Genomic DNA, 71,889 nt, shown 5'->3' with positions numbered 1-71,889 from the left:
ATAACCAAAAGACAGAAATTACCCAACTGGTCATCAGAGGATGAATGGATACATTGTGGTATGTCCATACAATAGAATATTATTTAGCCAGGAAAAGGAAAGTCAGGAATGCTGATATATGCTATGGTGATGATGAATCCTGAAACATGCCAAATATAAAGAAGTCAGACACAAAAGACCACATATTGTGTGATTCCATTTCTATGAAACATCCAGAATAGGTAAATCCAAGAGAAAAAAGCAGATTGGTACTTGTCAGGGACTTGGGGGAGGAGGGAGTGAAAGTTACTGTTGAATGGATCAGGCATTTTATTTTGCGGTGATAAAAATGTTATGGAGGGACTTCCCTGGTGGTGCAGTGGTTAAGAATCTGCCTGCCAATGCAGGGGTTTGAGCCCTGGTCTGGGAAGATCCCACATGCTGCGGAGAAACTAAACCCGTGTGCCACAACTACTGAGCCTGCGCTCTAGAGCCTGGGAGCCACAGCTACTGGGCCCACGTGCCACAACTACTGAAGCCCGTGTGCCTAGAGCCCGTGCTCCCCAACAAGAGAAGTCACTGCAACGAAGAGTAGCCCCCGCTTGCTGCAACTAGAGAAAGCCCACGTGCAGCAATGAAGACCCAAGGCAGCCAAATTAAAAAGAAAAAAAATTATGGAACTAGATCCATGTGATGGTTGTACAACATTGTGAATATATTATTTTCCACTGAGTTTTTCACTTTAAAATGGTTAATTTTATGTGAATTTCACCTTAGGTTTTTTTTTTTTATAACAAGGTAAGATCATGACTCATGTAAATATAAAATATGCTTATCAAAGATTTTATTCAATGGAATATTACTCAGCCATATAAAGGAACGAAACTGAGTTATCTGTAGTGAGGTGGATGGACCTAGAGACTGTCATACATAGAGACTGTCATACAGAGTGAAGTAAGTCAGAAAGAGAAAAACAAATACCGTGTGCTAATACATATATATGGAATCTTAAAAAAAAAAAAATGGTCAGAAGAACCTAGGGGCAAGACGGGACTAAAGACACAGACCTACTAGAGAATGGACTTGAGGATATGGGGAGGGGGAAGGGTAAGCTGGGACAAAGTGAGAGAGTGGCATGGACATATATACACTACCAAACGTAAAATAGATAGCTAGTGGGAAGCAGTCACATAGCACAGGGAGATCAGCTCGGTGCTTTGTGACCACCTAGAGGGGTGGGATAGGGAGGGTGGGAGGGAGACGCAAGAGGGAGGAGATATGGGGACATATGTATATGTATAACTGATTCACTTTGTTATAAAGCAGAAACTGACACACCATTGTAAAGCAATTATACTCTAATAAAGATGTTTAAAAAAAGATTTTATTCAACTTACAATTAATAAGGGAACCAGTAAGATGTTAAAACCAGTTCAAAGGGATATTTATATAAGAATAAAACTGCTAGATACAAAATTGGTTAATGTCCAACAGGGCCATGCATTGTAATGTTTTGAGGTTTCCTATTTTGCCAGACACTTTGCATCACTAATGGACAGAAATCTGTAAATTAATCTCTGCTCCTACAGAATTTTAAAATAGCCCAAAGTCAAGATCAACACTGCACTGAAAGAAAACCCAGCAATCTCTTCTACCTATTTCCAAGTTTTAAATACTTTTTCTATACTTACAAGTGGTTTAAATGGTACATTTTATGGTATTATATTTTACTATAATAAAAATCAAACGAGAAATAATACATACATACATACTTTTTATTATTTTTAATTTTGTTTTTACATACATACTTTTTCTGATAACATACATATTTGCCTACCAGGAGAGGAAGAGTTGATCATGAGGATGACAGTTAAATTCTCATTAGCGATAAGTAAGTGATCATTCTGGTGTTATACGCCAGAATGCAATGAGTAGATGGTGTATATTTTCCTCTGAAAGATGGATCTGCTCTTTGAGCTGGAAACACTAGGTTTCTGTGTCTACAAGTTCAGAGGTCAGACCTGGCCTGTAGAAAATTCACCAAGGTAATAAATGTGATACAGTGAAGTCTTTCTTGAGAGACAGTTTTTGTACTCTCCCTGGTCAAAGAGACAAGAGTGTCCTTTTCTTATCTTGAACTTCAACAACTTCATTTTGGGCCTGAAGCTTTTTTTTTTTTTTTTTAAATCTTGAATGTTCAACCATTTATATACTTCCCTGGCTTTTGAGATATACCATATTGTTGAAATAAGTTAGCTAAACTCCAATTATTATGGAATGCTTGCTGAGATAGGCAAATTGCTCACTACTTGAAGTCATTCAAAGTAAACTCAGTTGTCAGGTAAAAGTTGGATGGGATACAAGTGCCTATAGAACACTTATGCCTTTGCAAGGAATTTATGCTCCTTCCCATGAGATACCTATCACTCATTTCCTTTCTGGTTTTTCAATTCCCATGCTCTTTGTGAATGTTTATGGCAGCGTTTTATGTTCAGGAAAACATTGGCCGATATTACATTCAAGTGCTCTTTCTGTCAAAGCATTTTCAAACTCTACTGGTCACAGGAGTTACACTACAGCTTGGTAGAGCCGCATTAGATGCTGTGTCTTTTGAGATGGTATCATCATGACGTGTGTATGTTTATGAATTACTGGCTTCTCTAAATGGTAAACTGACTGTCAAAACAGTTTCCTTGGAATCCTGGGGTTTGGATCAAAATCATCCAGTTCTGCTACTCAAAACGAATTAAACTAGGAGAATTGCTGAGAGCTGTTTTCATTTTCTTCTTTTAGATGCATCTGGAAGCACTGAGTCTCAAGGTTGTTTTCAAAATTTATGTCCTATAGATTTTTTTTTTTTTTTTTTTTTGTCCTATAGATTTTTAAAAAATATTTATTTATTTATTTTTGGCTGCATCAGGTCTTAGTTGAGGCATGTGGGATCTTCCGTTGCCGCGCACGGGCTTCTCTCTAGTTGTGGTGTATGGGTTCCAGAGCGCGTGGGCTCTGTAGTTGCAGTGCCCTGGCTTCTCTCTAGTTGTAGCGCAAGGGCTTAGTTGCCCCATGGCATGTGGGATCTTAGTTCCCCCACCAGGTATCGAACCGCGTTTCCTGCATTGGAAGGCAGATTCGTAACCACTGGACTAACAGGGAAGTCCCTGTCCTATAGCTCGTGTACAATATGTTTTGATATATGTATACATTGTGAAATGATGACCGCAATCGAGCTAATTAACACATCCATCACCTCACATAGTTATCTTGTGTGTGTGTGCGTGTGTGTGTGTGTGTATGGTGAGAACATTTAATAACTATTCTCAGGAAATTTCAACTATATAACACATTATTATATATTATTAACTGCAGTCACCATGCTGTACCTTAGCTCCCCAGAACTGATTCATGTTATAACTGAAAATTTGTACCCTTTGACCAACATCTCTCCATTTCCCCCACCCCACTCTCAGTTTTTTTTATTTTTAACAGCTTTATTGACATACAATAAACTTCACTTTTTTTTTTTTGTCCACGCGACATGCGGGATGTTAAGTCCCCGACCAGGGATTGAACCCGTGCCCCCTGCAGTGGAAGCGTGGAGTCTTAACCCCTGGACTGCCAGGGAATTCCTTAAACCTCACATATTTGAAGGGTACATTTCGATCAGGTTTTTTTAAAATTTATTTATTTGGTTGCGTGGGGTCTTAGTTGTGGCAGGCAGGCTCCTTAGTTGTGGCTCGCCAGCTCCTTAGTTGCGGCATGCGAACTCTTAACTGCGGCATGCATGTGGGATCTGGTTCCCGGACCAGGGATTGAACCCGGGCCCCCTGCATTGGGAGCATGGAGTCTTAACCATGCGCCACCAGGGAAGTCCCTTGATCAGTTTTTTTGTTTTGTTTTTTAATAAATTTATTTTTGGCTGTGTTGGGTCTTCATTGCTGCACGTGGGCTTTCTCTAGTTGCGGCAAGCAGGAGCTTTTGTTGTGGTGCGCGGGCTTCTCATTGTGGTGGCTTCTCTTTGCAGAGCATGGGCTCTAGGTGTGCTGGCTTCAGTAGTTGTGGCACGCAGGCTCAGTAGTTGTGGCACAGGGGCTTAGTTGCTCCGTGGCATGTGGGATCTTCCCGGACCAGGGCTCGAACACACGTCCCCTGCATTGGCAGGCAGATTCTTAACCACTGCGCCACCAGGGAAGTCCCCTTGATGAGTTTTTAGATCTGTATTCATCCTGCCAACTCTCACCAATAGCAAATAGTGGACATATGTGTCACCAACCTCCAAAACTTTCCTGCTGTCCCTCTGTAATCCTTTCTTCCTGTCTCCCCCCACTATCCCCCGTCATCATTCTTTTTAATAAGCCGTAGATTTTTATTGTCTTAGATATCATCATTTATTAACCAGTCTCCATTTTGTTTGAATGGTTTTTCTTTTTTTTTTTTAAGAATTTTTTTTGGGAATGCGGACCATTTTTTAAAGTCTTTATTGAATTTGTTACAATATTGCTTCCGTTTTATGTTTTGGTTTTTTGGCCCCAAGGCATGTGGGATCTTAGCTCCCCGACCAGGGATCAAACCCTCATCCTCCGCATTGGAAGGTGAAGTCTTAACCACTGGACCACCAGGGAATTCCCCTAGTTTTTGTTCTTGATTTTTATTTTTTCCCCTTTACAAACACTACTGTTGTAAATATCCTTGAACACATTCTGGATGGGCTGTTGTCTTGAGGCTCTAAGGCCTCACTGACATTTTGCTTCTTATATTCTTTAGGGTCGCAGTTTGGATTAGTATTCAGATGGCCTATCAGATACCACTCATGCACCACTTGAGAATTTCTGGGTTTCATCTGTCACTTTCCAGCCACAAACTCACTGATCATCTCTGTGTAGATGCAAATGATTTCCAGCTGATGTGGCCACACCAGGTCCTGCCCTGGGTCTGCTTCACCACTTCCCTCCTCCTACCCTTAGGCTTCCCTGTTGACACAGCAGGACCTCCAGCTTGACACGCAGGTGAGCCTGTGCTGCCAAAAGGGGGGAAGGTGCTGGTTATGTGACTTCTTGGAGGACAGTCCCCCGGGACTGCGCAGCCAGCCACACTGAGCGGCAGCAGGTTTAATGATGCATCGTCCTCCAGTAGTGCCTCTCTCTCCTTCCTGGCCTCCCTCCCCTGGTACCTCATTCCTGCCCCCCGAAATCACACTCCCTAATACTTTAGTAGCCCATAAGCTTTTGCCTCAGGCTGTGTTTTCTGGGGAATCCAGACTAAGACAGTTGGCATTTTCCACATGATTACACAGAGTTTAAGCCATCTGTAAATCTTCCTAGTGATCGATGTTGTAATCAACGTACGGGCCCTTGAGGACTTGTCTAAAAATACAGGGGATGCTTTACAAGGACTCTGTACTTCTCTGGACTCACTAGCAAATGTTGTTCTCGACAACAGGCAAGCCCTTGACGACCTCCTGGCTGAGCAAGGGGGAGTCTGTGCAGTTATGAATGAAACCTGCTGCATGTATCTCAATAACTCTGGTCAGATTGAGGTCAACATAAGAGAGATATATGAGCAAGCTCAGTGGTAACATAGATATAACGCACAAAGTCCAGATCCAAGCTCCATCTGGAATACGGTCAAACAGAGCCTCCCTAGCTTAACCTGGTTTCCTTCATTTCCTGGCCCACTAACTGCTATCATCCTCCTGTTCATCTTCAGGCCTTGCCTCCTTAACTGCCTTGTCAACTTTGTTAGCAAAGGGCTTGAAGCCAGCAAACTTCAGATGACACAAACACAAGGGTACAAGCAACTGGGACTACAGCCTGGTGACCACCAGACATATTTTAGGCAACACAGGGAACAGTTCTGCTCCTCTAATCCAGGGGAAAACTATGCCCATGTTCAGAAGGAAGCAGCTTCAGAAGGCAGAGCATTGCCCTTCAGCACCCCTCAAGAATGAGGAGCAGTAACAGAAAAGGGGGGATTTTGTTGTCAGAGCTGTGCCAGTTCTTTGCTCAAAACCCACCAACCCCCGCTTGAACAGGAATTAACATGTATCTTTAAGTCACAGGGTCTGGAGACAGAAGAAGGAAGCTATAGGAAGAGATAAACACCAGATAGAACCAGCTGGAACAAAGGTGGCAACGAATCTGACCTCCAACAGACCCTCAGTCTCATTCTGCTGAGTTTACTACATTGGCTACTAGATGACACACCTACTGGTGGCCCTAACTGGAAGATACGGACCAAGAAAGGATAAAAAGGGTGTGGCTCCCCTTTCCAGGGAAGTGCTGCCCCTTCCCTAGACTAATGCATGTGCTCCCCATCATTAGCCTCACTCCTCCTGCCTTTGTCTTTACTCTTTAAAATCAAATCCCTCTCACCACATGGGCAAGATGATCTGTGAACTAAGTTCCCACTTCTCCATTCCTTGGCCACAGAATAAAACTTGGCCTGCATCAATCTGAGCTTCAGTTTCATTTTTTGGCTGCACAAACCCGAACTAGCATCTATTCTATAGCTTCTATTAATTCTTTTAATTCTTGTCCTTATACCAATAACAAGCATTATTGAAAATAACCTCCTAAAAAGAAGACTTTTTTTTTTGCAGTACGCGGGCCTCTCACTGTTGTGGCCTCTCCTGTCGCGGAGCACAGGCTCCGGACGTGCAGGCTTAGCGGCCATGGCTCACGGGCCTAGCCGCTCTGTGGCATGTGTGATCTTCCCGGACCGGGGCACGAACCCGTGTCCCCTGCATCGGCAGGCGGACTCTCAACCACTGCACCACCAAGGAAGCCCAAGAAGATTCTTTGTAGTCTGTTTATTACCCTGGTTTTGTAAATCAGAAAAGGAGAACAACATATCTCCCTAAGACTCAAAGAAGAGGCTCCAGCTCCACCTTCAGCTCCCAAAGTTGAAATTCTACTGAAACTATTCCCTGAACAATTTGCTTATGGGACATTAACACTATCTTTAAGTACTGTGTAAGTGTTAAAAATGACATTATAAAAACAGATATTATACTGTACTTTGTGCATTACATGCCCTTCCACATATATAAGTACAATACCTATGCTTTATCATAATACATGATCATGTAATCATGTATTAATTATCTACCTCATGTGTATAAGCATGTACTTCAGCCTATCGATATTACAGGACACATTAAACAGTTTAATCCATATTAGATTCCAGTCCCTATGGAATATTCACAGGGCTAATTGAAGTGATTGATATAAGACATATGCTTATTTTTTAAATTAAATTAAATTAAATTTTATATATTTATTTTTAAATAAATTTATTTATTTGTTTTTATTTTTGGCTGTGTTGGGTCTTTGTTGCTGTGAGTGGGCTTTCTCTAGTTGCGGCGAGCAGGGGTTACTCTTTGTTGCGGTGAGCAGCCTTCTCATTGCGGTGGCTTCTCTTGTTGTGGAGCACAGGTTCTAGGCGTGTGGGTTTCAGTAGTTGTGGCACGCAGGCTCAGTAGTTGTGGCTCACGGGCTCTAGAGCGCAGGCTCAGTAGTTGTAGCACACGGGCTCAGTTGCTCCACAGCATGTGGGATCTTCCCAGGCCAGGGGTCGAACCCGTATCCCCTGCATTGGCAGGCGGATTCTTAACCACTGTGCCACCAGGGAAGCCCCTATTTTAAAAATTATTATTATTATTTTTTTGCCGCGCTGTGCGGCTTGTGGGATCTTACTTCCCCAACCGCGGCTTGAACCCTGGTCCTCAGCAGTGAAAACGCGGAGTCCTAAGCCCTGGACTGACAGGGAATTCCCAACATATGTCTATTAATTGTACATACCACAATTTGTCCAAACATTTCCAGTCTACATGCTTATCATAACCGATAACCAGAGAGCTTAATCAGAAAACTTTGATAAACCATCAACTCGTCCACAAACGTGCCTCTCCCCTTTTCTGGGCCCAAGAACAATGGGGATTTCTATAAATGAATGATATCTGGCATCTGGTTCTTACTTCTGGGCCATCTCACCTAAAATTGCCCACTCTTTCCCCCTAAATAAGACATCTGGATGGACTATCAGATCAGCTTATGCTCATACATAACTGGTTTCATGCATTTGGTATTTTTTAATTCTGGGGGATGCTGTATGTCAGCTATGGCCATCAGAGGCCTGAACACAAGTCAAGCAACTTGTAGCTGAGCTTAAATTGAATATTATTTACCAACATAATCAACTATAATCTTGGGAACATTCCATTGGACCCCGAGGTCACACCCAGGACGTCCTCACATGCCGCCATCTGACTACTGGACGCCATGGTCACACTCAGAAAGCGCTCACGTCCCTTGTGAGGGTCTGGTCCCTCCATACTGTCTGGCGTGAGAATCTGGGGACCCCCCCCACCAGCTGGGGCAGCGCTGTTCCCACAGCGGGTCTCCTCCAGAGTTGCGGGGGGGCGGGGGGGTTGCTGCCCGCGCTGGGGTTGGGATAGGTCAGCTGCGGGAGGCAGCCCCGCCCACGCCCTCACAGGAGTGGGTGTTTCACATCCAATCACGGCCCAGAGCGTTTGCGGAAGCGCCGGAGGCTCCAGCGGTGAGAGACGGAGCGAGGAGGCAGGAGCTGCTGCTGGACCGCGCTGTGGGTACCGCCTGCACGGCTGAACTGAGTCTCGAGGTGGGGCGGGGGTCGAGGGTGGTCCGCGCTCCCCTCAGGCCTCGGCTCCTCCTTTCCTGGGACGCCGGGGCTGGAGGGGCAGCAGGAGGGGCTGGAGGGCTGGGGCCCGCAGTGGGGAGGCGTCCACTCGCCGGCTTCGTTGTTGCCAGCGCCGGGGTGGCGGGGGAGTCGGGGCTGGGGTGGGGTGGGCAGGTGGGCACCCTGCTGGGTCAGAGCCGCTAAGCCCGCAGGAGCCCCGGGGCTGCGGCTCACTGGGGCTGCGACAAGTCCACCGTCTCCTGTGCCGCCAACCGAGTCGGTAGGTCAGGTCGGGGTCGGGGAAGAACTTCCTGGCTGAGGTCTCCTGCCCTGTCCTTATGCTGCGGGGACAGGGCCATCGGGCAGGTCGGTGTGGGTGAGCATTTGGGGAGCCCGCTGAGCGTTTGGGGAGACTGGCGAGCAGTTGGGGTCCCCGGTGAGCGGTCAGGAGGCCCCGTGAGCATTTGGGGAGCCTAGCAAGCGTTTGAGGAGCCCGCTGAGCATTCGCGGGGAGGCCAGGTGAGGAGGAGGACGGGAACGTCGGGCGGGTTTGCCGGCTGTGTGCACGTCCATGCGTTCCTTCGCCTGAGAACATCCAGGCGGGTCACTGGGGCTGGAACCTTAACTCATCTTGCAGCTGCTGCATTTTGTGAAATCCTCTCCTGGTGCTCATCTGAGTCCCATGTTGACTGAGAAGGCAAAGAATGGAGTGGATGCAGCTGAGGAAGCGCTGGGTGGGGAAGGCGTCAGGGTGCACAGGTGCACCCAGCTTACTCCCAGGGGTACTGGCCCAGGGCTGGAGGTTGAGCTGCAGCTGGGGAGTGGGGATTGCCTGGGCGGTTCTGGGTTTACACTAGTGCTGAGCACACCTGAATCTGTATTTGGAAACCAGAGAGCTGGGGTCTGCAATCAAGGGAGTGGACGGGTGACCCACATCTGTGTACCTGGGAGGTGGTGAGTGCCTGGCAAGTGCAGGACTGGTGTCCCCGGGGATGGGATGATTTTCCTCCCACCATGGATAAACCCATGACCTCAGGAGGGAGCAAATGGGAGGATGAGGGACTTGTTACAAAGTGACCCAGATTCTGATGAAACAGAGGTCTGGGGGATGTGGGACAGGACGGGACAGGAGACTCAGTGGTCAGGTGACCTGAGTTATGGGGAGAGGCCTGGGGACATGGGAACAGGAGTGGACAGGACACGCTTAGTGTCATGTGACTTGTGTTTGGGGAGAGGTCTCCTCTGTGATGGGGATGCAGACACACACCCACAGGTGTCCCCACAATGGTGACAGACACACACACAGGTGCCCCCGCGATGGTGACACAGGCATACCAACAGGTGCCCTACATGATGGGGGACATACATCCACAGGTGCCTGTACACCACTCACGCCTGGACCCTGCAATAAGTGTCTTGCTGTATGTCACCCTTGCAGTCCCTTGAGGCCTATGAAATAAAATCAAATCTGGGTTAGAAAGGAGACTTTTATTTCAAAAGGATTATTGTGAGGAGGAGGGGGGACCATTACAAGGGGGTGAGAGTGGGGGAGGGACTATTCCAATAGAGGGGGGACTCTTACTGCAGAGGAAGGACTATATCTGTACAAGGGGCAATATTACTGTAAAGAGATGACTAATATGATAGAGGGGGGAATATGACAATCAATGGGGGCTATGACCACGTGGGGGGATATTACTGTGAAGAGGGGACTCTTACAATAAAGGAAGACTACTACTGTAGTGGGGGGACTCTTACTGTAGAGGGGGAATCTTACAATGGGGGGACTATGATAATGTGGGGAGCTATTAAAATAGAGGAGGGACTGTGACAATAGAGGGGGGACTTATAATAAAGGGAACTATTAAATAGAGGGGGACCATTCTGTAGAGGGGGACTATTACAGTAGAGGCAACACTGTTTCTGTAGAGAGTGGACTTTTACCAGAGGGGGGACTATTACAATAGTGGAGAACTATTCCTGTCGAGAGGGGATTATTGTAGTATAGGTGAGACTGTTACAATAGATGGAGGTCTATTGCTGTAGAGGGGGGACTATTACTGTACAGAGGGGACTATTACAAAAGAAGCAGGACTTTTACAATAGAGGACTGTTACTGCAGAGGGGGAACTATGACAATACAGAGGGGACTATTACTGTAGAGTGAGGTCTGTGACACTAGAGTGGAGCTACTAGTGTAGAGGGGGGACTATGGCAATAGAGGGGGACTATTACAGTAGAGGAAGACTATTACTCTAGAGGGGGGACTGTTAGTCTAGAGGGGGGACTGTTACTGTAGAGGGGGGACTATGACAATAGAGGAGGATTATTACTCTCTGGGGAGGGGTTGTTACCATAGAGGTGGGATATAACAATAGAGGAGGATTATTACTGTAGAGGGGGAATATAAAACTAGAGGACTGTTGCTGTCGAGCAGGGACTGTGACAACAGGGATAACTCCCAACAAGGATTGCAAGCATCTGGATAGTTGGGACAAAGGAGGTTTCTCCATGGAGGGTGCAAACACAGCTATAAAGGCCCGGGTGTGAGGTTGGCTTGAAAGGTAGCCTGATGGCACGTGGATCAGAGACCCCGACGCAGGAGGTGCTCTGAGAAGGGCTTCTGCCAGGCAGAGGACGGTGGTTGGCTGCAGGCTGGGATGGGGAGGATGGGATCGTGTGTGTAACCAGCCCTTGTTCTGACTGACCCTCGGAAGGAGTGGGTCAGTTCCTGGCTGATGAGCCCAGGGAGGGACTGGGTCTGTGTGGCTGGTCAGAAAAGGGGGGATCCTGAGTCTCAGCTGAGCCTTTGTGGGGAAGGGTCTTTGCGGAAAGCTGTTTCCTGGACACAGAGGGTGAGGGGATTTCTGGACCTCAGGTCAGCTTCAACATTGTCGAAAGGCAATGGGCTGTGACAGGAGGAAGGGGACACTCAGATCCTAGGCTGTGACAGGAGTGGGGGGGGGGTCACTCAGACCCTGACCTGTGCCAGGAGGGAGAGGACATTCCACAAACACAGGAGAGAAGACCCTGTTTATTCTGGAACCTGCATGAAACCACAGTGGGGTGCGCCTCACAGGTGGCATCAGGGGCAGACCCGCTGAGAGGCTGCAGAGAAGGAAGAGTCTTACCGGAGACCACCTGCTCCATCCATGTTCCCAGATAAAACAATCCCTGATTTCTTCATGATGGAGGCGAGTTTGTGTTTGGAGCCAGGCCCCGCTGGAATTAGGTTCTCCTTCCAGGAGCTGGGAGTCAGGGTTTTTTCCTCCATTACATTTCTGAGACACGCCCAGTTCTGCAGGAAACATTCTGAGATGTGAGAGTGTCAGAGGCATGTCCGTCTTTAAAAGATGTGCACACACTTCAAAGAGACAGAGAAGGAATTCCCATGTTTTCTAAAATAAATGTCCTAAGGAAAGGAAAGGGGGAAGTCGCCCTTTATTCTCGGAGAATTAAGGCCGGAGGTTCGAATTTAGATTTGCTCTTATGCTGCCCAGTGTGAGTCCCAGGTGGGCTGTGTAGAAACCGAGTTCTCCTGCCTACTTTGCAAATCTGTCTGCACTGTGGATGGATGTTTTCTGTTCTGTCTCAAGGTAGATGAGGCCCCAGGAATTATTTCACTCAGTCGAGGATTAAAATTGCAAAGCAACGTGCTAGTGATAGAACAGTCACCACCACCCCCGCTTCTGGAACCACTGCCGCTAATATTAGTCACAGGCAAATCAATCCGGTATGTGCACTTGAGGATGCCGAGCAGGTGGGCAGGCCTGAGGGACGTACAAGACAGGTACAGGGAAGGGGTGACCTTTCCACTTTCAAGTTCACATTTTAGCTGGATTCTCCTGGAGGAACACTGGACCCTGTAGATAGAAATGTCTGTGTGCCTCTAAGGTGCAGGGGCAGTCTTAAAACGTAGGGGCTCTAGTGACTGTACGTGGGGGTGACGTTTGTTCATTCACTCAACAAACCTGTGTTTGGGGTCAAGGAGTGTGTGGAGGGCCTGCAGTGCAGGTGTCAGGCAAGCTCCCTGTTGGGAGGGACTCTGGAATTTCTCTGGGGGAGGGGCTTGGGTCCCTGTGGACACCCTGCTGGGTCACCACCCATTCCTTCCTTCCTTCCTTTATTCCTTCCTTTACTCAGGCATGAGTGAGGCTGAGGTCTGTTGGGGTGACCCTTTCTCCTGTGGTGACGGTGCCCGGATGCAGACATCCTGGAACAGCAGCATCCTTGTCTTGTTCTCGCGTGAGGGTGCCCAGCTTCACCGTGGTCGTAACTGTGGACCTGCTGGTCGGACACACTGTGTTCTTCTTCCTCCGTCTCACAGGAGCTCTGCCCACTGCCCTCGCTGACATCTGAGTGTGCAAAGTGGCCGTGTTTATCCAATTTGGCAAGTTGTGAAATCGAGGTAAAAGTCTGGAAAATCCAAACCCCTGGACACCTGGGTTTTGGGTGTGAGTCCAGCAGATGTTTGAGGGTCCAGGTTCTGCCAGGGGCTGGTGATGGGGTCGGGGGCAGGAGTGTGCTGGCCAATGTTCAGGACCCCGCTCTCCAAGGAAAGAAGAGGCAGCATGCGTGCGCGGTTTATGAAATAAGATGATGTGAAGGAGAGTGGTACACAGATAACAGAGATGATAATATGCGGATATCATGTAATAACAGGTAACACAGTTATTATCAATGGTCTTCCCCAAAAAGGTGCATGTATGGGCACATACGTTTATTAGGTAAACTGATATACAGGATGCGTAGCACACAATTCACAACAAATGCTAATGGACAGGATGCTGGTATAGATTCCAGAGAGCCCAGGGCCTCCTGGGATGCTTCTGTGGATGTTTGCCCGGCTCCTGTTTCCCCATCACCCATGGTCCCCTAGTCGATACACGAGAGCGGTTCTGACATTGCCTGGTATTTTCTTGTAATTAAGGAGTCAGACTACGAACTCCACGTGTGTAGAACCTCACTCCTTCCTCCTTGACGTCAGCAGCCTCTGCTGAATTGCATCCGGGGTTTCAGATGAGTAAGAGTGTTCTCTCTGTCCTTACAGTGCAGCACCGCAGACACATACCTGTGCACCTGGTCTGCACGAGTCACACTTTCCCCATCACTTTCTAAGTCTAGACCATCAACAAAACAATCAACCAAGGCTGGGTTGTGGCATTGCCGTTTCTGTGGTGTAGATGTTCCCAGGTATTTCCACAGTGGCCAGTTTCAGGTTTCCAATGTGATGTTCCTGAACTTGGAGTCAGGAAGAACCCCAGAGAGCGTTTCCACCACACGCACTATGGGTGGGAGGGGGTAAGAGCAAGCAGGGACGGTGGTACATGCAGTACGATAACCAGTGAGGTCTACAGTAGTAGTGGTGAGTTTTGAGAATTTGCTGCCTTTATTGTGAATATAGTTTATGCAGTGTAAGGTTGTAAGTTAACTTCTAACAGTTGTGGTTACCAATGGCTCACGCCATTCCTGAAGATGCCAATATGGCTTTCACAATGGATGGCAGCCATCTCCGGTGCCCTCTCCCCTTCCAGGTCCAGTGTTTGGAACCCAGAAGTTAAAATGAGAAAAGACAGACTAATGAGAGAAAAAAAATTTTTTTTTTTTTGCGGTACGCAGGCCTCTCACTGTTGTGGCCTCTCCCGTTGCAGAGCACAGGCTCCAGACGCGCAGGCTCAGCGGCCATGGCTTACGGGCTCAGCCGCTCCGCGGCATGTGGGATCTTCCCGGACCGGGGCGCAAACCCGTGTCCCCTGCATCGGCAGGCGGACTCTCAACCACTGCGCCACCAGGGAAGACCCAAGAGAAAAAAAAAATTTTTTTGAATGACGTATGTAGGTGTGGGAGTTTATAAAGCAGTGTTACTCAAGGAGGCAGTGAGAACTGGGGAGTTAAATACTATCATGGGCTGGACAGAAGGAAGGGATTCGGGGGGAGTATTTAATGGGAAGGCGGCCAGGAAAGCACAGTGAACAAGGGTGTTTAGTGGGGTTTGTGATGCAGATTCAAGTTGGTGACTTTTTTATTGATGAGAGTTGTTAAGCGGCCTCCTCGTCTATGTGTGGGAGAAGGACAGGGCCCTACAAATGGGCATTTTCTTTTTTTCTTTTCTTTCTTTCTTTCTTTATTTTTGGCTGCGTTGGGTCTTTGTTGCTACGCACGGGCTTTCTCTAGTTGTGGCGAGCAGGGGCTACTCTTCGTTGTGGTATGTGGGCTTCTCATTGCGGTGGCTTCTCTTGTTGTGGAGCACGGGCTCTAGGTGCGCAGGCTTCAGTAGTTGTGGTGCGCGGGCTCAGTAGTTGTGGCTCACAGGCTTAGTTGCTCCGTAGCATGTGGGATCTTCCTGGACCAGGGTTCAAACCCGAGTCCCCTGCGTTGGCAGGCAGATTCTTAACCACTGCGCCACCAGAGAATCCTGAGCATTTTCTTTATCAATGTGAATTTCCTTTACATACACAATGCTTGTGCCCTGTTCTTAGAGCGTTTCCTGAGTCTCCTGGTTCTCAGTGGCCTTCCCCTCAGAATAATGCTTATGCCAAACGGGCACATTTTGGATTGGTGAATTCCGGTTCCCTTCATTTGAAATGGGGAATCCCCATGAGATCCCGGGAGTTACCTGAGCCCCTGCGTCTGGGATCACTGAGACCTGGCCCAACTCAGGATACAGAAGGACACAGATGCCAGTCAGTACTCCAGTTGGCTGTGAAGGGGGCCCAGTGGGGTGGGTGGTCTAGAGGGGTGCAGACCTCCCCTCTGGACAGGGGAGGTGTGTGTCCCTGCATCGGGGACAGCAGAGGTGTGTGTCCCTGCATCGGGGCTGACCACACTCCTACTTAGGGTCCCTAGGATGCAGCCATCCCACACTGCAGAGTCCTGAGGGTGGGGTTTCGGGGTCTGAGCCCTGGCCCTGATCCACAAGCATTTCAGAAATCTGCATGGGGGATGGGCGGGCCATCGTAGCTGATGGCACAGGGATGGAATCACTCCCGTGTGTGCTGCGTGGCAGAGTCCAGCTCCAGCCACCTGGACACTTGCTGCCTGAATGTCACATGCCCCCCAGGTGGCCTGTGGTCCCACGCTCACACCTGGGGGGACATTTATAAGACAAGGCATGAGCTGAGAGAGCCTCCGGACAGGCTGTGAGAGAAGATGTAGGCAGGGGTGCTAGCTGAGTGTCTCATAGATGGGTAGAGGGTTGGTCTCTGTTGCTGCTGAGGCAGAACAAGAACATTGGGGGGTTGGCTCTTGGTGTACCTGATGTGTAGGACATGAAAAACTTTTCCTCTACCCTCTTATGTTCTGTACCTGGGATCTGCAAATTAAACTGACGAACAACAGGTTAACAGGAGCAAAAGGTTTATTATGTCTGTTTACAGAGCCCTTCATAAAAAGGAAGCAGAGACACAAAAAGACAGACTTAAGGACTTGTGTGCCTGTTAACAGAGGGTGATAAGTTTCTGGAGAACTGACGAGACAAAGGCAAACAGGTTTCAGTTTCTAGGGACAGGAAGTTGTGGGAAGGTAGATAAACAGGGGAAAATCATGGAAGACGGAGCTCATTTAGTGAGGTCATGCAGACTGAAGCCAGTACCTTCTCAGATGGTAAGATTCTTTCTCCCCTTCCTGGTACAGGAAAGGGAGGGGCACATCCTCACAAAGGGATCAGGCTTATGGAGGAGGGCAGACTTTTTCTTTTTGCTGCTTTTCAATCATCTCAACTCAAAGTAACCCTTATGCCAAAGTGGCATATTTGGGGTGGCAAGTTCTGATCCCCCACAGCTGTAAACAAAGAGTTTCTAACAGCTGGAAATGGTACCAGTGGGTGGGCCTCCCCCAGACTAGAGGGAACACTTCCTCACCAGAGGAGAGGGTCCAAAACGTTGGGGTGATGGCCAACACGCTGCATGGTTATTGTGGGCCCCAGTTCTGAGTACCTCATACACTTTAGCTCACAGAATCCACCCTACAACGCTCTGAGATGGGCACTATTACCAATCCTATTTTACAGATGAGAAACCAAGGCATGGATGATGGGGTAACTAACTGGTCCAAGGGTGGCTTGCTGGTGGTGGAGCTCAGGTGCAAAACCAGCTCTTCACCACTTCTCTCAGAGGATGGTGTCTGTTTCCTGGGGCTGCTGTAACAAACACCGCATACTGGGTGGTTAAACGACAGACATTTATTGTCTCATGGGTTCCAGAGGCTGGAGCTCCGAGTTCAAGGTGTTGGCAGGGTTGGTTTCTCCTGCGGCTCCCTCTTTGGTGTGTAGACCGCTGTCTTCTCTTCCGGCTGTGTCCTCTCTCAAAGAGAACTAGAGCCAGATGGTGATGAAGACAGCAAGAACAGATTTTATTCAGGAGCTACTGCAATGGGGGAAAAGAAGCCTCTGTATAGAACCAGCTCCATTCTGAATTCAGCGTGGGCAAGGGGTTTACAGCCAATGAGCAGAATGAGGGGGCAGAGATGGACTCTTACTAAGAGTATACATTGGGGGTCAGCGGGGATTCTGGCTAAACTGATCTACCGGGATCCTTGCAATCAGACATCACCTGGGGGGGGCGGGGTGGAGGATGAGGAACCAATCAGATATCCAGGGTGACCAGGTGTCTGGGGTGACCACATATCGAGGGAGGGTCTCGCTGCAGAGGAGGAGAGAACATCTTTTTCTCTGCCCATCTTGGGTTCTCTGGCGGGGGCCCCATACACAAGACGGGCCAAGGACAGATCAACAAGAGAAAGGCACACACAAGTTCATTAGAATCATGTTAGTTCACAGACGCATTCATGATGTCGCACATATGCAGGGGGGCACCCACTGATGGTCACCCCAAGAGTGAATAGAACTCCGGCTTGTCACCCATCTGCGGCTGTACAAAGCAAAGGGTTTTGGGTTTCTTTTGAGGGGAGTAAGTTATGGGAAGGCAGCTGGAAAACAGTGGTGAACACGAGCATGCTTCGTAGGAGTGTGCATAGTTCATTTCTACATCTGCTTGTGACGTCCTTCAGGTTGGTTTTGGCTCCTGGGGCTGCAGAGTCCATGACAGTGTGTCCTGGTGCAGTGCTTATGGGTTTGTGTTTAACTGGGAGCAGCAGTGTGGGTCTGTGTGTAGGGACTTCGCTGAGGCCAGATTGTTTTAGCAGTGGTTGCATGCCCATCACTGGTTGCATGTACCAGGCTTTCCATTGCTCCACATCCCGCTGATATTTGATACCGTGTTTTTAATGTCTGCCAGTCTGGTAGGTCTACGCATAATTTTTTGTTATGGTTTTAATTCCCTGGGTTATTAGTAAAGTGTGCATCTTGTTGCATTCATGGACTATTTACTGTTTTTTTTTTTAAATATAAATTTTATTTATTTATTTATTTTTGGCTGAGTTAGGTCTTCGTTGCTGCGCCCAGGCCCTCTCTAGTTGCGGCGAGCGGGGGCTACTCTTCGCTTTGCATTACGTGGGCTTCTCATTGCAGTGGCCTCTCTTGTTGCGGAGCACGGGCTTTTGGCACGCGGGCTTCAGTAGTTGTGGCATGTGGGCTCAGTAGTTGTGGCTCGCAGGCTCTAGAGTGCAGGCGTCAGTAGCCATGGCGCATGGGCTTAGTTGCTCCACGGCATGTGGGATCTTCCCGGACCAGGGCTCGAACCCGTGTCCCCTGCATTGGCAGGCGGATTCCCAACGACTGCGCCACCAGGGAAGCCCTGTTTTTTTATTTTTTTAAGTTTTAAAAATTGTGGTCAAATGCACATAACATAAAATTTACCATCTTAACCATTTTTAAATGCACATTTCAGGGAAGTAATTCACACTGCTGTGCAACCACGACTGCCGTCTACCTCCAGAACTTTTTAATCTTGCAAAACTGAAACTGTCCCCATTAAACACTGACTCCCCATTCCCCCTCCCTCAGCCCCTGGCACCCACCATCCTACTTTCTGTCTCTGTGGACCTGACTGTTCTAGGGGCCTTGTGTGAGTGGATCAAACATTATTTGTTCTTTTGTGTCTGGCTTATGTCACTGAGAATAATGCTGTCAAGGTTCATCCATGCTGTAGCCTGTGTCAGAATTGCCTTCCTTTTTAGGCTGAATAACATTCCATGGAATGGATGGACCGTGTTTTGCTTCTCCATTCATCCCTCAAAGGACACATGTAATACCTACATTAATTTCTCATGTCTTATAATATTTGTGGAATAACTTCAGAAAGTCCTATGAATCAAAAATCATTTACCGTTAACTTTTTTTTTTTTTTTTTTTTGCGGTACGCGGGCCTCTCACTGTGTGGCCTCTCCCGTTGCGGGGCACAGGCTCTAGACGTGCAGGCTCAGCGGCCGTGGCTCATGGGCCCAGCGGCTCCGCGGCATGTGGGACCTTCCCGGACCAGGGCACAAACCCGTGTCCCCTGCATCGGCAGGCGGACTCTCAACCACTGCGCCACCAGGGAAGCCCAGCATGAAAGTTTGAAAAACAATTAAAATAGCACAGGACCGAAGTTAAAACAGGAGGGGACTGACTTCTTGGGACAAGTGTTGGGAGAGGAGACGGACCCTACACTTCTTTCTACAGCCCTAGGAGGTCCTGCGGACCCGGCTTGTTCACACATTGGGGGTCCACCCAACACAGCCATGGTGTCCTGACCGAGGTGGATGTGTGACCCTGGGTGCAGGGTCTGGGAAGGTGGGGTCACTCTCGTGTGTGGATGTGTGACCCCAGGTGTGGGGTCTTGGATGGTGGGGTAACCCTGGTGAGTGTGGATGTGTGACCCCAGGTGAGGGTCTGGGGCTTGTGTGGGTCTCACCCCATCTACATGGGTCAGGTTCACATGTAGGGGGAGACGCCATATCTGCTCTTTGCCTGCAGTGTGTCTTGTCCCCTCTGAGATTTCCAACATCTGAATTGAGGGTGTTGCTCTGATTAACCTGTGGTCCCTTTTCTTCTCTTAATCTTGCCATGTTCATATGAGGACAGGCACCTGTGAGCCGGTTGCTGCTCTGTGTTCTGCTGAGTGATCAGTAACCCTTGGTGGTATCATATTAATATCACAGCATATCATATAGCATATCTAATCCATGGGGGTCACACTGTCTGGGTTCCCCTGGACAGAGCTCAGGTAGCACAGATGAGCCCCCCTAAGAATGGTCCGTCACGTGCCATGGGAGGGTACCATGATGGCCCCCGAGGTGGGGGATGGTGCTTGGGCCTCACACATTTGTGATAGGGGAGTTGAATTGGAATCTCAATTAACAAGACATCATTTAAAAAATTTATTTTATTTTTAAGTGAACTAAAATACACATCAGGGACTTCCCTGGTGGCACAGTGGTTGAGACTCCATGCTCCCAATGCAGGGGGCCCGGATTTGATCCCTGGTCAGGGAACTAGATCCCACAAGCATGCTGCAACTAAGGAGCCACAAGCCACAACTAAGGAGCCCGCCTGCCACAACTAAGACCCAGCACAACCTAATTAATTAATTAATTTAAAAAAACATACAAAGAACTTTTAAAGGTCAAGAATCAGGAAAAAATAAAACACACATCACATACCCTTTACCATCGTCACCATTCTAAGGGCACGTTTCTGAGGCATCAGGTGCATTCACCTTGTCGTGGGGCCATCACACCATCCCTAGAACTTTTCATCTTGTAAAACCAAAATCCCATAACCACGAAAGTCTCACCCCGCACCCCCTCGCACAGCCCTGGCACTGACGTCCACTTTGGTCCATGAGTTGTCGACTCCAAGGCACCTGTTTGAGTGCAATCCTGCAGTTTGCTGTGAAGAGGTCAGGTTTGGAAGAGCTGACTTTCAGTCTGAAGCTCTGCCTGTTTGCATCTGAAGAACCTGCATTTCGGGAGAGGGTGTACAAGGGACAGCGCACCTGGGGGTGCAGATGAGCCAGGACCTGACCAGCTGCCTGTGGTGCCTTCTGGTCCCAGGCTGCCCTTCTGTGTCATCCCTGTCCCTGCTGGCGCCCCTAGGATGCTGGTGTCTGAGTGAGATTCCTCTGGTGCCCCTGCTCCCCTCCCCTCTTCCTGCCGGTTGGGGAGGGGGCTGCTTGTTAGGTGGTCTCTGCTCCTGCGGCAAGAGGGACCCTGCAGGGCCGACCCGCAGAGTGTGGGGTGTGATCCCAAGAGCATGGGGCCCTCACAGAACACAGCGTCGAGGTCGTGACAGGTGCTCAGGCTGCCTCATCACTGACATGGGGTGTTCCCGAGACCCCGCTCAGGAGGGAGTAGTGGGTGGTCTGGGACCCCAGAGGCCCAGTTCCTATTCTGGAGCTGAGTACGTCCACCTTAGGCTCCAGATTTACCCCGAGCCTCAGCCATCTCCCTATGTCCTGCCTTTGAATGCAGGAAAATGACTTCTACTGATCATTTTCCACAACATAGGCCTGGTCCTGTCAATATTGGCGTTCTTTAATTTAGGCGTCCTGGGATAGCTTTATAGGCCTAAAGAAGGAACAACTCATGAGTGTAAAACATTTTCAGATGAAACTAATATTCGATGACTATCTCTTAGTCATCTTAGTTGAGATGACTCAGCTCTTAGTTGAGTTCTCTTAGTCATAATTCTGGTTTTAGATCTGATGTGGGGATTATAGAGGAGTCAAAAATATTTATTTTATTTATTTATTTTTTGCTGTACATGGGCCTCTCACTGCTGTGGCATCCCCCGCCGCGGAGCACAGGCTCCGGACGTGCAGGCCCAGCGGCCATGGCTCACAGGCCCAGCCGCTCCGCGGCATGTGGGATCCTCCCATACCGGGGCACAAACCCGCGTCCCCTGCATGGGCAAGCGGACTCTCAACCACTGCACCACCAGGGAAGCCCTAACTTTTTAAAATTTTATTTTTATGGCTGTGTTGCGTCTTTGTTGCTGTGCGCGGACTTTCTCTAGTTGTGGAGAGCGGGAGCTACTCTTCGTTGCGGTGCACAGGCTTCTCATTGTGGTGGCTTCTCGTTGCAGAGCATGGGCTCTAGGCATGGGGGCTTCAGTAGTTGCAGCATGTGGGCTCAGTAGTTGTGGTGCACAGGCTTAGCTGCTCTGCAGCTTGTGGTATCTTCCCAGACCAGGGATCAAATCCGCGTCCCCTGAATTGGCAGGTGGATTCTTAACCACTGCGCCACCAGGGAAGTCCTGAGGAGTCTAAATTTAAATCTTCATAATCTGTGTATTTGTAGCTTCAGTATCATTCATGACTTGTAGATTTTATGTTAGGGAAGAGTTATTGATTTCACGTATCACGTAAAGGATTCGTAATGATGATAAGGCAGTTAAGATTAGAATGGTGGCTGGTAAATGGTTATCTCTACTTGTGCATCTAGTGTACGTGTATGAGTCAGTTTAGTTGTCAATATTAGTAAAATCATATAGAGGACTAGAGAACTTATCCAGAAACTGATTATTAACATGTGATCATGAAGATGTAAAAGTTCTTCCATAATAGGTGATGTTGCATCCTGAGAGCCTAGATGAAATGGATATGCCATAGTGTTACACAGGATTTTTGCCTATGACTTAACTTTTACAACGTTATGTAATTTATTTTAATGGTATTTCACTTATTGAGAAAGACATAATGGTTGTGGTATTGGCTTGACACCAGTTGACAAGGATTCAATTCCTTCCTTCCTTATTGTATTTTATTTTTAAAAACTTTGTTTCTAAAAAAAAAACAGCAAAAAAAACCCTTTCTTTCTTCCTTCCTTCCTTTCTTTCCCACACTGCACGACTTGTAGGATCTTAGTTCCCCAACCAGGGATTGAACCTGGGCCCCAGCAGTGAAAGCACTGAGTCCTAACCACTGCACTGCCAGGGAATTCCCTCTCCTTCTCTGATTTACAAAACCAGGGTAATAAATAGACTGCAAAGAGTCTTTTTTTTCTTTTGGCTGCACCATGTGGCTTGCGGGATCTCAGCTCCCTGACCAGGGATTGAACCCTGGGCCACAGCAGTGAAAGCTGGGACTCCTAACCACTAGGCCACCAGGAAACTCCCCAAAGAGTTTTCTTTTTAGGAGACTGTTTTCAATAATGCTTGTTATTGGTGTAAGGACAAGAATTAAAAGAAAGTATAGAATAGATGCTAGTTCGGGTTTGTATAGCCAAAGAACGAAACCGAAGCTGAGATTGACGCAGCTCAAGTTTTATTCTGTGGCCAAGGAATGGAGAAGTGGGAACTTAGTTCACAGATCACCTTGCCCATGTGGTGAGAGGGATTTGATTTTAAAGAGTAAAGACAAAGGCAGGAGGAGTGAGGCTAATGATGGGGAGCACATGCATTAGTCTAGGGAAGGGGCAGCACTTCCCTGGAAAGGGGAGCCACACCCTTTTTATCCTTTCTTGGTCCATATCTTCCAGTTAGGGCCACCAGTAGGTGTGTCATCTAGTAGCCAATGTAGTAAACTCAGCAGAATGAGACTGAGGGTCTGTCGGAGGTCAGATTCGTTGCCACCTTTGTTCCAGCTGGTTCTATCTGGTGTTTATCTCTTCCTATAGCTTCCTTCTTCTGTCTCCAGACCCTGTGACTTAAAGATACATGTTAATTCCTGTTCAAGCAGGGATTGGTGGGTTTTGAGCAAAGAACTGGCACAGCTCTGACAACAAAATCCCCCCTTTTCTGTTACTGCTCCTCATTCTTGAGGGGTGCTGAAGGGCAATGCTCTGCCTTCTGAAGCTGCTTCCTTCTGAACATGGGCATAGTTTTCCCCTGGATTAGAGGAGCAGAACTGTTCCCTGTGTTGCCTAAAATATGTCTGGTGGTCACCAGGCTGTAGTCCCAGTTGCTTGTACCCTTGTGTTTGTGTCATCTGAAGTTTGCTGGCTTCAAGCCCTTTGCTAACGAAGTTGACAAGGCAGTTAAGGAGGCAAGGCCCGAAGATGAACAGGAGGTTGATAGCAGTTAGTGGGCCAGGAAATGAAGGAAACCAGGTTAAGCTAGGGAGGCTCTGTTTGACGGTATTCCAGATGGAGCTTGGATCTGGACTTTGTGTGTTTATCTGTGTTACCACTGAGCTTGCTCATATATCTCTCTTATGTTGACCTCAATCTGACCAGAGTTATTGAGATACATGCAGCAGGTTTCATTCATAACTGCATAGACTCCCCTTGCTCAGCCAGGAGGTCGTCAAGGGCTTGCCTATTGTTAAGAACAACATTTGCTAGTGAGTCCAGAGAAGTACAGAGTCCTTGTAAGGCATCCCCTGTATTTTTAGACAAGTCCTCAAGGGCCCCTGTGAGATTTTGTAGCGTGATTTCGTGGTATGCGAAACCTCCTCAGGAGGCCGCCAGTCCAAGAGCAATCCCTACTCCTGCCAGAGTGAGTTCTATTGCCCTTGTATCTGGGGGCTGGGTGACATTATGAATGGTTATACCTAGGTTCCTCGAACTTAGCTGGCCTAGCATGCATTGTGCACAAATTGGGCATTATCTAAGCAAGGGCAGGCTAGAGCCCACCCTGGAAAAGGGAAGGCGTTGGGGTTGTTCTGATGCGGCAGCTGGTTTACTCTCGGGCCACAAAGGAACAGGTACCCAGGGGGCGTGCATGCCTGGTGCACCTCTGAGGAACTGAACCACCTCTGTAAGTGGGTAGCCCAAGAGGGGGTGCCCTTGCAGTGTGGGGAGAGAAGCCCACCTGCATAGCAGGGGTCACTGGGGGATTCTGGACCTAATGGCTTTTCCCCAGACCTCAGGAGGGCCACTTACTAAACCCCAGACAACTGGTGTCTTCCCTCCCCAGTAAATACATCTCCCATCTGGTCCCTGTGTGTATTCATTGAGTCAGTGCAGAGGGCACCAATGGGTGAGATTTCCATAGGAGTCAGTCCCGGGGCACTTAAATTGTGGGGTAATGGAAGAAGCAGTGATCAGAGTCCAGAGCAGCCCCCGGTGTTATCGCAAGTCCCTCCCTTTGGTAAGGGCTGCTGACGGGCAGTGGCAGCGAGACACAGACTGGTTAGAGTGATGGCACTTTAGAGTGAGGGCTTTGTATTTGTTAGAGATGTTAGTGCAAGGGGTGAGGTCCAAGCAGGGAAGCTGCATTATGGATGGGATACGAACTTCAAGTGGGGAAGGTTCAGCAGACTCGTTAGCCAAGGTGAGAGTGAGGCTGTCATTCTTAGGGGTAAAATGTAATACCTTTAATCCATAGGCATCACTTTGTGGTTGGGGGTGACAGACCAGCACTGGGATAGACTTTGTCCACGGGCTATAATCCGTGAGAAATTTACTATTGCACTGAGTTCCCATTCCATGTGGACAGTTGTAAGAGAGCAGAGAAGATAAGAAAAAATAGACAATAATGGCTACTCATCCTGCTTCCAACGTTAATGTCCCTGATATCCAGCATGGACAGAGGAGATTTCTGCCAGAGGGAGGGAGTTTGGCAGAACAGCAGGAGCCAAGTAAGGCAATAGCAATGACAAGGCCAACTACTAAGCCTGCCCACCGCATTACTTATCTATTGGTAAGTTAGGCCTTTTGAAAAGTAACTTAAGGTCTGTGACAGGTTCATAGGCGCTTTGAGTGGATGGCTCAGTAACTTCTTCCTTCGGTGTAGGTGCTGTTTTCACTCTGGTATGGTGGGCCCATGGAGTTATACCCTGTAACTGTAAAGCAGAATAAGTAGTCCAGATTACTAGATAAGGTCCTGTCCACTTGGGGTCTAACTGGTCTTGTGGATTTCCAGCCTTCCAGGTTTTCAAATAAATCAATTTTCAGGGGAGAAAGGATGTAAAACCCTGTCTAAAGGGGAAGGCAGTTCCGGATTCCCGTAGGCATGTAAAGCTTTGATTATTTCCCCTGTCTGTAAGGTATATTTCTGCCGGTCCATATCCTTAAGATTGGTCTTGGAGCCGGGTCCTTCAGGAATGGGCCTCATGTACATGGGCTCATATGGACTTAACCTGAGCTTTCCTTTAGGGGCTATTCGCAGTCTCAAAAGTGCTGTGGGGAGAAGGGAGATCCAGGGTTGATGACTGTCTTGACATGGTTTGGCTAAGTTTCTTTTGAGGGTTTGATTTATTCTGCTTTTCTTTTTTTTTTTTTTTTAAGATGCTGGGGGTAGGAGTTTATTAATTTATTATTTTTGCTGTGTTGGGTCTTTGTCTCTGTGCGAGGGCCCTCCCAAGTTGTGGCAAGTGGGGGCCACTCTTCATCGTGGTGCGCAGGCCTCTCACTATCGCAGCCTCACCCATTGAAGACGCGCAGGCTCAGTAGCTGTGGCCCACGGGCCCAGCCGCTCTGTGGCATGTGGGACCCTCCCAGACCAGGGCTCGAACCCGTGTCCCTTGCATTAGCAGGCAGACTCCCAACCACTGTGCCACCAGGGAAGACCTATTCTGCTTTTCTTGAGGATTGTCATCTCCAAGTGGAGTGTAAACCCCATTTAATTCCTAGAGCTCTAGCGACTCCCTTAGTCATTTGGGAAACAAAGGCAGGCCCACTGTCATTCTGGATGGACTTAGGGAGCCCAAACTGAGGGATTATTTCCTTGAACAGGGCCTTAGAGACCTCCCAGGCAATCTCAGTTCAGGTGGGGAATGCTTCCATCCAGCCGGAGAAGGTGTCAGTCAAAACCAGCAAGTATCTAAAACTTCCTTGTGTCCAGGGCGTTACTGTAAAATCAGGTTGCCAGTCTTGACCTGGATATGTGCCTCTATGCTGGGTGGGGGTCACTCCCTTGACCTTGGTTGGGGGTTTGTGTTGGCCTTATTCTGGAGGCAGATAGGGCAAGCTTCAACCACCTGTTTAAGGAGACTACGGAAATTGGGGGCAGTCATGGATTTGATGAGCCATTAAAAAATATATATATTTATTTGGCTGTGCTGGGACTTAGTTGTGGCACGTGGGATCTTCTTTGCAACGTGCAGGATCTTTAGCTGCAGCATGAGAACTCTTAGTTGCAGCATGTGGGATCTAGTTCCCTGACAGGGATCAAACCCAGGCCCCCTGCACTGGGAGCACAGAGTCTTAGCCAGTGGCCCACCAGGGAAATCCCTGATGAGCCGTTGATATAGGGCCTCCTGCTCATAATGTGTCCTCTGGTGAGCTTCCAGGATGGCCTGCAGTGCAGTGGCTGATGAGGAACAGCTGCCCATGACTGTTAATCATCCACCTTGGGTATTCTGGGCTTTTCAGTGGTAAGGTTTTTGTCTCAGAGATAAATTGTAGCTCCCAATTTGTATAGTAAGTCTTTTCCTATTAGGGGAATTGGGCATTCTGGTACATATAAGAGTGAGATAACATTCTCCCTTTCAAATCGCACTCAAGGGGCTCTATAAAATTATGTTCCTGTGGCTTCCCTTCCACTCCCATTATCTTACATTTATCCTTGGTCATTCTGCCTTGTCGGGTGTTCAAGACTGAGTAGATGGCCCCTGTGTCGACTAGAAAGTGAACTAGAAAGTGTGTTTTACCCCCACAGTCAGGGTCAGCCAAGGCTTCTCCAAGGAGCCCCTGGGCCCCTTCAGTCCTCTTCTTCTTTCACGTGTGAGACCGGCAAGGATGAGCCTGGACACAGTGGTCCCTTTAGCTTCCTTCTGAGACGTCTGGGGCATCCCCCTCCCCGTGGCCCTCCTCCCTACGGACTGGCTTTGAGCCCTTCTCTCCACTGTGGGTGTGGTCTTCAATACCTGGGGTGACTCACTGATGTCACAGGGTCCCTCTGGGGGAGGCCCCATCATCACTGGGAGGTTGACTGACCCTGAATTACTGAAGCCAGAATACTGGCAGTTGGGTTCCGCTGGTCTAGTTTCCTTGGCATCTGCCTCCAGATCCTGGTTGTTGAACACCCGAAATGCTGACTCCACCCCAGGAAGAAGGTGTAGTGCGCCCTATCTCCAACTTCTGTAATTTTCTCCTAATGTCTGGGGCGCTCTGGGAAGTGAAATGGGACTTAAGAATGGCCTACCCTTCCACTGACTCCAGGTTCACCTCGTGTACCCACAAAGGCACTCCCTTAGGCATTCCAGGAAAGCCAAGGGGGTTTCCTTCAGTCCCTGGATGACTCCCTGAACCCTACTCCAATTTAAGGGTTTCTTCCCAGCCAACTGAATGCTCTTAAGAATCAAATCCCTGAAATGTGTGAGGTGCTGCTGACCATTTTCCACTTACTGGTCCCACCAAGGGTCCATGTAGGGAATGGCCTGGATTCAAGGCTGGTATAGAACCTGTCCTGCGTTATCTTGCTTGGTCTTATCAGCTTCTTCAGTTGCATTAGTTATAATCAGTGTCTTTTCTTCCACAGAGAATACGATGTTCAGGAGGGTTTGGACATCCACCCAAGTGTGGAAAGGAGTGTGGAATATTCCCCAGACTAAATTAAGGACCCCCTTGGTATCTTCTTTCAAACCCTTGGATTGATCCTTCCAGTTACACAGATCTGAGGAAGATAAGGGTACATGCAGTGGTCAGTCTGCCCTCTCCATTAAGGACCTCGGAAAGGGGGAATAGCCTATTGCTTCCAGGGGGCTGGTACTGAATGCCGCTATGGGTGTGAACTGGACTAGTCCCCAAGGGAGGCATGCTGAGAGATGGAGGTGGGAGAGTCGGGGAGGTGGCAAGGGCACCAGGTAGGGTGGTTGTGAATTAGAGGGCGTAGAAGGTGTCAGGGAACCAGGTCAGGTAGGGGTAGATGACTCAGGAGTCTCGGGTGAACTGTCAGAAGGGGGAGAAGCTACCCTTGGCAGAGAGAGGAAGTCAAGAGAATATTCAGGGGCTTCCCTGGTGGCGCAGTGGTTGAGAGTCCGCCTGCCCATGCAGGGGACACGGGTTCGTGCCCCGGTCCAGGAGGATCCCACATGCCGCGGAGCGGCTGGGCCCGCGAGGCATGGCTGCTGAGCCTGCGCATCCGGAGCCTGTGCTCCGCAATGGGAGAGGCCACGGCAGTGAGAGGCCCGCGTACCGCAAAAAAAAAAAAAAAAAAAAATCTTCAGGCTGAGATTCCAGTACCAGGAGAGAGAGACATTAGAGATAATGTTGCATTTCTCACGGAGGCCCTTGTTTTTGCAAAGCACCATGAAAAATTGGACATAGGGGATCTCATCCCATATTTTTCAAATGCTGGCAACAGAGGTCCAATTGAAAAATGGTATTATAATTTAGAAAGCCATTAGTTGGCCAACTTTCTCCATCCACCAGTTTATACTGGGGCCATGTGTTGCAAAAGAAAAGAAGCTGTTAGTGGGCGGTAATTTCTAGTTATGGAGGATGCACCCTAGTGGCGATTTCGCTGGGATAGAGGCTTGGTTACCCCTACTGGGGAGTCCTTATTTCTAGTCTGTTTCCAACTTCCCAGTGGCCTCCTTCTAGGGTTGGTGGCGATGCAGATCCCACAAGATTAGCCCACACCAGGTGATCTAGGTGCTCTGAAACGTGAACCAATCTTTGTGGGGTATGGGAGGGGAGATGCTGTCTAAGAGGGCCTTAGTTATAAGGTCCCCCCTCTCTGTCTCTCTCTTTTTTTTTTTGGCTGCATTGGGTCTTCATTGCTGCCCGCGGGCTTTCTCTAGTTGTGGCGAGTGGGGGCTTCGTTACAGTGCACGAGCTTCTCATTGTGGTGGCTTCTCTTGTGGAGCATGGGCTGTAGGTGCACGGGCTTCAGTAGTTGTGGCTTGTGGGCTCTAGAGTGCAGGCTCAGTAGTTGTGGCACACGGGCTTAGTTGCTCTGCGGCATGTGGGATCTTCTCAGACCAGGGCTTGAACCCGTGTCCCCTGCACTGGCAGGCAGATTCTTAACCACTGTGCCACCAGGGAAGTCCCAGATCCCCTCTTAAGTCAGCAATGAGACATTCCCAGACCTACTGTGGGGCTGTAGGAGATACCTGATATAGGTGGGTGCTTTCAGCAAGCAGTCCCTGGAGATAGGGTGAAGGTGGAGTGGGAAATAAGGGTTCTCTAGCCAAATAAATTACCCAGAGAGCCTCTCCAGCATTCCAGGAGACTGTTCAAAGAGGGCTTGTCCATGCTTGGTTACAGGTGATCGAGCAGGGAGGCCAAATACTCATTTGGCATGTGTCCAGTTCTCTATACAACCAGCTACAAGGACCCAAGGACTTCGGATGATTTGGGGGTCCTCTTCTTTCCCCAGCCAGGCAAAGCGATTTTCCTGAAACCTGACAAAAATAATATTTTTAAAGGGTTCATGTCTGAGGAGGGATCCCAAGAGATCTGTGATGGACAGTAGTGGGGAGAGATCTACCTGACAGAGACAGGTACCCTGCCCTGGGATGGCAAATTGGGGTAAGACAGACCAACACAAAAGATGTGCTCTTGGGTATTTTACTGTATCCTAAAGGATCCAGGGAACACAGCAGGGACTGGGCGGCTTGGGCGTTTTACAGTGTGGCTACTTACACGGACATTTGTTTCCAGTCAGCAGGGTGCCCAGTGCTCATCTACCCTGGTCTGTGACTGACTTATCCTTTCACAGGAGTGTTCCAGTGGTGAGTGCCCTAGTGGCTTTTATGTGCTCGATCCGTGCCCACAGTTGCAGCAAGGATTTCCAAGAGCATTAGGACAGATAAGACCACACAGAACAGACTGAAGCTTCACTTGTATAAAGAACAGAGACTAGGACTTACGATACAGACAGAAAACAAGGCGATGTTCTTACCATGTGGTGGCCTCCAGAGGGCTTCTCGTCCAGTCCAGTCCCCTTGCTTGGAACCAGTCCAACTAGACAGCCTATTGTCCAGTCTCACCCACTACTAGAGGATCGGCTATATTTAGATAACCAGTTGCCCAGTCCAGTCCTCTAGACAGAGGTCTGGCTCTAGCCAGGCCAGGATCCTTTCCTTCAACCAGCCAACCCCTACAACCAATCTTGGCTTTATTGGCTGAAGTAGGGTCAGGGCCCCCTGTGCCAGCTGTCCCCTGGATACTACCCCAATGTGTAGCAAGCATCCTTGCTATAGATATGCAAGGGTGGGGAACCGGTCTTTACCTAGGGAGAACGCTACCTAACCCTTGGCTGCTTTTTGATCTCAGACTGGATTCAGTAGCCCTCACTGGCCCAGAGGTCAAGGATTGGGGCAAACTACCCTGTTATTTAGCCAGCTTTGTCAATCCTAGGTCAGCAAGCAAGTCCTGGCTGAATTACTGGATAGAATGGCAGATCCAAAGCCACCCTCTGGCTGGCTCACTAAAATTTGTTGCAGAATCAAGTCGTATGGACCTCCAAGGAGGGGGGTCCATACAACTTAATTCAGCAACAGAAGCAGTGTACATGTTCAATGCAATCCCTCCAATGTTCAAATGGTATATTTCATGGAAACAGAACAAACAATGCTACCACATGTATGGAACAACAAAGAACTCTGAATAGCCTAAGCCATCCTGAGAAAGATGAGCACTGCTGGAATCATCTCCCTCCCTGACTTCACACTACATTACGAAGCTACAGTAACCAAAACAGTATGGTACTGGCACAAAAACAAACAAACACATGGGCCAGAGGAACAGAATAGAGAGCACAGAAAGAAACCCATTTGTATGTTGTCTGTAAATTCACGAACAAGGAGTTAAGAACACAAAACGGGGAAAAGACAGTCCCCTCAATAAATGTTGCCAAGAAAACTGGACACCATCAACAACACATACAAAACTAACTAAAATCCACAATTTTCCACATCAAGTCCTTCCTCTGCTGGGTCCTCTGAAAACAGACACCCAACCCCCCACCCCCGCCCTTAGCAGTAAGGCACACACAGGAAGCTTCTCCTCCCATTTTTCCTCACCTTTTACTCCCAAGGTGGTGCCTCCTGGTGGTTCCTGAAGACACTGGGTTCAGATCTGTCTGCATGGACTCAGCCAAGTGTTGTCCCAAAGCTGAAACCATGGTGGATCCTGAAGAGACCGAGCTTCTATCAGTGGCACAAGTAGCCAAGTTCCTTCATGAGCCAAGTCCACCAGTGGAACACACATGCACCTCAAGTATCAGAGAGGTGGGCTTGGTGCCGCCTGCTGGCCAGCTGGGAAGTGCAGACCTCAACCTCAGTTCCCTGGAGCCCACGCTCACAACTGGCGAGCCTGCAGAACCACTAAATTTGGAAATTCAAACTGAGATGGAGCCAAATATCCCATGACTTCTCCAAAAATAGTTATAGAATAATAAATTGGAAACCACATGCAATCAAAAGACTGTAGACACAAACTTTACAACTTACACCAAAATTCACTCAAAATTGTCCATAGACATTTAAAATGTAAAACTATAAAAATTATAGGTGAAAACATAGAAGGAAATCTACATAACCTTGGGTTTGGTGATGAATTTTAACACAGAGTCTCAAAAGCCTAAGAAATAATATATATATATATTTTTTTGTATGTGGCACGCGGGCCTCTCACTGCCATGGCCCCTCCCATTGCAGAGCACAGGCTCCGGATGCGCAGGCCCAGCGGCCATGGCCCACGGGCCCAGCCGCTCCGCGCCATGTGGGACCCTCCCGGACTGGGGCACGAACCTGTGTCCCCTTCATAGGCAGGCGGACCCTCAACCACTGCGCCACCAGGGAAGCCCAGAAATAAAATTTTGAACATGGATTTAAAAAATTTTAAACTCTATGAAATATCTTATTCAGAAAACCAAAAGACAAGCTACAAACTGAAAGAAAAATATTTTCAAAATACATAACTGATAAAAGATATGTACTCAAATTACACCAAGGATTCTAGAACAAACCCCATTAAAAATGGGTAAAGACTGGAACAGACACCTGGCCAAGAAGGTATACAGATAGTAAATAACATCATATACCATTAGGGAATTGCAAATTAAAACAACAATGAGATAGCACTGCACACCTATTAGAACTAATAAACTCAGAAAAAAAAAAAACAAAAAAACTACTACTGATTGATGGAGGGTGAGGAAAAACAAGAGCTCTCCTTCACTGCTGGTGAAATGCATATACAGCTACTTTAAAAGACATTTTAGAAGTTTTTTCCAAAGCTCAATAAGGCTCACGTGAGGATCCAACATCGTGCGTCCAGTATTTAGACAACTGCTTTTAAGAACTATGTCCAAATGCAAACAAGGATGTAATTAAGCACAGCAACTCTATTCATAATGGCTATAAACTTAAAGAAACCAGGATGTCCTTCAGTAGAAGAATGCATAAGCAAATTGGGGTACATTCATTTCAAGGGGAGCAGAATATGCCACCCCAAAATATGCCTGTTGGCATAAGGATTACTTTGAGCTGATTTCTTTTTTTTAAAAAAGAAGACACATAAGAATCTCTGAAAATCAAGTCAAGATTGCCCTTTTGTGAAGGAAGTTGACATTTATAAAGGAAGTCTCCATTTGAAAGCTCTCTCTCTCCATACCAAGAATGGAAGGATGAATAAATCTCAAGAAACTCTTATCAGTGGAGAAGGTAAGACTTAAATCTGCACAACAACCATACCCTTCCTTCATTTTTTTATCTTTAGATGAAGATGGTATTTAAGGTGATGGCTTGGGCCATTTCAGGGCGTTACTCAGTTTTCCTGAATATCTCTTATGCATATAGGAGGTACACACGTTATTAAACTTCTGAATGTTTTTCTCCAGTTCATCTGCCTTTCATTTTCATTACTACATGGGGGATCTCAATGAAGAACAAAGAAAGATAGAGGGAAAATTATTTTCCCTCCCATATACATGCAGTGGAATAGCATTCAGAAATATAAAGGAATGAACCATCAACCCATGCAAAAAACATGAGTCTTACACATATATTGCTAAGTGAAAAAATCCAGTCTGAAGTGCTATACACTGTATGGCCCCATTTATGACATTCTGCAACAAGTAAAACAGAGAAATGGTAAACGGGTTATGGGTGGGAGACTGAAATATTCCATATGATACTTCAGTGATGAATACCTGCCACTATGCATTTGTCTAAACCCATAAATTTTTACAGCCCAACAAATAAATCATAATATATTTAATTTTAGTTATTTAGGATATGGGAGTGCCACAGGATGCATTACAGAATTTAACAAAAACTGATTTAGAAATGTATTAAAAAATAACCTCACTGTTGGTGGTGGGACAAAAAGTGCTGACCTCGGTAACTTTGGAAATAAATGGAATCTGTAGAATAAAGGTAACAGTGGACTGTACCTTAACAGTGGACTCTATTTTATGTTTTTGTTTCTTTTTAAAAAAATTTTATTTATTTTTGGCTGTGTTGGGTCTTCGTTGCTGTGCGCGGGCTTTCTCTAGTTGCGGCGAGCAAGGGCTACTCTTTGTTGCAGCGCACGGGCTTCTCATTTCAGTGGCTTCTCTTGTTGCAGAGCATGGCCTCTAGGTGCGCGGGCTTCCGTAGTTGCAGCACGCAGGCTCAGTAGTTGTGGCGCACGGGCTTAGTTGCTCCGCGGCATATGGGATCTTCCCCGACCAGGGATCGAACACGTGTCTCCTGCATTGGCAGGCAGATTCTTAACCACTGCACTACTAGGGAAGTCCCTAGACTCTATTTTATAAAGTTATTTCCCTGGGGGTAGGAGCTAAGAATGCTGAGACCACTGTATTTGTAATCTGGAATGGAGCAAGCGATGAATTCAAAAAATGACAGATGGTGGAAGCCAGGTTTCTCACCATTGGAGTAGGAAGTTACAGATAAGCAAAGGGAGAAGGTTACAATATCCATGTAATAATGGATCAGGTTGGTGGCATTTATGTAAACTCATCTTTAGCTTAACATGGATACAAACAGTTCCATATAGAAATGTTTATAGATCTTCCCTGATGGCGCAGTGGTTAAGAATCTGCCTGCCAATGCAGGGGACACAGGTTCGAGCCCTGGTCCAGGAAGATCCCACATGCTGTGGAGCAGCTAAGCCCATGCACCACAACTACTGAGCCTATGCTCTAGAGCCCGTGAGCCATAACTACTGAGCCCGCGTGTCGCAACTACTGAAGCCCACGTACTCTAGAGCTCGTGCTCTGCAACAAGAGAAGCCACCGCAATGAGAAGCCTGTGCACCGCAATGAAGAGTAGCCCCCGCTCGCCGCAACTAGAGAAAGCCCGCGTGCAGCAATGAAGACCCAATGCAGCCAAAAATAAATTTTAAAAAAATGTTTATAATTAGGTGTACACGCATAAGTTGGAATACATATTTCAGTGCATTATCAGCTGGGTACATTTAGCTTCCAAATGTAAGTGTTTTTTTTTTTTTTAATGGGAGATCTTTTGTTGTTGTTAAATATTTACTTATTTTGGCTGTGCCGGGTCTTAGTTGCGGCACATGGGGTTGAGGACTTCCTAGTTGTGGCACGCATGTGGGATCTAGTTCCCCGACCAGGGATCGAACCCGGGCCCCCTGCATTGGGAGTGCAGAGTCTTACCCACTGGACCACCAGGGAAGTCCCCAAAGGTAAGTTTTTTAATACCATCCTCTAATAAAAGGAATCAGGGCTCTTTGAAGAAATGGCTGCTACTAGGACTGAGAGACTAAATATATGAGCCAGGATAATGTTGAATTATCAGAAAGTAAAGAAGTACCAAGAAAAAAAAAACCTACAAGATGTTTTCATTTGACATAATTCCACAAGACAATGAAAAAAGCTCTCAATATCCAAAGCAAGAATGAATTAAGCACCCAAATACTGTAATGATGAATTATAACCACAAGTATAAAATAACTATTCAGGTGCCCACACTAGTAAAATAAATGATTACAAACATTCTTATGAATTGGGTTGAATAGAAATGTCCTATGCAGAAGAATTCCAAATAACTGATGTAGACACACAGCCATCCATCAAGGAGGTAACCCAACCCTCTTCTGAAGTGTGGGTTCTTCCTAAATAAGACATACAGTATGGACACGGGAAAAATAACTTCACAGGGAAAACTGATAAACACGACCTCAGCCATGTGACCAAAGTTAACATGAACGGTGATAAGTTGCCTTGAGAGCCTGCTCCCTTGACATAAAATGATGAGAATGCACTTGACCTCTCTGACCTAACTTCCTCAAAACGCATAAACCCAATCTAATCATGAGAAAAACACCAAGTAAATCCCAATGCGGAACAGTCTACAAAATACCTGACTAGTCCTCCTCAACCCTGTCGAGGGCATAGAAACAAGGATAGTCTGAGAAACTGTCAAAACCCAGAAGAGCCTGAACAGACATGATGACTATATGTCATGTGGTGCTCTGGATGGGATCTGGAACAGAAAAAGGTAGAACAAAGGGAACCAGAATAAAATATGGACTTCAGTTAATAAAAAGGTATTAATATGTGTTCATTAATTGTGACAGGTCTGTAGGAAGCTAAAAGGGAGGGAAAATTAAAAGTCAAATAAGAAAAAAACCTATTGTATCAAACTGGAAATATAGAGGAAATGGGTGATTTTGTAATAAAAACACATTAACAAAATGATTCTAAAATTAGGAAAATACAAACATACCAATTAGCCACCCAGGGACCTCTTTCCCCTGCTGGTTCTCCTCTCATTTTGCTGGAGTTTCCCTCTCCTGGACAGGGAAGGAACAGGAACAGAGATGTCCAGCAGCTCCCCTACAATCTGACCCCACCCAGTGTCTTCACCTCCACCCACCATGACGCCCTGAATGAGAACACCCTGCGAGAGGGAGTCTCAGGGATTACTGATTCTGATGTGTAAGCTAGGACTTTTCTGATTCCAAGGACACACTTACTGATGTAAAAATAATAAATTTCTTAATGATAGAAATATGTATTTCTACTTGCAAGAGGCAGTTATGGCAGTGGTTTTGGGCCTGGTGGGACAGGGGCTCACACTCTCATAGTGTGACCTGGTCCCTTTGTCCTACTAAGTGACTCTGTGGTGGCCCCATCCACAGGTACAGTCTCTATCTCTGCATCAGGGGCCTCCAGCAACTCCAGGCTGACGCCCACTCATGTCCATTCTACTGGGAAGGGTCTCTCCTTCTTTAGGTTTCATGAAAAGTCACAGCTTTAAAGACCTTTGCTCAGCTTGGGTCACATTCTCATCCTTGAACAAGAGGATGGAACATGGGACTGGCTAGACATGGACCATATACCCATTTTTGAGGTGAGTGGAACATGGGATCAACCCTCTGCAAAAGTGTGGACTGGAAGCAGGTGGGATGTAATTCCCAAAAGCTGAGATGCTGAGAATAGATGCTGGGTTGGGGGAAGCAGCAGATTCCACATCACCGACAGCCCACTGCACAGCACAGAATCTGAAGTCCAAGGAGGGAAATGGTTCACTTAGGGTCAGGGGCTGTGGCCACCCTTCCAGTGCTCTTGCTGTCCTCCCAGGATGGCAAGAAGCTCTCCCACTTGCTGAAAAAGCAACTTTGTTGTTGTTGGGAAACTCAGGGCTCCTGCCTTGGGCATCGGGTCCACACATCTCAGAGATTGGTCAAGAATAGCCTGTGTGTCCTCGGAAGGCACAGAGATCTCATTCCTGTCCCTGGGAGGTGGAAGCCCAGGCATCATGCCCCATGTTCACATTAATCACCCACCCATGAAGAACAAATTTGCTCATTTTCCAGTCTCTTCTCTCTGCAAAAAGTAGAGAAATTATTACTCAATGAAACAGTGGGAATCTCAAGGATTATTTTATACCACGCTAACACAGTTGGTGGCTTTCCAGAGACCACAGGGTATGGGACAGGGATGCACATATCTCCCCAACAATATGGCCTCAATGTGAAACTGTCTGAGTCCCAGATGCTTCAATACCTTTTTTTTTTTTTAACATCTCTATTGGAGTATAATTGCTTTACAATGGTGTGTTACTTTCTGCTGTATAACAAAGTGAATCAGCTCTACATATACATATATCCCCATATCTCCTCCCTCTTGCGTCTCCTTCCAACCCTCCCTATCCCGCCCCTCTAGGTGGTGCTTCAATACCTTTGATTCTCAATGGATATGAATGTCAATCTTGGTTACAACCAGAAGGTTGAAGGATTGCAGGGCCACAGTCTGTGTATGGTTGTCATGACCAGGGCCACACTCAATGTTTGGAGGGTTATTACCTCTCTTGGCAGGCTAAGAGGCAATGAGGGAGGAGGCATTTGTTTCAACCACATGGATACTGGGAAGTGAAACATCCCAAGGAACTGTCTAGGATAACCAGGTAGCTGTTCAATTACCCAGCAGCACAACTGGCTCAGTAATTGGCCACAGGGGCTTGAGGGGCAAAGGCTGACCTGAGCTGGAGGACCACGGATGCCTCCCTGGATGCTCAGAGGCCAAGGGCTGTTCGGAGACTTGACTGTTTTTACACCCATGCAGATGGAACAGAGGATCCATCCAGTCCCAGGAGGGCCCCACCAGCCCTCAACAAGGTAGCACCGATGGGCCGGCAGCTTGATGCACCCAGTCCTGTATAAATCCACACATGTCTAGAGAGTACCTTGCATGTCAGGGCTGCGCTGGACTGTGGCTGCTCAGACAGAGTGGGGCCAGCATCCCTTCCCAGGTGGGAGGGTAGAGGGAAACCCTGCATGACCTCTGAGACCCTAAGTACCCTTGACTGAGCTGAGTTCAATTTGAATCAGTTGAGTGACCAGAGCAGACATTACATTCATCTATCAGGGCCCAGGGCTGGAGGGGCAGAAAAACAATGGCCTAGCTCAACCTTGATCCTCACCCTGACACTGATCCCAATCCTAAACTCGGACCCTGACCCTAAACCCTGACCTAACCTTAACCCTAGCGCATACCCTAAGCCTAACCCATACCCATACCCGTATCCTACCTGTATCCCAATCCTCACCCATACCCTAACAAAATGAGACCAAAACCATAAACCTTAATAAAGAAAACTACAACCGTGACCAAAACCATAAAGTATTCATTAACCATACATATGTCATAACCATAAACCATAACCCAGCCCCAGCCCCCGCAAGTCTCAGCCCTAACACTAACCCTCCAAACCACTAACACCAAGCCAAATCTAACCACATCATACAAATACATCATAAAAAAGAAAACTACATCAGTATAACTTAGGAACGTAAGAATCCTCCACAAAATAAGAGCAACATGAAAGCAAAAGAATATTAAACGGATGATGCCATAAGCGTCTCTACACCAGAAATTTCAGCTTGTTCAACATATTAAAGCTAAGCAACGTATTTAAACCACAATAAAGGTGTGAAGTAAAAACACATGATCAGGGCTTCCCTGGTGGTGCAGTGGTTGACAGTCTGCCTGCTGATGCAGGGGACACGGGTTCGTGCCCAGGTCTGGGAAGATCCCACATGCCGCGGAGTGGCTGGGCCCGTGAGCCATGGCCGCTGAGCCTGCGCGTCCGGAGCCTGTGCTCCGCAACGGGAGAGGCCACAACAGTGAGAGGCCCGCGTACCGCAAGAACAAACAAAAAAACAGAAAACCCCCCACATGATCCTATCAATTATTGCAGAAAAAGCTATAATCAAAATCCAGTGCTATTTCATGATACAAACACTCAAAAGTAGGAATAACAACCTAAATGTCCATTGATAGAGGAATGGATAAAGAAGATGCGTACATATAAACAATGGGATATTACCCACCTGTAAAAGAGAACGAAATAATGCCATTTGCAGCCACATGGATGGACCAAGAGATTGTCATACTGAGTGAAGTAAGTCAGAGAAGGACAAACATTGTATGATATCGCTTATATGTGGAATCCAAAAAAATGGTACAAATGAACTTATTTACAAAACAGAAATAGAGTCACAGATGTATTGGTATATAGATAACAATCTTAAGGTTACCAGGGGGGAAAAGAGGGGGAAGGATAAATTGGGAGATTGGGATTGACATATACACACTACTATATATAAAACAGATAACTAATAAGGACCTACTGTAGAGCACAGGGAACTCTACTCAATACTCAGTAATGACCTACATGTGAAAAGAATCTAAAAAAGAGTGAATATATGTATATGTATAACTGATTCACTTTGCTGTACAGCAGAAAGTAACAACATTGAAAATCAACTATACTCCAATAAAGTTTTTTTTAAAAAGTAGTAATAAAAGGATATTTGTTCAGTATGGAAAAGAGTAGTACACAAAGCCACAGAAAACATCATACTCAATGTTAAAGCCTGAAAGATTTACTCCTGAAATCAGGAACAAGGCCAGGAAGCTGGCCTTCACTGCTGTTACTCAATAGTGTACTGGAAGTTCTAACCAGAGTCTCGAGGTAAGAAATAAAAGGCATCCATGTGTGAATGGAAAAATTAAAGCTGTGTCTATTCACAGAACACAGATCACATCTTGTATATAAAACTTCCTATATCAACAAAAAATTATTTGAGCTATCAACTAATTCAGCAAAATTATAGGACAAATTATCAATTCATGAAAATCTATCTTATATGTGTACACTAGCAATAAGTAATCTAAAAAACAATTTATGAAAACAAGTCCATTTTAAATAACGTCAACGTTAATATTTAGGAATATACGTGATCAAGCTATGACTTGTTTTTATGTATGTAAAGTTGTTTGTATGTTCGAAATTACTGGGAAGTAAGTTACTTTTCAAAACGTCCTGTCATTACCATGCCAGAAGAGCAGAGAAAACATCAAACTTCCATATAGAGGCCAAGCCTTACCCAGATCCAGTTCACCCAAAGTCCACATGGAATTTACAGGCACTGTGGGAAGATTAGATTAGGAGCCACTATGTCTTTGGTGTTGTGGATGATCTGGATGCAATAGAAACAGTGGGATTTTCAAGTTCCAATTTTCTACATCATCACACCAAAAAAACTATTAGAACTAATACATGAATTCAGTAAAGTTACAAAATCAATACACACACGTCAATTGCATTTCTAAACACTAGTAATGAACCATCAGAAAGAGAAAGAAAACAACCCTATTACAATTGCATCAAAAAGAACAAAATACCTAGGAATAAATTTAACCAAGGACTTGAAAGACCTACACACTGAAAACTTTAAGACATCGATGAAGAAATTGAAAAAGACATAAATAAATGGAAAGATATCCCCTTCTCAAGGAATGGAAGAATTAATACTGTTAAAATTTCCATTCTGCCCAAAGCAACGTACACAGTGAATGCCATCCCTACCAAATTTCCAATGGTATTTTTCACAGAAATAAAACAAATCATCCTAACAGGGCTTCCCTGGTGGCGCAGTGGTTGAGAGTCCGTCCGCCTGCCGATGCAGGGGACACGGGTTCGTGCCCCGGTCCGGGAAGATCCCACATGCCGCGGAGCGGCTGGGCCCGTGAGCCATGGCCGCTGAGCCTGCGCGTCCGGAGCCTGTGCTCCGCAACGGGAGAGGCCACAACAGTGAGAGGCCCGCGTACCGGAAAAAAAAAAAAAAAATCATCCTAACATTTGTGTGGAACCATAAAGGACCCCAAATAGCCAAAGCGACCCTGAGAAAGGAGAACAGGCTGCAGGCATTTGCTCCCTGACTTCACACTATATTGTGAAGCTACAGTGGCCAAAAAAGTGTGGAACTGGCACAAAAACAGGCGCAGGGACCAGAGGAACAGAACAGAACCCAGAATTAACCCCACACAGATGGGGTCAGTTACTTTGCGACAAAGGGGCCAAGGACACACCAAGGGGAACGACAGTCCCCACAATAAGCAGTGCTGGGAAAAATGGACACCACATAACTCATGCCGGTTACACTGCACACAAAACTGACTAAAGGGGCTTCCCTGGTGGTGCAGTGGTTGAGAGTCCGCCTGCCGACGCAGGGGACACGGGTTCGTGCCCCGGTCCGGGAAGATCCCACATGCCGCGGAGCAGCTGCGCCCGTGAGCCATGGCCGCTGAGCCTGCGCGTCCGGAGCCTGTTCTCTGCAGAGGGGGAGGCCACAACAGTGAGAGGCCCGCGTACAGCAAAAAAAACCCCAAAACCAACCAAACAAAAACAAACAAACAAAAAACCTGACATAAAACGCAGTTTTCCACGTTAAGCCCTTCCTGGGGGGCGTGAAGACGGACACCTCTCCCTCAGCAGTCAGTCACACACACAGGAAGCTTCTCCTCACTTCTCCTCACCTTTTCCTCCTGGCGTCTCCTGGGTCGTCAGGAAACGCAGCTCCTGTCAGCATGGACACAGCCCCGTGTTGTCCTGAAGCCCAAGCCCCGGCGAGTCTAAAGGAGACTCAGCTCCTGTCAGCAGAGACGCTGACCCGGCCACCCCTGCACAAGCTCTGGCGGCGCCTGAGACAAACTTCTGTCAGCTGCGCGCAGAGCCAAGACCGGTGGTAGGCGCGTGCGCCGTGAGTCAGAGAGGCGGGCTCAGTCTCCTCTGTGGTCAGTGCGGGACAGGCAGGCTGCACCTGACTCACAGTTCACTGGAGACAGCGCACCCTGCTGGTAGAACGGCTGAACCCACTAAACTGCAGAAATTCAAACTGAAATGGAGACAGTGTCCTAAAACTTTTCTAAAAATAGTTAAGGAACAATTCATTGGACACCATATGGCATGAAATGACGCAAACTTCACAACTTACACCAAATTCATTCAAAATTATTCATAGACAAACTTAAAATGCAAAACTATTCAAAATTATAGAAGAAAACAGAAGAAAATCAATAGGAGCTTGGGTTTGGTCATGTAGATCATGAGCTCTGAGTTTTAACACACAACACAAAAAGGCAATCCACAAAGAAAAATAAGGACCTCTGTCATCACAAAGCTACCTCACACCTCAGGAATCACAACAGACGATTCCCAGAATGAACTGATTTGCAGGAGGCAGCATGCCTGCAGCCCTCAGCCCTCAGCCCCCAGGTGGTACACCTTTCATAGGAGAGATTTATTTCCTGCTTTCCAGGAGACACAGAGAATATGCAAAGTGTCTCTCTTGCATGGGTCTTTTCTTAAGTAACATTAATTCAAAAGAATTAATATGTCATTAAGACATATTTAGAAGTGACCTGCTCTGGGCCCTAACAATATATACATACATACATACATATAAGAAAAAGAGAGACAGAGAAACAGAGAGAGAGAGAGGCACTGACAGACAGAGAAAGAGAATGAACGCAAGGGAGAGGGATTGAGTAGAAGTCACAGACTTTTCATAAATCAGTCTTCATGTTAGAACCCAGTCACAATGTCCATGCACCCTGGAGGGGTGGGGATTACACAAGGACGTTTGACCAGGAGGCACCACAGAGGCTGAGATGAGACACTGGTTCCTGAATCTAAACATAACAGGAGGGCTTCCCTGGTGGTGCAGTGGTTAAGAATCCTCCTGCCAATGCAGGGGACGCCGGTTTGATCCCTGGTCCGGGAAGATCCCACATGCCGTGAAGCAACTAAGCCCGTGTGCCACAACTACTGAACCTGCACTCTAGAGCCCATGAGCCACAACTACTGAGCCTGCATGCTGCAATTACTGAAGCCCACACGCCTAGAGCCTGTGCTCCGCAACGAGAAGCCACCACGATGAGAAGCCCGCGCACCACAATGAAGAGTAGCCTCTGCTCACCACAACTAGAGAAAGCTGGCGCACAGCAACGAAGACCCAACGCAGACAAAAATAATAAATAAATTAATTTAAAAAAAACAGGAGAACCTGGAAGGTTGTATGCCAAAGGGGACGATGTCTGAATTTTATTTAATTTCAACCCTCCCACGGTGGAGGAGGGATGGGAAACAGGCAGGAAGGGGAGTGACTTTCCCTAGATCCCAGAGCAGACCCAGGCCTGTTTCAGTTGTATTCTGTGCTACGCCAGCCCTTTACGTAATCCTTCCTTTGCTAAGTCTCTGCATGAGCTACATGTGATACCAGCCCAGGGGTTTTACAGGCACTGTAGGTGTTTATAGTTCTATACACGTGATGGACTCCCTAGGAAGTAGCTGCTAGAATGACCTCCACTGTGCAGGTGGAAGATTGGGGAGTTCCTGAGAGGCACATGGCTTGTCAGGGCCACATCACTGGGGAGGAGGAGGAGCCAGGTCTGAAAGCAGCTGTGTCCTCAGCTGGGGTCCTGGCTGCACCCTGGCCTCCCCAGGGCTGTGGAGTGGGCTGTGTTGGTGTCACTGTGCATGGACATGGCATGGGGGGCCGGTGAGCACTCAGCAGCCCAGAGGTGCCCTTGGGGAGCTCTGTGTAAGGAAGAAATCTGGGTAAAGGGACCCTAGGAAGCGACCTCACTTCCCTGGCAATAGAGCCCAACACAACTTGGAACCTGAGTAACTAGGCACCCACATTCTAGAGAAGCCCCTACCCGGTTCACTTGGTTGGAGATGCTCAAACAGATATGTTCTGCTGCGTCCCAATATCCTGACGACATGGTCTCAGGAAAGTCCACAGTGAGAGCCTTTACTGACGCTCCAGACATTAGGTCAGGTCTCACCCCAGATGCCTTTGGCCATTTGCCCAGAGGGACCCAAAGGTAACAAACGGAGGCCCAGGGCAGGCCAGCCTAGGCCAGGCCACCACTCTGATCCCACCCAGGTAGCCCTGTGTCCCCTCCCTGTATGTGTGGAGGTGGGGGATTTACGTGGGGTAGGTCTGCCTCAGCAAGAGCAGGCTGGTGAGGGGTCAGAAGCCTGGTGGGCCGGTCATGTCCACACCCCAGGTTAAAGCTGGCTGGGTAGGATGTGGAGAGCTGGGGCAGCGCCCTTCTGCCCAAAATTTACCCCAAGCCCTCCAAATGTATCTCTTTCCTCCTGGGTGGATATCTGAGCGGACACATGTCTGTGCCTGATCGGGGAGCAGAGGTCAAGTGGGCAGAAGAATCAGTGATTATGGCTGGACAGGGCTCTGATACCTCTGGGCTGGGCCGGGCCGGGCCGGCTGCTGGTCACTGTCATTGCAGAGCCCCACTCTGGAGATAAGCGAGGACTGGTCGACGGGGACTCCCAATCCATCTCCCCAAGAGAGGGGGCCGTGTGCCACACTGCCAACGAGGGCCAACACAGGCTCCCATTGAGTGTGGCCATGGAGGGTTCTCCAGAACCAGGACCCAGAGATGAAGGCCTCCTGCCCAGACACCACCGAGGCCACTCCCCCGGGTCCTGTCCCCGGCTTACATGCAGCTCAGCATATCTGGCTCTGACCTGGAGCACCGTGTCAACCTTCGCCTGAGTCAGCTGGAGGCCCTAGAGCCTCTCACTGTGGCAGAGCGCAAAGCAGAGAAGGGGTGGGTGCGTGTGAGTGTGTGGGGAGGGGTGAGTGCTGGGCCACACAGGGAGGAGTCCCTAGAGGCTGGTGTTCGGCCAGGAGCAAAGACTGGCATCAGACCACCCATCTGGTGGACTGCAGTCAAAGAAGACATCCTGCTATGGGTTCCTGGGCTGGGACTTCTCTGGAAGGCTCTGGGAAGATTTCTGTCCTTGGAAAGGCTCGTGAAAAGGCAGGCCTGTGGGTAATCTTTTCTTTTCTCACAGCTCCAGCAGGAGACCCAGAGCCAGATGAGGATCCACCACCTGGGCAGGGAGAACCTGCAGCTGCTTTTGCAGGAGTCCCAGATCCAGATGTTAATTTACCACCCCTGCAGGGAGAACCTGCAGGAGACCCAGCGCCATTTCCGAAATCACCAGCCCCATGGGCAGAGCCAGATCTGCAACCACCATCACTGTCAGCTCCAGATTTATACCATCAACCCTCCCCCGACCTGAAATTTACTTTACTTCCCCTGTCGTTGTTTGTGTTTGGGTGTTTTGTAATTTTATTGTTTTCTTTCACATTATTTATGACACCCTGTACTTTAAGTGTTTTAAGTGTAAAATAATAAAATTTAAACTTTTTAAATTTTAAACTGTGCGATTCAGGGGCATTAAGTACATTCACAATCCTGTGCAACCACTACCACTGTCTAGTTCCAGACTGTTTCATTCCCCAAAATAAAATCCTGTATCCAACGCATGCACTCCCCATTCTTCCCTCCTCCACCCTCTCACAACCCCTAATCCTCTTTATTTCTCTGTTTCTTTACCTATTCTGGATGGTTCCTATAAATGAAATCATACAAAAGGTGGCTTTTGGTGTCTGCCCACATATTTTAAGAGGGGACTGGTGAATTTTTGTTTTTATTTGAAATAGCATTTTTGTTATTTGAAAGGGAAGTCTAGATGGATTAAAGATGAGATGTACAAGATTTTAGTACATATGTGCATAATTTCGGGGTAGACACTGCTGTTCTAAGTGTGGCACCGGAGCCAGAAGACAGAAGGGAAATGCTCAGCTTCTCATGTGGCAAAAGCAAACCAACCAACCGACCAAGAAAGACGCCTGGAAAGACGAATCACAAACTGGAAAAGCATCCCCATGATCCAAGCCCAGAGAAAGGTTGAACATCCCTGTAGTCCAAAAATCTCTCAAAAATCAATGTTCTAAAAAGAAACAGAGCAAACACACATAATTTCAACAAGAGGCCATGCATACGGCCAATATATCTTAGAGATGCTTGACCACGCAGGTCAGGACACACGCAAACATAAATTCTATGGAGAGAGTGTTGGTCACCATCACACTGGCAGGTTTTTAGTCTGGTGACCACCAGCCCTGGTGACAACGTGGGGAAGCAAAGGCCCCAGCAGATCCCCTAGAGGGAAGAGTGAATGCACAGTCCTCTAGGGGAGAACAGTGTGCAAGACCCATCAAAGTTCCACAGGTATATCCCTTTATTACCAGTGCTAATCCTTAGAGTTGATCCCACTGAAATTCCTGCACAACTTTTCAAAGATGGCTTTTCAAGAGTATTCATCACAGCACTGGTTGAAATAGTGGGGAATTGTAAGCAACACTAATGTTCATGGAGGGGGAAATGATCTATCAGTTCTGGTCCACATAGATGAATGAATGCTGTGCAGTTGGGGAAAGTGGGTGCAGGGTCTCTACCTGATGACAGAGGAGAGAGGGGACTTCAGGGTTCTTTATGTGGGATGCACGTAGACCAACCGTCTGCATCCAGGATCCCATCTGTAAGACTACATACATCTGAAATCAACGTAGATGTAAATGAATCTGCTTTTGTGAGAGTGAGAGAGACAGAGATAGAGACAGAATGAGACAGAGCCTGAGAGATATGCACCAAACCACTCATGACAGTCACCTCTGGGGGTGGGATTTGCAAATATCTTCTCCTTAGGTGATATTTCAATTTCTTATAATGTGTGTGTATTACCTTTATAATTCCAAAAAGATTATAATCATATGTGCTCCATTCATCACTCATCTATGTAGTAATTAAATTACATTATTTCATTTTTATTTTTAAAAGATTTACTACAAGGATAATAAACATTTATGAGAGTAAAATAATGAATTCTAAAGGAATTAAGAATCAAGTAAAGAACAAAATCTTTTGGTGACTCAGTTTCAGGCCAGCTAGGTGGCAGGACATGGCAGGGTGGGGGCAAGTTTCTCCAGGAGGTTATGTATGTTCTGAATCAGCATCCACTGGAGGTGAGGAAGGAAGTACAAGACCTGTACACTGAAAACTACAATAGGTTGTTGAAACAAATTAAGAAAGACCTAGGGACTTCCCTGGTGCCGCAGAGGTTAAGAATCCACCTGCCAATGCAGGCGACACAGGTTCGAGCCCTGGTCCGGGAAGATCCCACATGCTGCGGAGCAACGAAGCCCGTGCGCCACAACTACTCAGCCTGCGCTCTAGAGCCCACGAGTCACAACTACTGAGCCTGCCTAGGGCCCATGCTCTGCAACAAGAGAAGCCTCCACAATGAGAAGCCCGCACACTGCAACGAAGAGTAGCCCCCGCTCACCACAACTAAAGAAAGCCCGCATGCAGAAACAAAGACCCAACACAGCCAAAAATAAATAAAATTTTTAAAAAAGATCTAAATTAATGCAAAATAATCCCATATTCATGGATCAGTAGGCTTAAGTCTATTAAGATGGCAATACTCCATAAATAGACCAAAAGATTCAAAGAATCCCTACCAAATTCCCAGGTTGTGTTTTGCAGAAATTGACAATCTAAAATTCATGTGGAAAATGTAACGGACTCAGAATAGATCAAGGAATCTTGAAAAAGAAGAACAAAGTTGGAGGTATGGAGAGCCAGGCGGAACCCTATGGTTGGTATAAAAACAGTTTAAGCTGAAGATACGTGAGATTCAACACATGCAAGAAAAAAGCCTTCTTGAAACTCCCCTTATCGGAATAAAAGCTGAAACTTCTTAGAATGACCATGGCCATAAATTCCCTCTTCAGAGTGGCTTCTCTTCCCAAAAGAGAGACCAAGAGTAAACCTACCATAAATCCTTCTGCAGGGTGTTTTATGACCCTGAAGAAGATACAAAGATCACGCATCCTTGTACAGACAAACACTGTCCCAAACTTTCTCGTTGTTTTCCAAAATACCCGTTTGTATTCCTGGAGAAACCTATCTGTTCTTCCCATAGAAGCCAATTCTACCCTCTCTGTTTCCCCTATTAAGTTAGGTTTATAAGCCTTTAACTTTCACCATTTATCACGTTAGTTACTTTTTTGGTTGGCTGTCTTCTGTAACTTTAATTTACAAGCCCTAGCCACTAATCCTGAGAAGGCGGAGGAAAATTTTCTGCTCCCTCACAGTTTTGGCGAAAACAAAGGGAAGGCTGGGACACACCACTCACTCCAGAGGCTGTGACGGGATCTCAGGATGTCTGAAAGAACTAAGAAAAGGTAAAAATTCTGACCAAGTCAGCCTCCCAGATATCTGCTCTGAACGGGTCAACTTAGGGCAGTAACAGTCTCTCCTTGTCTCCTTTCCAAATTTAGACTGGTAGGAGGAAACACTTGGAGGGACTACTTCTCTGGGTGTTGTAATCTTGCATGACCCTCAGTTTTGGGGTCCCTTCCCTCCAGGCACAGCACTGCTTTCCCTTTTGCTCTATTTGGTGTCCTGGGAGCTTGGCTTGGATCCAGTATGTTCTCTCTATGGCTTTCCTCCTGCGGGGAACACCGCTTGTGTACCCTGCATCCGTAGACAGCCAATTGTCACATTTGGGGCCTCAGAATTTGTAGCTGGCTGACCAGAAATGTGGGCTGCATCCCACTTGAGGCTGATGTCCTACCTATGGAGGCTGCCAGCTCTTAGGGGTTCATCTAGTCTATTTCTTTTGGCTGTCTTTGGGAGTGACTCACTAGATCATGGGGGATGCCTTTTTTACCCTCTTTAGTGACAACTTTTTGTCCATGGTTAAGCAATAAAATGGCTTACTGGATTTGTGTCATGTTTGGAATATACATTTGGAGACTCCCTGGGAGGAAAAAGAGAGTTCAATACTGCCAGGAGAATTTACTGGTTGCTTTGGCCAAATACCTGATAAGACGATATTTGCAAGCATTTTTTTGAAAGGTTCTCACCCTAAAACAAATATCCTATTGAAACCTCTCAGATGATCAAATTAAAAGAAAGACAAAGGAAGATCATGGTGAGCCTAAGAACACTTCTTTAACAAAACAAAAGAACAGGGCTTCCCTAGTGGCGCAGTGGTTGAGAGTCCGCCTGCCGATGCCCCGGTCCGGGAGGATCCCGCATGCCGTGGAGCGGCTGGGCCCGTGAGCGATGGCCGCTGAGCCTGCGCGTCCGGAGCCTGTGCTCCGCAACGGGAGAGGCCACAGCAGTGAGAGGCCCGTGTACCGCAAAAAAAACAAAAAGAAGTTGAATGGGCACGTCCGCCTCTTGATGTTATCATTGAGTGGGATATGCAATTCTTTGAAGAATTAAAAGCAGCCATCCTTGCTTTACTAATCTCATCGATACAGAAACAGAACTGTGGTTCTAGGAGGAATTCAAAGCCCACCCACCCATCTCACCGATATCAAAGCCTCTACTTCCTTCTCATGTCAGGTCGTTAGAAAATGAACTGTCCTACACTCAAGAAAGAAGAAAAACTTAAATAGTAATTGCCCTACACCTCTGATAATAAGAAATATGCCCCCAGAATTCCTTCTTTAAAATGCTTACATCCCTCCTCAGGCCCTTCTACCAGCAAGAGCTGTGTTCTCCAGGTCCTGCGAACCATGTCTTTATTATTTCTTTTTTTAAATTAAATTTATTTTTTTATACAGCAGGTTCTTATTAGTCAACAATTTTATACATATCAGTGTATACATGTCAATCCCAATCACCCAATTCATCACACCCCCACACCCACCCCCTGCCACTTTCCCCTCTTGGTGTCCATACGTTTGTTCTTTACATCTGTGTCTCAATTTCTGCCCTGCAAACCGGTTCATCTGTACCATTTTTCTAGGTTCCACATATATGCGTTAATATACGATATTTGTTTTTCTCTTTCTGACTTAACTTCACTCTGTATGACAGGCTCTAGATCCATCCACGTCTCAACAAATGACCCAATTTCATTCCTTTTTATGGCCGAGTAATATTCCATTGTATATATGTACCATATCTTCTTTATCCATTCATCTGTCGATGGGCATTTAGGTTGCTTCCATGACCTGACTATTGTAAATAGTGCTGCAATGAACACTGGGGTGCACGTGTCTTTTTGAATTATAGTTTTCTCTGGGTATATGCCCAGTAGTGGGATTGCTGGATCAAAAGGTAATTCTATTTTTAGTTTTTTAAGGAAACTCCATACTGTTCTCCATAGTGGCTGTATCAATTTACATTCCCACCAACGGTGCAAGAGGGTTCCCTTTTCTCCACACCCTCTCCAGCATGTTGTTTGTAGATTTTCTGATGATGCCCATTCTAACTGGTGTGAGGTGATACCTCATTGTAGTTTTTTTTTTTTTTTTCCATTGTAGTTTTGATTTGCATTTCTCTACTTATTAGTGATGTTGAGCAGCTTTTTCAAGTGCTTCTTGGCCATCTGTATGTCTTCTTTGGAGAAATGTCTATTTAGGTCTTCTGCCCATTTTTGGATTGGGTTGTTTGTTTTTTTAATATTGAGCTGCATGAGCTGTTTATATATTTTGGAGATTAATCCTTTGTCCGTTGATTCATTTGCAAATATTTTCTCCTATTCTGAGGGTTGTCTTTTCATCTTGTTTATGGTTTCCTTTGCTGTGCAAAAGCTTTGAAGTTTCATTAGGTCCCATTTGTTTATTTTTGGTTTTATTTCCCTTACTCTAGGAGATGGATCAAAAAAGATCTTGCTGTGATTTATGTCAAAGAGTGTTCTTCCTATGTTTTCCTCTAAGAGTTTTATAGTGTCCAGTCTTACATTTAGGTCTCCAATCCATTTTATTTTTGTGTATGGTGTTAGGGAGTGTTCTAATTTCATTCTTTTACATGTAGCTGTCCAGTTTTCCCAGCACCACTTATTGAAGAGACTGTCTTTTCTCCATTGTATATCCTTGCTTCCTTTGTCATAGATTAGTTGACCATAGGTGTGTGGGTTTATCTCTGGGCTTTCTATCTTGTTCCATTGATCTTCTGTTTTTGTGCCAGTACCATATTGTCTTGATTACTGTAGCTTTGTAGTATAGTCTGAAGTCAGGGAGTCTGATTCCTCCCGCTCCGTTTTTTTCCCTCAAGACTGCTTTGGCTATTTGAGGTCTTTTGTGTCTCCATACAAATTTTAAGATTTTTTTGTTCTAATTCCGTAAAAAATACCATTGGTAATTTGATAGGGATTGCACTGAATCTGTAGATTGCTTTGGGTAGTATAGTCATTTTCACACTATTGATTCTTCCAATCCAAGAACATGGTATATCTCTCTATCTGTTGGTATCATCTTTAATTTCTTTCATCAGTGTCTTATAGTTTTCTGCATACAGGTCTTTTGTCTCCCTAGGTAGGTTTATTCCTAGGTATTTTATTCTTTTTGCTGCAATGGTAAATGGGAGTGTTTTCTTAATTTCTCTTTCAGATTTTTCATCATTAGTGTCTAGGAATGCAAGAGATTTCTGTGCATTGATTTTGTATCCTGCAACTTTACCAAATTCATTGATTAGCTCTAGTAGTTTTCTGGTGGCATCTTTAGGATTATCTATGTATAGTATCATGTCATTTGCAAACAGTGACAGTTTTACTTCTTCTTTTCCAATTTGTATTCCTTTTATTTCTTTTTCTTCTCTAATTGCCGTGGCTAGGACTTCCAAAACTATGTTGAATAACAGTGGTGAGAGTGGACATCCTTGACTTGTTCCTGATCTTAGAGGAAATGCTTTCAGTTTTTCACCATTGAGAATGATGTTTGCTGTGGGTTTGTCGTATATGGCCTTTATTATGTTGAGGTAGGAGAACCATGTCTTTAAATGCGAACATCCAAGGATATAAGTCTAACTTGAGGGTGCCTTTCTTTTAATTGTGCTTCTTGCTTCCTGTCATAAAGTATGAGCCATTTATTTCTTCACCTGAAGTGCAATTAACACTCTCTCCCCCCCAAAAAAAGTGCAATGCTTTCTTCCTTTGCATGCCCAAAAGTAACCTAGTTGGAAAGTAACCTAGTTCACTAAAAGCACTATCTGAGACTGAAAAGGAAAAGGCTAACTGTAGACAAACTGGATATTTTATCCACTCAGATTGGCTTTAAAAAACACCAAGATGGACACATGGTATTTCCAGAAGTTGCTTTGTTACAGACTTTGGTCCACAGCCTCCATAAGGTTACATATCAGGGCAAATCCAAATCTTAAAAGTCTTCTCCACAAATATTAGTAAAAAGCTTTAGTTCTCACTAAGCAAGTAATCTTTCTTGTTTCATCTGCCAGAAACACAATTCAGAGCCTATTATTTTATATAAACTGATGATTATATTACTCAGTTTTACTGACTCATGGCTAAAATTTTGCAAAAAAAAAAGATACTATATCTATTTGCATTTGTCTGTATGATTATGGACGACTTTTATCACAGCAGGGGGTGCTCCTCAACCAAGAACCCAGGAGGGTAAAGGGAAAGTTATTTTTCCTCCCATACACGTTTTCGAATACTATTCAGAAATAGGAGGAAATAAACTATCAATCCATGCAAAAAACATGGATGAATCTTACATGTATATTGCTAAGTGAAAGAATTCAGTCTAAGGAGGCTACACCCTGTATGACTCCATTTATATGACATTCTGGAACAGGTAAAACAGAGAAGGTAAACAGGTTATGGGGTGGGGGGTTGAAATATTACATATGATACTTTAGTGATGGACACCTGCCACTATGCATTAGTCTTTTCTAATGGATTTTTACAACCTAACAAGTAAATCATAATATATTTAAATTTAGCTTTTTTATGATATGGGAGTGTCACAGGATGGAATAGAGAATATGACAAAGAATCTAACTGATTTAGAAATGTATGAAAAAAAAAACTCACTGTCGGTGGTGGGGCAAAAGGTACTGACCTAAGTAACTATGGAAAAGAACGGAATCCATGGAACAAAGGCAAAATGTAGCATACACAAATACTGGACTCTGTAAGTTCTTTCCCATGGGGGTATTAGCTAATAGTGAAACTACTATATCTGTAATCTGGAATGGAACAAGAAATGAATTCAATGAATGACAAAAAGCCAGGTTTCTTATCATTGGAGTGGGAAGTTACAGATAAACAAAGGCAGAAAGTTATAACATCCATGTAATAATGGATAGATTAGATTTCCTCAATTTTAAACACTTTTCTGCATCAAAAGGTGCTATCCAGAAAGTGAAAACACAGCTCACAGAATAGAAGAAAGTATTTCACATGATATATCTGATAAGAGTCTGTTCTTCAGAATATATCAAGAACTTTTACAAATCATCAACAAAAAGACAACTCAAGTTTTAAAATGGAAAAGAACTTGAACAGACTCGTCTCCAGACAAGAAATACAAATGGTCAACAAGCACATAAAAGATGTCAAACATCAATAGTCATGGTGGAAATGCAAATTAATACCATAATGTGATCCCCCTTCACAAACACTAGAATGGTTATAATCAAGAAAAATGAAAGTATCAAATGTTAGCAACAATGTAGAGAAATCAGAACCCTCAAATATTGCTTGTGGAAATGGAAAATACTGCAGCATATGTGTACACTAGTTTGGCATTTCCTCAAAAAGATAAAAAAAATACAATTACCATAAGCTTCAACAAACCCACTCCTAGATATAGACCCTGAAGAATTGAAAACAGGTGTTCAAACAAAAACCTGTACATTAATATTCATAGCAGCACCGTTCACAATAGCCAGAAGATAGAAATGACTGAAACGTCTATCAAAGGGTGAATGGATAAACAAAATGGGTAGATTCATAAACTACCCTATTATTCTGCCATATAAAGGAAAAAGTAAAATGGTGCTGCCACTATGGAAAATAATATGGCATGTCCTCAAACACTTAAACAGTTAGTGTATGATCTGTCAATTCCACTTCAGGGTATATACTCAAAATATTTGAAAGGAGGAAGTGGAACAGATATTTGTACAACCATACACATAGCAGCATTATTCACAATAGCCAAAAGGTGGAAGCAACCCAAGTATCCATCAATGGATGAACATATAAACAAAGTGTAGTATATACACAACGGGACATGATTCAGCCTTTAAAACTAAGGTAATTCTCACACACGGTACATGTGGATGAACCTTGAAGTCACCATGCTAAGTGAAGTAAGTTGGTTACAGAAGGACAAGTATTGTACAATTCTACTCATATAAGGTATCCAGAGATGTCAAATTCAGTGACAAAAAGAATGTGGTTGTCAGGGGCTGAGGGCAGTTAGTTAATGGATACTTGGGGGAAATGAAAAAGTTCTAGAGATGGATGGTGAGAATATTTTTACATTATGAAGGTAGTTAATGCCACAGACCTATACACTTAAAATGTTTACATGGTAAATGTCATGTTATGAATTTTAATCACAATGAAAAAACTGAAGTACTGATACATGTTACAACACAAATGGACACTGAAAACATCCTTAGTTTAAAAAGCCATACGGAAAAGGCCATCCAGATCATACTCATCTTGTGTGCTTTAAATCCATCAAGGTTGCAAAAATAAGTAAAAAACTCAGTAACGGTTCCAGAAAAAGAAAACTGGATCACAGTGGAAAAAGATGTTTTCAAACAGTTGGGACAGCTGGTACAAGTTGAAGTGGGCCTGTGGATTAAATTATAATGTCTTCTCATGCTCTATGTCAACAGCAGAGCCTAACAGGAGGAAGAAAGACTTCCTCTTTTCTAGCAAGAGCTTAGCCAATGAGAGACCATCACAACTCAGCCAAAGAAAAGCCATGACTCTTTGTTTACTATGGTCCTCTCAACTTCCTTTCCCCCCGCTATAAGATTTCCCCTCTCCATTTTGCTTGGGACCTTCACGTGGCTCACCATGGTTGCAGACCCTTGAAGTGATTGTAATTCTTTGCTGATTGTGAATAAACCCATTTTTGCTGGACAAATAACTGATAGGTCAACAGTGGTCATGTGCAAGCTCTGGAGTGCCACCCTGCTCCAGGGGCAGCAGGCACGAGGGTTTGCCCCCTGCCCATATTAGTGTTCAGAGCAGCCAACTCCAGATGGACTTGGCTCCCAACAGGAAGGTATCATGCCTGTTCCAGGCAGAAGGTAGATGTCTGGGCAGTAACTGTTCAAGGGGAAGTGGGACAGGGTACCTGAGGTCTCCTAGGGCTGCCATTCCCTGGGGAAGAGCCAACTCTCCATCTGTTGTGGGTCTGAGGTCACAGGTCCTTAGCTGTGACCAGTGTTGTCACTTCAGTCTGATCTCTGCACAAACTTTGCCCATTTGATTTTTTAAGAGTTCCATTCTGGTAGCTCCTCCCCAACTGTTTGTAGGCTAATTGGGCAGTAAAGGCACATGTGAATCCAAAAGGTCCTGTGCCATCCGCTTCTAAAGTGCAGTCGCAGGTATTTGTCAACAGAGCTGAAGACTGACAGAAGGCCCCCAAAGGGAGGAGGAGATCCTTGTCAGCATTTTTGTCCCCCCTTGCTCCCCAGGCACACCCAGCAAGGCAGCATTCACAGTCCTGTTGAGTAACTCTGGAAGGGCGTGAAGTGTAACGATCATGCTTAGTAAGCCCTGGAACCTCCTCTTGTTCCCGTGCGCCTTTCCCTGGGTGACCTGAGCAAGGCGGCAAATCTCTGCTGCAACCCAGCAATCACATTACAATTTGGCAGCTCTCCAAACTCTGCTTAAATTTTAAAAGCTAGCACAGCTGGGTTTAGTTTTACCTCTCTGCATGTGGGAGACAAGAAAAGTATTTATCTTTTGAAACTCAGATTTTAAAAAAAAATTTTATTTATTTATTTATTTTTTGGCTGCATTGGGTCTTCGTTGCTGCATGTGGGCTTTCTCTAGTTGCGGTGAGTAGCGGCTACTCTTCGTTGCAACATACAGGTTTCTCATTGCAGTGGACTCTCTTGTTGCAGAGCACAGGCTCTAGGCATGAGGGCTTCAGTAGTTGTGTGTCACAGGCTCTAGAGCGCAGGCTCAGTAGTTGAGGCGCATGGGCTTAGTTGCTCTGTGGCATGTGGATCTTCCCAGACCAGGGCTCGAACCCATGTCCCCGGCATTGGCAGGCGGATTCTTAACCACGGCGCCACCAGGGAAGCCCCAAAACCTCAGATGTTAATTTAAATTGTATTACCAGGGTTTTGAGTTGGCAAGTAAGATGACCAGCAGAACGACAGTGGGTCGGGAGGGTGAGGGTTTTGTTCATGGGATGTATCCATCACCTTAAAGTCCAGACATCTCACAGGACTCCTTTGCAAGACATGACCTAAACAAGACATTATTATCAGACTGAAGAGAATCGGACTCCCTGCAGCTACAGGGAGAAGACAGAATCTTTTCTCCTCTTGCTGAGATTTCTTTCAGCTGCAAGGCCAAGTGCTGGAATGCTTCAGTCTACCTAAAGTAAAAGCTCCCAAATTTATAATACAGAAGGGAAAAGGCAGGCTAGAATTACCAAGAAATGAAATATATTGTAGACATATTAATGACTTGCATTTGTATCTGCTAATATCTCTGCCCCCCCACCCCACAGTTGAGGTTTGGGGAATTTAAGGGATGTGGGCGGGGGTAGATGAAGCTGAACACTCCCTGGGCCTCAGTCTTCCATCTGTAGCTTGAAGGGGGAGGGAGTGGCCAGGCTGCTCTCCTGGGTGCTGCTACTCCCCCACTCATGTACACACACACACACACACACACACACACACATACACACACACCCCAGTCTGAGCTAGCTCAGGACTCTGAGACCTTCTCCCTCCTCTCTGAGCCCCCACTGCTGCCCTGCCACACAGTGACGGTTTAGAAGGTGGACAAGGGGTGGGGAAGAAGAAACCAGATGTTGTTGTTTAAGCCCTAGTTTTGGAAGGTAGGGGGGAAAAATGCTAAGAAATTCTTCTGAAATTCAAAGCCCAGGGACTCAGACTCACTATAAACAACTGAGATTTAATTATTAGATTACAGAATGCTTTCCCTACCCAATGGCTTACCACCACATCAACAGGCTCCAGTATACGAACAATGGATTACAACGGGGAGAGTGCCAGGACTCAGACTCTATGTAAGAAAAGTTTCTAGAGAAACCTAAAGACAACAAGAGGCAAAAATAAGGACACCAGAGGACACTGAAGCCTCCAACACTTACAGCTACAGCAAACATTAAACACAGCCCAACTCCTAGTAGAGTAAATGAAACCTCACACTGAAGACCCATTTACCTCAGTTCCTATTACCCAACACAACATGTCCAGCTTTCAACAAAAAAATTACAAGGCACACCAAAGGCAAGAGCACACTGTGGAGAGACCAAGCCAGCATCAGAACCAGACTAAGATAGGGTACAGATACTGGCATTTTCAGACAGAGAATTTAAAGTAAGTATGATTAATACATTAAGAGCACTAGTGGAAAAATGAGACAATGTGCAAGAACAGACGGGTAATGTTAGCAGAGATGGAGCCTCTGGAAAATATCAAAAAGAAATGCTAGGAAAAAAATGCAGTGACAGAAATGAAGAAATCTTTCAATGAGCTCATCAGTACACTCAACTTGGCCACGGAAAGAATCAATGTCAATAGGTCAATAGAAATCTCCAGGCTGAGATGCAAAAAGAAATAAAGAAGGAAAAAACCCAGAACATCCAAGAACTGTGGGCCAAAATTAAAGACGAAATACATATGTACTGAAACACAAAGACAAAATCTTGAAAACAGCAAGAGAAGTATGACCTGTCAGATACAAAGAAACCCCAATAAGACTAACATCTGACTTCTCATCACAAACAATGGAGGCCATAAGAGGGATGACAGATTCAAAGAACAAATCGTTTTTATGGGGAAATTTCTAGCTTTGTACCTGTGCAGCACTAGAACATACCTAATCCTTGTGTCGTTAAAAGTTCAGTCTCCATCACTCTGGTCTAGAGCTGATATGGCACCCCACGGGAAAACATAGTATTGTGGTTATTGGTACCACCTTTCCCCCTTACAGCTGTGACTTTGAGTTTTTTCTTATTTTCTGGCACCTAGGGATGACTCTTTGGTTCTTTGGAACTTGGCTCTGTGTGTATGTACTGCTTAGCATTTATAGGAATATTTAATTGAAAAAGAATAAAAAGGAGATTTTTTTTTTTTTTTTTTTTTTTTTTTTTTTTGCGGTACACGGGCCTCTCACTGCTGTGACCTCTCCCGTTGCAGAGCACAGGCTCTGGACGCGCAGGCTCAGCGGCCACGGCTCACGGGCCCAGCCGCTCTGCGGCACGTGGGATCTTCCCGGACCGGGGCACAAACCCGTGTCCCCTGCATCGGCAGGCGGACTCTCAACCACTGCACCACCAGGGAAGCCCTAAAAAGGAGATTTTTATATATATAAAAAAAGAAATACATATGTACTTGGAATACCAGGAGAAGAAAGGGAAAACTGAGCAGAACAAATATTTGAAGTAATAATGACTGAGAACTTTCCAAAATGAATGACAAGTACCAACTCTTATATACAAGAAACTCAGAGAATACCAAGCAGGATAAAACACAAACAAACTACTCCTAGGCATATATTCAACCTTTAAAAAAAAAAAAAAGACAAAGAGAAAATCTTGAAAGAAGCCAGAGAAATACAATACACCTATAGAGGAACAAGGATAAGAATCACAATGGACCTCACATCAGAAAACCTGCAAGCAAGCAAGAAGTGGAATGAAATATTCAAAGTGCTGAAAGAAAAACCCTCACCAGCTTAGAATTCTACATACAGTGAAATTATCCTTCAAAGGTAATGGAGAAATACTTTCTCAGACAAACAAAAACCAATGGAATTAATTGCTAGCAGACCCGTCCTTAAAAATGTTAAAAGAAGTTCTTCAGGCAGAAGAAAATTTATTTATTCAGAAACTTAGATCTATATTAAGACATGAAGGGCTTCGCTGGTGGTGCAGTGGTTGAGAGTCCGCCTGCTGATGCAGGGGACACGGGTTTGTGCCCTGGTCCGGGAAGATCCCACATGCCGCGGAGCGGCTGGGCCCGTGAGCCATGGCCACTGAGCCTGCCCATCTGGAGCCTGTGCTCCGCAACGGGAGAGGCCACAGCAGTGAGAGGCCCGTGTACCGCAAAAAAAAAAAAAAAGACATGAAGAGCGTCAGTGAGGAAATTTTAGGAAGGTAAAATAAACATATTTTCTTATTCTTAAATCTCAAAGATAATTGTTTATTTAAAGCTATAATAATGACAACATATTGGGTGATTGGGTGATAGCATATGCACAAGTAAAGCAAATGACAGCAATGCCACAAAGGATGGGAATACTTCTAATATAACGTACCTGCATTACATGTGAGGCAGTGTCATTTTACTTAAAGGTGCACTTAGTTTAAAACACATATTGCAAGCTCTAAGGCAACCAATAAAATGTTTTTAAAAGACATATAATTAATGTACCACAAGAGATACAACGGAATCATAAAATGCTCAATTATGTATTTGTTTATAATTAATAGCAAAATATCCTGCCACAGGACAGCCACTGTGAAAAGAGTCTACACTTCAAATGTGAGGTTTGGAGGTACTCTTACCTTCAGGTGCCTTCTGACCCCCACACCCCACCGCATGCAGCATCCGATGGTCCTCGTGCTTTGGGATGTCATAGCCTACTTTTGATGAAAATTGTGGAGGGAGAAGGCAGAAAAAGATGGAAGAAAGGAAACAAAAACACAAAGAATAGAAAACAGTAACAAACATTATGTTAAAAGTAAAGAGATGGAGAAAGATATGTCATGCTAACACTAATCAAAAGTAAGCTGACGTAACTTTTATTAATTTCAGACAGAGCAGACTTCAGAACAGGGAGGATACTACGGGATAAGAAGGGGCATTAAAGTATGAAAAAAGGGCCAATTCTCCAAGAACACATAACAATCTAAATCTCTATGCACCTAACAAAACAGCGTCAGTATGGGAAACTTAAATTTAAAATATTATGTAATGTTTTACTTTATCCCAGGAATACAACATTCCTAGAAATTCTAATTGTAAGCAAGAGTGGGTGGCATGGGTAAGAGACATATGACCAAAAAGTAAGAGTGGCTCATGAAAGGATGAAGTAGTCCACAAAACTGTAGTATCATTAGGATGACTCTAAAGTGTGAAACTGCTGATGTCTGATCAGGATTGAACTGTTACCAAACGCTTTTCCACATTTATCACATTTAAAGTGTTTCTCTCCAGTATGACGTCTCTGATGTTGAATAAGATGAGTGCTCTGGCTAAAAGCTTTACCACATTCACAACATTCATAAGGTTTCTCTCCAGTATGAATTCGATGATGTTTAATAAGGGATGAGTTTTCAGGGAAGCCCTTCCCACATTCACTGCATGTATAGGGTTTTTCTCCAGTGTGAATCCTTTGGTGTTGTGTAAAGGTTGAGTGGGCACTGAATGCTTTTCCACATTCATTACAGTTATAAGGCTTTTCCCCAGTATGAGTCCTCTGGTGTTGGGTAAGGTGTGTACTTCGTCTAAATGCCTTCCCACAATCATTACACTTATAGGGTTTCACTCCAGTGTGAATTCTCTGATGTTGTGTAAGAGTTGAGATATCAGTGAAGGACTTCCAACAGTTAATACATTCATAGGGTTTCTCTCCACTGTGAATTCTTTGATGTTGAATAAAGGATGAGTAGTCACTGAAGGCTTTCCCACATTCATTACATTTATAAGGTTTCTCCCCAGTATGAATTCTCAGATGTTGAACAAGTGATGAATTTACAGTGAATGCTTTTCCACAAACTTTACATTTATAGGGTTTTTCTCCAGTATGAGTTCTCTGATGTTCAGTAAGAGATGAACTTTGGATAAATGCTTTTCCACAGTCATCACACTTATAAGGTTTCTCACCAGTATGAATTCTCTCATGACGAAAAAAGTTTGAACGGTCACTGAAATTTTTTCCACAGTCACTACAATTATAAGTTTTCTTTTTAGAAGCTCTTTGACTTTTAATTGGAGATAAGTTCCATTTGACACTTTCCCCAAATGGATCAAATATATGTAGTTTCTTTTCTGAATGAGTAACATTCCATGGGATAAGTTTAGATCTTAGATCAAAACCTCTCTCAAACTCATTAAAAGTATGCCCATTTTCCTCACAAGATATTTCTTCATGGCCAACTATTATTTGCTGAAAACCAGTGGTTTGGGCAACAGATTTTTTTGAAATTTTGTCTATAGAGTACTCCTTTTGCTTTTCTACCTTGGCCTCATATTCACAGGTTTCTTCAAATAAATACTCTTTGAACACATCCCCTCTGAGCCTTTCCATGATGACAGTGATGGAACTGCTCACTCAAAAGTATATTCTAATGGTCTTCTCTTTGGTATCTGCTCTGCTCTTCAAATCTGAGGGGAATAAAACATTTATAAAAACATATTTTCTGTGTTGGGATTACAGGAACTGAACTCAGGAGGAAATAAATAACCTTACTAAAAATTAGAATGCATATTTACAGTCTTGTAATCTGGGAAAATAATAAGTCAATGGAGTAGAGTTAAGTAGAGGCAGAAGTGGTAGGAAAGAAGTTGGCCCAATAGGCAATGTCACAAAGAGTCTGAAAGCTGAAAAAAATGTTTTAAAGATGTAAAAGTTTAACCTTCTCATTTAAAGATAAACAAGTTTAGAACTAGAGAGGTTATGTGATTATAACCTAAAGATACAGAAGTTATTAATGAGATGGTCAGAAATAGAACTTAGGCTTTGTCCACTATACTACCACAGTAATCTGGAGACTAAACAGAGCTTAAATGAGAGAATGGACAGGTACCTAGTCAAAAGACAAATAATGAAGGGGATGTATAGCAGTATTAGAAAATGTGTGACAGGGATTTCTCTGGTGGTTCAGCAGTTAAGACTCCACACTCCCAATGCAGGGCGCCTGGGTTCAATCTCTTGTTGGGGAACTAGATACCGCATGCCTCAACTAAGAGCCCGCATGCCACAACTAAAAAAAAAAAAATCCCACATGCTGCAATGAAGATCCCATCTGCCGCAACTAAGACCCACCACAGCCAAATAAATACATATTAAAAAAAAGAAAAAAATGGGTTTCCCTGGTGGCGCAGTGGTTAAGAATCTGCGTGCCAACGCAGGGGACACAGGTTCAGGCCCTGGTCTGGGAAGATCCCACATGCCACGGAACAGCTAGGCCCATGCACCACAATTGCTGAGCCTGCGTTCTGGAGCCCGCGAGCCACAACCACTGAGCCCGCATGCCACAACTACTGACTCCCACGCCCCTAGAGCCCATGCTGTGCAACAAGAGAAGCTGCTGCAATGAGAAGCCCATGCACCGCAACGAAGAGTGGCCCCCACTCGCCGCAACTAGAGAAAACCCGCAAGCCCACAGGCAGCAACAAAGACCCAAGGCAGCCAAGAATAAATAAATAAAATAAATTTAAAAAGAAAAAAAGAAAATGTGTGACAAGAAGAAATGGCAGAGCTACAGCACATGGAGAGAAGCCACTGAAGAATGTAAAAACAGCACCTGATAAAGCAATGTACAAAGGAATAACAGCATTTATCCGTACATGAATTCATACCGGTGAGAAACATTATATGTGTGATGACTGTGGAAAAGCATTTATCCAGAGTTCATCTCTTACTGAACATCAGAGAACTCATACTGGAGAAAAACCCTATAAATGTAAAGTTTGTGGAAAAGCATTCACTGTAAATTCATTTCTTGTTCAACATCTGAGAATTCATACTGGGGAGAAACCTTATAAATGTAAGGTTTCTCACTGTGGTAAAAAAAAACAACATATTCCATGTCAAAAAAAAAAAAAAAAAAAAAGAGAGAAGGTCCAACTCTGAACAGAATAGCAGAATTTAAGGCATTAAGGAGAGCTCCTTGGACAACATTTTAGAGATTCCACTCCTCCTAAACATTCACCCCTAAGGTGCACAGATTATCCCTCATCTGAATAAGTGCCTCTGGAGACCTCAGCATCTCACAGGATCTCCACAATTCTTTCCTGGGCTGAGACACATTTTAGAAACTGAGAATTCTGCTCATGGGGAAAGAAAATATGCAACAAAATCAAAACTGTCATCACGTAAATATTTTGAAAATTTTAAAGCACTAGCGCTATCAGTTTTTAAAAGGATATAATCTGAGTCTCCCAAAAGTCTGTGTCGAAGGACAAAGACTTACTGTCCTCCAGTCAACACAAAAAACAAGACACAAAACTAGAGAAGACACACACAGAGCCTTAGAGGGAGGTGTTATCAGACTGGTTGAAAACAGAAGGGCAGTATGATAAGGTGATCTAAGATCACAGTCAACGTTTGGGTAGAATCACTAACTAGAGGCAACAGCATTTTCACCAATCATAAACATAAGAGATGTTCTGGTACAAAGAGAGGTAAGGCACTAGAGAACTGTTCCTTTTTCTTTTTCACAAATACAAACTTCTGAGAATCCCAAATGAATGGTCACTTAAACTGTGGAAGCCAATACTTTGCTTTCTTAATTAAATCAAGGTTTGCATACTCAAATAATTTTCAGCAAGTGTTAAGAACAGAAAATCTTGGAAAGGTGTAGATTATAGTGTATGGATAAATGCAAGTCCTCCACAAGTCCTCCCAAAAAACAATTGTTTCAAGTCAAATTTCGGATCTTCAAACAAACATTTTAGCAAAGGCTCACCGTCTAGGGGTCGCAGGCTGCAGTCCGGAGATAAAAATTTTGGCCCACTGCACCCAATGTGCTGTCACAGCAAGGAAACTCTGGCTCGGTTTAGTTTCCCTTTAAGCAGTTCTCTTCTTGACATTTCTTTCTCCTTCCACCTCCGCTCTTCCTCGGCACAGGGAATGCCCTGGGCCTCCGCGTCCTCTAGGGAACCCGGGGTCCCGCTCCTCGCCAGGCCCCAGCGCCGAGCGTCCCCTGCTCCCGGCCGGAGACGAGGTGGGGCAGCAGGGCCCCAGTCCGCACGGACCTCACGTGAAACCAAGCGGCTCCGCCTGCGGGTCCGAAAGCGCCTGACGACGACGAACTGCGACTCCCAGAAGGCCTCGGGCCGCGCCGCTTCCGCTTTCGTTCTCAAGGACTTACTTTTTCCCAGAAGTCCCCGAGAAATCTCTGCCTCTGGGTATCCCTCCCCCGGCGCGGAGCGGAGTGGGCGAGCGGGAGGTGTCTCAGCTAATCAGAGCCGCACGCTGGAATTCCATGGTAACCACCGACGCTTGCTCCCTTCTGCGGTGCTCTTGATGGAGGCTGAAGCTTGCTTCCGAGGTTAGGGGCGCTGGTCGGCGCTTAGATTCTGGGGATTGGTGTGCGCAGGACAGAGGACTCCCCGCGCCCGACCGTACAGGCCCTGGGAAGGAAAGACAGTGTAAAATGTTACAGACATTAGAGGACGCTGTGGTTCTTTGGATACTGTTTCTAACAAATTGTAAAAAGATATTTTTGAGATTCGGGGGAAAATGGAACGAGGAACTAGGTATTAGAAAACATTAAGGAATTATTCTGAGTGAACGTCACATTTGGCATTTCTCAGCAGACACTTCAAAACCATCCAGATGTCAGCTATGTTTGTTTTTAATCTGCCAAGAGCTCAGGCAGCCTGGAATGCAGGGTGAAAACGTGCAGCGGAGCAGACCCACCAAGTACTGCAGCCCCTGAGAACAATCAAGTCTCCGTCTCAGAGTCACTGCAGCAGTGACAATGGGGAGACCTATCCTGCTGTTTATCTTCTCATTTCCTCTCTCTGGCCAAGCCTGCAAAGAGCATGACAGAACCCTACTGTAACTGCAAATGTTTGTTTTCTGGTTTCAAATGCGACAGCATGTTCATTATGCAAAAGTTGGAAAATGCACGAAAATATATATAGAAAAAAATACCAGGAGGAAATACTATTTTGGGCTGCAGGGATCATAGGCTTTAAAATTTTTTTTATCTTACATGTTTTTCCATATTTCCCAAAATTTCTACCATGAATTAGAATTACTGCTTTATCATAAAAAGTTTTAAAAATACATATTTTGCGATTTATAGGAAGGTTACATGGCAAGCATTACATACTCTCACATAAAGTTAGACATAGGGCATAGAAGCAGATGATACCACAGAGTTGATCACAAATAGCTTCGTAAATAGCAAAACTGGCATAAGGTACAGAATATGGAGAAAGTATGCCATCAGTGACACTATCACGATGAAAAAAATGGGAGAGTGCAGTGCAGAGTCAATTCTGTGGCACTTTGCTGATGAGACAAAGGGCCTAGGACAATGCCCCAAAATGTGGTGGTGCTCTAGAAATATTTGTTAAATAAAAGGGTCAAAATATAATTCCAAATAATTAATTTCTTTTTTAAAAATAAATTTATTATTTTTAAAATTTATTTATTTTTGGCTGTGTTGGGTCTTCATTGCTGCACACAGGCTTTCTCTAGTTGTGGTGAGTGGGGGCTACTCTTTGAGGTGCACAGGCTTCTCATTGCAGTGGCTTCTCTTGTTGCGGAGCACGGGCTTCAGTAGTTGTGGCACGTGGGCTCAGTAGTTGTGGCTCGCGGGCTCTAGAGCGCAGGCTCAGTAGTTGTGGTGCACCGGCTTATTTGCTCCGTGGCATGTGGGATCTTCTCAGACCAGGGCTCAAACCCGTGTCCCCTGCATTAACAGGCGGTTTCTTAACCACTGTGCCACCAGGGAAGTCCATAAATAATTAATTTCTTAATGATTAACATTTACTATATGTAGTATGGATACAATATTCATCAATTTGTATATATATACATATACGTATATATATATTCCAAAACTGAAGGCAAAAAAATGAAAAGAAATCAAAAAAATAATAGGAGGGGAAGTGTCACTCCATCGTTTTCAGTCCTTGTCAAATCAAGAAGACAAAAAATTGGATATCAAAGAGCTTAGAAACAACAGAAATTTATTTCTCCTAATCCTGGAGGCTGGGAATTCCAAGATCAAGTTACCACAGCTAAGGTGACCTCAGGCTCATGGGTCCACCTGCCACTCAACATCGCCACTGCAACATCCGTGACAAGGACTGAGCTCCAATACTCTCCCCAGACCTGCTCCTCTGAGCTTTCTCACCTCCATGGAGGGCAGCTCCATCCTTTGAGTTGTTCAGGCCAGAACCTTGGAGTCATCTTCTCTTTCCCTCCACCCCACATCCAGTTTATCAGGAAATCCTACCAGGTGAGCTCCAATACACATACAGAATTGATCACTTATTTGCATCTCACCAGTTACTCAGGGCCCACCATCCCTTCTCACCTGGGTTGTTGCAGAAGCTTTACTCTGGCACCCCAGTCTATTCTCAACGCACTAGCCAGAGGGATCTGCTAACACCCAAGTCAACCTGTTCCCCTTCTGCTCCCACAGCACTCAGAATAAAAGCCAATGTGGTGCTCGTGAGGGCCCTCAAGACGTGCAGAGGCCCCACCATGCCCCACCTCCTCTGACGTCCTCCTAACCTTCTCCCTCAGCTGCTCCACGTGAGCCCCTTGGGCCCTGGCTGATCCCTGGATGTGTTGGATCTTCAGGGCTCATGTCGCTGTTTCCTCTGCCTGGGAGACCTTTTCCACAGATAGCCATACGGCTCATTTCTCACTTTCAGATCTTTGCACAAATGTCACCTTCTGAGTGGAGGCTCTAGAGTCTAGGCTGTGCCCAGCACATGGTAGGTGCTCAATAACATTGGTTGAAAGAATGAATCTGTGAGTTGGACCAAGGAGATCTCTATCCTCAGAGGGACCTAGTTCAGGAGCTCCTCTTTACTCACTATCACTTACTGATAATACTGGGCACTGCCTATTAACAAAAAATAATAACAAAACAAAACTCTTTGCCAACTCAGTAAGTGAAAATGGCACCTTGTTGTTTTAATTTGTATTTCTTTAATTAAGAGTGGGTTGAGCATATTTTCATGTGTTGTTGGCTGTTTATTCATTTAGAAAACATACAAAATGCTGGTGATTATTTTCCGTGTCCTCTATCAAGATTTGATCATGTCATTTGCCGTTTCTTTCTGATATAAACTCTCAAAATATAAAGGGTATTAAATCGTTCTTTCTGAAACTTGTGTTGCAAATAATTTTCCAATTTATATTTTGGCTTTTAATTTTGTTCATGATATTTTAAAAGAATAATTTTAATTGTTAAGAAGGCACACCTGGGACTTCCCTGGTGGCACAGTGGTTAAGAATCCACCTGCCAATGCAGGGGACAAGGGTTCGAGCCCTGGTCCGGAAGATCCCACATGCCACGGAGCGACTAAGCCGGTGTGCCACAACTGCTGAGCCTGCGCTCTGGAGCCCACGAGCCACAGCTACTGGGCCCGTGTGCCACAACTGCTGAGGCCCACGCACCTAGAGCTAGTGTTCCACAGCGGAGAGAAGCCACCGCAATGAGAAGCCCACACACCACAACGAAGAGCAGCCCCGGCTCACTGCAACTAGTAAAAGCCTGCACACAGCAACGAAGACCCAATGCAGCCAAAAATAAAAAAAAAAAAAAAATTGAAAAAAAAAGAATGCATGCCAAAATAACTATCTTTATGGTTTCTGACTTTTACTTTTTCACCATAAGGGTTTTTTCTCCTCCAAGGACATAGAAATATTCACCAATACTGTCCTCAAATACTGTCACAGTTTCATTTTTTATATTTAAATTTTACTCCAATTGGGAGTACATTTTGGTGAATGTCCTATTTGAGGCAAGTTTCTAAGTTAATTCTTTTCTCAAAAGGCTAAGTATGGTAGATTGCAAACAACACGTGACCACAAATTGCTCGAGACCCTCTCACGTGCCTTTTTGCCTCCTCTCTCATGAAGAGATGGGGTCCATCTTTTCACTCCTGGATCTGGGATTGGCCACGTGACTTGCTTTAGGCAATGGTACAAATGTGATGCACAGAAGTGTTTGTGCAATGGGACTTGATCTCCCTGGCTGATTGATCTCTCTTTGGAGAGTAGCTGTCGCTTGAAGGCGCCTGAGACAAACTGCTGCATGCTTGTTGAACATGCATTAACCTGCTGCATGCTTGAGGAATGTGTCAATTACTAAGAGGGTCGGGGGAGCTCAGGTGAAGCCAGCAAAGTCACCGTCCTATTTGAGCAAAGCCCAAATTGTCCACCCACAGAATCACGAGCAAATAACTGATTGCATTAAGCCACTAAGATTTGGGGTGGTTCGTTAAGGAGGAAAAGCTGAACTAGCAAGCACTCATCCCAACACTGTTTCTAAAGTCGTCTGCCCTTTCTTCCATGGATTTGAAGTGCCCCCAGTACATCACATATGCTTTTATAGAATCAGGGGTCTGTTCTTGGATTTCTGTTTTGGTCCCAGCCCAGGAAGCTTTGTCACCCTCTGACCACATCCTGGTTCCAGGTGCCTTCAGTTGGGAGGTTTTGCTCTTCACGCCTGGGCCTCAGGAAATCAAGGATTCGATGGCCATAGAGTACAAACAACACCACTCCTCATCTAAAATTTAGATTCTGAAAGGGAGTTCTTTACCTGGCATCCCTGGAGTACCCCTACAGGTGTTTTCACAAACTTGGGCACGTGCATTTTCCTGAGAAGAAAGCTTTTCCCACGTTTAAGCAGATTCTCAAAGGGCTACTTGCCTGCCCCCACCCCAATGTTGAGCTGAGGTCGAAGGGAACTGATTGGCTGCGGGTCAACCTCTCTTTGGGGGTGCTGGGTGGCAGCAGAGGAAAGAGCAAAGCGGATCTCTGAATCACGCCAAAGCCGGGTGGGCCCGTGTGCTCCCTCTGTGCTACAGCTCTCAGTTGTGTTTGCCTGCTGATTTGGTTTATTGGTTCTCGCTCTCTTCTTCCTCCTGCTATGAGCTTCAACAGGGATGGCTTTGGACCCCAACCCCTGGCCTTAGCGAGGTGCTCTGAGCCTGGAGCTGGAAGTGGTTTTAACAGGGGCAGCCAACCACTGGGGTGTGGCCAGCGGCTGTGTGTAGGATTCTGGCTGAGGACTTAGTGCCTTGGGGCTCCGTTTGGGGGATTGGGGTCTCTGACACACAAGATCATTCACACACACAGGGCCTGGTGCACGGTGGGTGATTGGCTGGAAATGCAAATCCCTTTCCCTACATTGTACCCGCCAGGCTGCACGGTATTCCTCCTGGAACTATGGCTGGCACACACGGAAGAGGACAAACTCTCCAACAGGCTCCAGGAACTTGGCACTTTGGGGTACAGTGGACAGTAATGCACCCACCGGACAGTAATGAAATGCCCACGATGTGCTGTTTGTGCAGAAGCCAGTGTCAGTGGCCTAAATAGCACACGGTGTCCTTGGGGCGGCAGGACTCAGCTCATCACCCTTGAGCACCCAGGCTGGCAGGAGTGCCCCCTTGGCATTTGCCCGCCAGGATTCACTGCAGAGGAAAGCTCTGCTCTTTGTGCACGGGGCAGCTGCTTCCTGCTTGCTGGATACAGCAAGTCACCAGGGCAAGGGGTGGGGGGGGACGCACAGAACGCCTGAGGCAGTCAGTTCCACGGGGGTCCCATCTCCACCAGTGAGGCCAGGACAAATGAGGAACTTCGCTGTTGCCTGGTCAATATCCACCACCCACCACCCACCAGGTGCAACAGGGAAGACCCCCTACCCTTTGGAAAAGGGCGCTGGTGCATGGAACTCTACCCTGAACTGGTACTTGTCTAACACTAGCCCCTTTGCAGAGCTCCCCCATACTCCCCCTAGACACAGCAGTGACACAGTGTCCTCCAGCCGCTAGGACAATTAAGTGAGCTTGGCCAGGAGGTAGAAGAAGGGTTTGAATGGAAGAAAAGAGGGTCTGTGAAGAAGCCAGGGGGGGCTTCATGTACGAAGGTCAGAGAAAGCAGCTGGGTGGTCTGTGTAGTTGGGTGGGGGCGGGGGCTCATTGGGGACCTGTCCAGAACAGAGGGTGTGGCTCAGGACACACCCCTCCAGCCAGGACACAGTCTCCAGACGTCGTGGCTGGCAGCATCCCCACTCACTAATTTATTCATAACTCATGTTACTGAATACCTACTATGTGCCAGCCATCACCCCAGGTGCTGGGGAAGCAGGAGGAAAATGAGGCCCCTGTGTCCTGGGAGCTTTGGTTCTTGCAAGGAGACAGATCATAGGCAAGCAAGTAAGATGAGCTTTGGTGTGAATGAAGTGAGGCCAGCCGTGCACATGCCTAGGGGAAGAGCTTTCTAGCAGATGGGTGGGATGTGCAAAGGCCCTGAGGTAGGGGTGCTTGTCTGAGGGGAGCCAGAGTCCAGAGTATCTGCAGGGCAATGAGGATAGAGGGGACAGTGGGGTTATGGCATGCCGACCTCCTGAGTGTCATGAAGACTTTGGATTTCATTCTAAATGAGATGAGAGAAGAAGGTCATGACTAGGTCTTTCGGTGGCTGAGGGTGAAGAACAAGACCGTGGGCAGCAGGAAGACAGCAGGGGAGGTTGGGAGGCTCTTTACCATAATCCGGGCCCTGGTGAAGTAGCTTAGACCAGCAGGAGGCCGGGTGGTGCTGCCGTATGACAGGAGTGGTGGATTTGGAAACATCATAAAATTAGAGCAGCAAGAAATCAAGGATGGATGTGGGGTTTGTGAGAAAGAGCCAGGTGGAGCGTGACACGCAGTTTGGCCTGAGCATCTGGAAGAACAACACTGAATGGGAAGCACGAGGTTTCGGGGGTCGGTGGAGGGCCTTTATTTGCACATGACATGTGAGAGGTGACCATGGAGAGAGTCTTCAGCAGAGGAAGCAGCTGGAGCTGGAAGATGAGCTCTGTGTGGGGACAGCATTAACTGTGAGGGGAGAGACCGCCCAAGGAGGTGAGCCCTGGGGCACCCAGCATCCAAAGGTGGCGGTAGGTACCTCCAGCACAGGACGCCGAGTAGGAGGCGGGAGCAGGGTTCTGGAACCAGGTGAGGACGTGTTTAGGGTCTTAGTGCTGGGCCATCCAGCTCTTGTCTGCAGCCCCCTCCAGTGTCCCTGCCCCCACATTCTCCCAGAATGGTATTGCCTGGGGTCTCCTGTTTACCTTCCCTCCTCTGCTCTCCTCCTCTGCTCTGGCATATTGGGTTTCTGGCTGCTGCCTGGGGTACCCAAACAGGACAAACAGGAAAAACTGGCCCTGTCCTGGGGACACCAGTTTCAACTTGGCTTCTGGGCTTTGAGGAGGGGGCTCATGGGCCATCCCTCTGGGAAGCGGGACAGTTTCAGGTGTGGCCTCCAGGAAACTATCCCCCACCTGTTATCTGAGAGCCTCCCTCTGCAGTGGCAGAGACAGTCCGGCGGGGCTCAGCCTCCTCCAAGAACCCCTTCCTCTCAGGGCACCTGTGGAAAGCTTCCAGCAGGGCACAGTCCATGAAGGGCAAATTAATTTTGCTGTTTGGATTTTTCTTTTAAGAAAGAAGAAGACATGAAACATTGTACTCATCACCTTTAGAAACAGGCACACAGCACATAAGTGTGTTACACAAGGCACACAACCTAATCAGCAGATCTGTTCTGGGCTGTGGCCAGTCAGGGCAGAGAGTGGGACTCATGGTTGGAAATTCCATGCAGGCAACGGGAAGGGAGGCAGATGGAGAATGTGGTAGTGGAGAGGGCATGGGAAGATAGCAGCTCACACCGGCCGAGAACGTCAGAGCAGAGGCCAGTAAGAGTCCAAGAGAGAGGGACGCAGGGCCTGGGATAAAGGGAAATCCAGAGGCTGAGGCGCAAAGGGACACACACAAGGGAGGAGACACGCCTTCCGAGTCTTGGCCCATTAGACTTGGCGTCAGTCTCCAGCTTTGGATCCGTCGGCCACGGCGTGGCCTTTCCTTGGCAGGTTCCTGAACTGGTTCCTTACCTGTGTGAACCTCCACTTGGAGGGAAGGGGCTGTTGTGAGGGCGGTAG

General features: G+C 46.1%; 1 protein-coding gene and 1 long non-coding RNA gene across 11 annotated transcripts; one reads left to right on the top strand and one right to left on the bottom strand.

Annotated features, from left to right (window-relative positions):
• Positions 1 to 22,388: 22,388 nt before the first annotated feature.
• LOC113606619 (zinc finger protein 501-like) lies at positions 22,389 to 63,992 on the bottom strand. Of its 10 annotated transcripts, none has more exons than XR_003427636.1 (4): positions 41,636 to 42,849; positions 31,362 to 31,664; positions 29,538 to 29,738; positions 22,389 to 23,153 (listed from the first exon to the last, which is right to left on the bottom strand). XR_003427636.1 is itself a non-coding variant. In XM_027081153.1 (2 exons), exon 2 carries the CDS (start codon positions 61,290 to 61,292, stop codon positions 60,099 to 60,101), a length of 1,194 nt encoding a protein of 397 aa, XP_026936954.1. In that variant the 5' UTR covers positions 61,293 to 61,369; positions 63,676 to 63,961; the 3' UTR covers positions 59,769 to 60,098. The 10 variants fall into 10 exon arrangements, 1 of the variants encoding a protein (XP_026936954.1); XR_003427639.1 differs by lacking the exon at positions 22,389 to 23,153 and adding an exon at positions 25,122 to 25,232 and having other exon boundaries at positions 41,636 to 42,851; XR_003427641.1 differs by lacking the exon at positions 22,389 to 23,153 and adding an exon at positions 40,204 to 40,296 and having other exon boundaries at positions 29,552 to 29,738; positions 31,362 to 31,470; positions 41,636 to 42,861.
• A 99-nt stretch (positions 63,993 to 64,091) lies between these two features.
• On the top strand, positions 64,092 to 65,369 carry LOC113606620 (uncharacterized). Its single transcript, XR_003427645.1, has 2 exons — positions 64,092 to 64,197; positions 64,526 to 65,369. It is a non-coding gene; the product is annotated as an uncharacterized LOC113606620 (long non-coding RNA).
• Positions 65,370 to 71,889: the final 6,520 nt, after the last annotated feature.

Source organism: Aethalodelphis obliquidens, unplaced genomic scaffold (assembly GCF_003676395.1).
Source record: "Aethalodelphis obliquidens isolate GAN/ISIS:26980383/991018 unplaced genomic scaffold, ASM367639v1 scaffold44, whole genome shotgun sequence".
In the NCBI taxonomy this organism is placed as follows: domain Eukaryota; kingdom Metazoa; phylum Chordata; class Mammalia; order Artiodactyla; family Delphinidae; genus Aethalodelphis; species Aethalodelphis obliquidens.
The sequence above is the reverse complement of the archived record's forward strand: the minus strand, read 5'-3'. Positions and strand labels throughout refer to the sequence as shown.

Coding starts and splice junctions, on each gene's coding strand:
- LOC113606619 (XM_027081153.1), bottom strand. CDS start 61,292: ATGGAAAGGCTCAGAGGGGATGTGTTCAAAGAGTATTTATTTGAAGAA.